The 72,089-nt window shown below is 43.2% G+C and overlaps 1 protein-coding gene across 2 annotated transcripts; it reads right to left on the bottom strand.

The window, feature by feature from the left end:
* Positions 1–19,537: 19,537 nt before the first annotated feature.
* Positions 19,538–61,686, bottom strand: LOC120057835 (double-stranded RNA-specific editase 1-like). Of its 2 annotated transcripts, none has more exons than XM_039006299.1 (9): positions 61,638–61,686; positions 57,572–58,497; positions 54,819–54,933; positions 46,840–47,008; positions 46,355–46,506; positions 30,602–30,770; positions 28,504–28,685; positions 21,794–21,972; positions 19,538–21,591 (listed from the first exon to the last, which is right to left on the bottom strand). In XM_039006299.1, the coding sequence occupies exons 1-9, from the start codon at positions 61,663–61,665 to the stop codon at positions 21,415–21,417; spliced, it is 2,097 nt and encodes a 698-aa protein (XP_038862227.1). In that variant the 5' UTR covers positions 61,666–61,686; the 3' UTR covers positions 19,538–21,414. The 2 variants fall into 2 exon arrangements, with proteins under 2 accessions (XP_038862227.1, XP_038862226.1); XM_039006298.1 differs by having other exon boundaries at positions 19,538–21,574; positions 21,765–21,972; positions 46,355–46,503; positions 61,638–61,665.
* Between the last annotated feature and the right edge of the window lie 10,403 nt (positions 61,687–72,089).

Genomic DNA, 72,089 nt, shown 5'->3' with positions numbered 1-72,089 from the left:
CCATGGGAATCTATCGCTCCCTTTAAACAAGTGTTCTACTAAGATCGCTATAGTTCTAATCGTTCATGCTTTTATACTTTGGTCTTCCTCTGGTTGTCCACCAGTTTCCCACCTTAAACCAGCTTTCTAAAAACCCATTACCAGTCCTCCATCGAGACAATGGTGGAGCAGTTTAAGAGCTTAATTTGACTTAAAAAAAGAAGAAGTCAACAACATCAAATCTCCAGCTCTACTACTCTGCATCCTCCCATCCTAGACACTCTGCCAATGCCACCTCAGTCTCTCTCCTGCTTCCTAGAAGTTACCCAGTGAGGTATTGAGGAAACCATGTCCGAAACCAGGTGCCCTGGATCCTGTTCCAACTGCCCTGCTCAAATCATCCACCAGGCCCTCACAAAACACAGGTTGTAAACCACTCCCTTCAAATCACTCCCTGGCAGTGTCCCACCCACACTCAAGACGGTTATCATCCCCCTTCTTAAGAAGCCCAGACTGGACCCGGAAGTTGTGGCCAATTTAAAGGCCAATCTCCAACCTCCCCAAGGTGTTAGAAAAAGTGGTAGCCGTACAGCTCCAAGACCATCTCAATCACAACAACCTGTTTGTAAAGTTCCAGTCAGGTTTCCAGCTGGCCCGCAGCACTGAAATGGCCCTACTCAGGGTCACCGATTGCGGCTGATGCAGGCCCCCCCGTCTCCTGATCTTCCTGGACTTAAGCACAGCATTTGCTTCCAGGACACCATCAGACTCTCTGGACCAACCCTGAGCTGGTTTCGCTCCTACCTCTCAGACAGGACTGAATGTGTCTTCCTAGGCGGGTCCATGTCCCAGTCACCTATGGTTTTCAAAACTTTTAAAACCATGGCTAGAGAGACGGTCGAAGAATATAGAAAAGCAAAAGAACTGCTGTTTTTATGAGTGAGTTCATGTAAGTTCTTACTCAGCACTGTCAAAAACGTTGTATTCAACACATGAGCCATAAAATGTGCTTTCTTCCTACTTCCACTCAGCGCTACAACCAGCACTGCAGCTGTAATGAATGAGTAGGAAAGTGTATCGATAGGCTTGCGTTGTTGGAATTCCCTCAATCTAAAGACACCATTTGCCCTAAACGAGGGGAAAATCTGTCAAACCTGCACTCTATCCCTCGCTGTGACAATACGGCTACCCCTCCCCCTCAGAGTTTCAAAGCTGCACTGTTCAAAACTCAATCTCTCTCCAATAAAAGTGTTATTGTCAATGACTTTATACGTGAAAACAGCTTGGACTTCCTATGTTTAAACTGAGACATGGCACAGGGAAGGAAAAACATGCCTGTTAAACGAAGCTGCAAGGATCGGACACGCACAGACGGCCGCCGAGGAGGTGGTCTCGCTGTTTAGCACCATAGCAGCCTGAAAATGACGACTTCCTCTTTCTGATTACGCGTCATTTGAGTACATTGCATTCAAATGCAAGCCACCACAAAGCCTCAGTGTCCTAGTCATGTATCGCCCCACAAAATCATTCATACATGACCTTTCTGAACTGTTGACTTCACTTTGCCAGTTTCTACCCAATATGTTGATTATTGGTGATTTCAACATCCGTGTTGATAGGCCACAGTGCCCCCTTGCTGTCGACTTTTGTAAACTTCTGGACTGCCTGAATTTAGAACAGCATATTGATGTTCCCACCCACAACTATGACCATACACAATAGGCTTTGTCATCACAGGCCAGCTTGTCATCTCAGACCTCACTATGCTTGAAGTCGATGTTTCAGACCACAAAGCTGTGAGCCTTGTCCAACCCAAATCCTCCCCCCCAAAAGAAATTGTCTCGTTGAGTATATTCTAGAGTAAGTCATCCCCTACCTCACGTCAAACGGAAAAAGCCTTTCTCCAAACAAGATGGTCACCCTCTATGACAACACCCTGAGTGTAATGTTCGTCGTCGGAATGAGACCAAAGCGCAGCGTGGGAAGTGTTCATGATTTAATGTTCACAAAAAACACTCAAACAACATGACAAAAGGAGAAAACGAAAGGGCACAGTTCTGTCAGGGAAACAACCTAAACAGAAAACACCCCCCCACAAAACCCAAACGAAAAATGACAACTTATATATGATCCCCAATCAGAGACAACGATAGACAGCTGCCTCTGATTGGGAACCACACTTGGCAAAACAACAAAGAAATAGAAAACACAGATTTTCCCACCCGAGTCACACCCTGACCTAACCAAACATAGAGAATAAATAAGGATCTCTAAGGTCAGGGCGTGACACTGAGCTTAACAGTACACCACCTAACCCCTGAGAAAACACGGCAGGTATCATTCCCCTGTCCATCGCCCTGGTACAATGAAAACCCAAGACCGCAGGCTTGAATGCCAATGGCGAAAATCCAACCTCTCTGTCCACCTGCTGGCTTTCAAAATACACCAGGCTGCCTGTTGTAGCCGTCAAATCCACCAGGCCTACCGACTACTCAAACCTAATAGACAACAACCGAGGAAACCCGCGCCACCTCTTTTCCACCATCAACTACCTACAATGCTGCTACCACAGAGAACTGTGGAAGATCTTCCACCTACTTTGTGAAAATTAACACCATAAGAAGTGCAATAATAGGCCTAACCACAGTACAGAAACTGCCCTCGTCAGAATGGTGAACGACTTCCTCATGTCAGCTGACAGCGGACTCCTGAACATCCTCATCATCCTTAACCTCAGTGCCGCCTTCGACACGGTGGTCCACAGCATCCTCCTGGGGCGATTGAAGGAACACATACAGTGGCAAGAAAAAGTATGTGAACCCTTTGGAATTACCTGGATTTCTGCATAAATTTGTCATAAAATTTGATCTGATCTTCATCTAGGTCACAACAACAATGCTTAAACTAATAACACAAACAATTATACATTTTCATATCTTTATTGAACACACCATGTAAACATTCACAGTGCAGGGTGGAAAAAGTATGTGCACCCTTGGATTTAATAATTGATTGACCTTCCTTTGGCAGCAATAACCTCAAGCAAACGTTTTCTGTAGTTGCGGATCAGACCTGCAAAACGGTCTGGAAGAATTTTGGACCATTCCTATTTACAAAACTGTTTCAGTTCAACAATATTCTTGGGATCTCTGGTGTGAACCGCTCTCTTGAGGTCATGCAACAGCATCTCAATCGGGTTGAGGTCAGGACTCTGACTGGGCTACCCCAGGAAGGTGTATTTTCTTCTGTTGAAGCCATTCTGTTGTTGATTTACTTCTGTGTTTTGGGTCGCATCACCCAACTTCTGTTGAGCTTCAATTGGAGGACAGATAGTCTTACTTTCTCCTGCAAAATGTCTTGATAAACATGGGAATTCATTTCTCCGTCGATGATAGCAAGCTGTCCAGGCCCTGAGTCAGCAAAGCAGTCCCAAACCATGATGCTCCCTCCATCATACTTTATAGTTGGGATGAGGTTTTGATGTTGGTGTGCTGTGCCTTTTTTCTCCACACATAGTGTTGTGTGTTCCTTCCAAACAACTCAACTGTAGTTTAATCTGTCCACATAATATTTTGCCAGTAGCTCTGTGGAACATCCAGGTGCTCTTTTGCGAACTTCAAACATGCAGCAATGTTTTTTTTTGGACAGCAGTGACTTCTTCTGTGGTGTCCTCCCATGAACACCATTCTTGTTTAGTGTTTTACGTATCGTAGACTCGTCAACAGAGATGTTAGCATTTTCCAGAGATTTCTTTTAGTCTTTAGCTGACACTTCTGGATTCTTCTTAACCTCATTGAGCATTCTGCGCTGTGCTCTTGCAGTCATCTTTTCAGGACTGCCACTCCTAGGGAGAGTAGCAACAATGCTGAACTTTCTCCTTTTATAGACAATTTGTCTTACCGTGTACTGATGAACATCAAGGCTTTTAGAGATACTTTTGTAACCCTTTCCAGCTTTATGCAAGTCAACAATTCATAATTGTAGGTCTTCTGAGATCCCTTTTATTTGAGGCAAGGTTCACATCAAGAAATGCTTCTTGTGAATAGCAAACTCAAATTTTGTGAGTGTTTTTTTATAGGGCAGGGCAGCTCTAACCAACATCTCCAATCTAGTCTGATTGAGTGGACTCCAGGTTTATTTATTTATTATTATTTTTATTTCGCCTTTATTCATTTAACCAACAACACAGAGTTACACAAACAAACGTACAGTCAATAACACAAAATAAAATAAAAATCTATGTACAGTGTGTGCAAATGTAGAAGAGTAGGGAGGTAGGCAATAAATAGGCCCTAGTGGCAAAAACAATTACAATTTAGCATTAATACTGAAATGATATACAGTGGGGAGAACAAGTATTTGATACACTGCCGATTTTGCAGGTTTTCCTACTTACAAAGCATGTAGAGGTCTGTAATTTTTATCATAGGTACACTTCAACTGTGAGAGACGGAATCTAAAACAAAAATCCAGAAAATCACATTGTATGATTTTTAAGTAATTAATTTGCATTTTATTGCATGACATAAGTATTTGATACATCAGAAAAGCAGAACTTAATATTTGGCACAGAAACCTTTGTTTGCAATCACAGAGATCCTACGTTTCCTGTAGTTCTTGACCAGGTTTGCACACACTCCAGCAGGGATTTTGGCCCACTCCTCCATACAGACCTTCTCCAGATCCTTCAGGTTTCGGGGCTGTCGCTGGGCAATACGGACTTTCAGCTCCCTCCAAAGATTTTCTATTGGGTTCAGGTCTGGAGACTGGCTAGGCCACTCCAGGACCTTGAGATGCTTCTTACGGAGCCACTCCTTAGTAGCCCTGGCTGTGTGTTTTGGGTCGTCGTCATGCTGGAAGACCCAGCCACGACCCATCTTCAATGCTCTTACTGAGGGAAGGAGGTTGTTGGCCAAGATCTCGCGATACATGGCCCCATCCATCCTCCCCTCAATACGGTGCAGTCGTCCTGTCCCCTTTGCAGAAAAGCATCCCCAAGAATGATGTTTCCACCTCCATACTTCACGGTTGGGATGGTGTTCTTGGGGTTGTACTCATCCTTCTTCCTCCAAACACGGCGAGTGGAGTTTAGACCAAAAAGCTCTATTTTTGTCTCATCAGACCACATGACCTTCTCCCATTCCTCCTCTGGATCATCCAGATGTTCATTGGCAAACTTCTGACGGGCCTGGACATGCGCTGGCTTGAGCAGGGGGACCTTGCGTGCGCTGCAGGATTTTAATCCATGACGGTGTAGTGTGTTACTAATGGTTTTCTTTGAGACTGTGGTCCCAGTTCTCTTCAGGTCATTGACCAGGTCCTGCCGTGTAGTTCTGGGCTGATCCCTCACCTTCCTCATGATCATTGATGCCCCACGAGGTGAGATCTTGCATGGAGCCCCAGACTGAGGGTGATTGACCGTCATCTTGAACTTCTTCCATTTTCTAATAATTGGGCCAACAGTTGTTGCCTTCTCACTAAGCTGCTTGCCTATTGTCCTGTAGCCCATCCCAGCCTTGTGCAGGTCTACAATTTTATCCCTGATGTCCTTACACAGCTCTCTGGTCTTGGCCATTGTGGAGAGGTTGGAGTCTGTTTGATTGAGTGTGTGGACAGGTGTCTTTTATACAGGTAACGAGTTCAAACAGGTGCAGTTAATACAGTGGAGAACAGGAGGGCTTCTTAAAGAAAAACTAACAGGTCTGTGAGAGCCGGAATTCTTACTGGTTGGTAGGTGATCAAATACTTATGTCATGCAATAAAATGCAAATTAATTACTTAAAAATCATACAATGTGATTTTCTGGATTTTTGTTTTAGATTCCGTCTCTCACAGTTGAAGGGTACCTATGATAAAAATTACAGACCTCTACATGCTTTGTATGTAGGAAAACCTGCAAAATCGGCAGTGTATCAAATACTTGTTCTCCCCACTGTATGTGCAAATGATGATGTGCAAGTAGAGATACTGGGGTGCAAAAGAGCAAGAGGGTAAGTAATACTATGGGGATGAGGTAGTCGGGTGTGCTATTTACAGATTGGTTGTGTACAGGTACAGTGATCCGTAAGCTACTCAGACAGCTGATGCTTAAAGTTAGAGAGGGAGATATAAGACTCCAGCTTCAGAGATTTTTGCAATTCGTTCCAGTCATTGGCAGCAGAGAACTGGAATGAAAGGCGGCCAAAGGAAGTGTTGGCTTTGGGGATGAACAGTGCAATATACCTGCTGGAGCGCGTGCTATGGGTGGGTGTTGCTATGGTGACCAGTGAGCTGAGATAAGGCGGGGCTTTACCTAGCAAAGACTTATAGATGACCTGGAGCCAGTGGGTGTGGTGACGGATATGTAGTGAGGGCCAGCCAACGAGAGCATACAGGTCACAGTGGTGGGTAGTATATGGGGATTTGGTGACAAAATGGATGGCACTGTGATAGACTGCATCCAGTTTGCTGAGTAGAGTGTTGGGGGCTATTTTGTAAACTACATCGCCAAAGTCAAGGATCGGTAGGATAGTCAGTTTCACAAGGGTATGTTTGGCGGCATGGTTGAAGGAGGCTTTGTTGTGAAAAAGGAAGCCGATTCTAGATTTAATTTTGTATTGGAGATGCTTAATGTGAGTCTGGAAGGAGAGTTTACAGTCTAACCAGACACCTAGGTATTTGTAGTTGTCCACATATTCTAGGTCAGAACCGTCCAGCATAGTGATGCCAGTCGGGCTGGAGGGTGCGGGCAGCAATCGGTTGAAGAACATGCACTTAGTTTTACTAGCATTTAAAAGCAGTTCAAATCAAATCAAATCAAATTGGAGGCCACGGAAGGAGTGTTGTATGGCGTTGAAGCTCGTTTGGAGGTTTGTTAACATAGTGTCCAAAAAGGGCCAGATGTATACAGAATGGTGTTGTCTGTGTAGAGGTGGATCAAAGAATCACCCGCAGCAAGAGCGACATCATTGATATATACAGAGAAAAGAGTCGGCCCGAGAACTGAACCCTGTGGCACCCCCATAGAGACTGCCAGAGGTCTGGACAACAGGCCCGCCGATTTGACACATTGAATTCTGAGAAGTAGTTGGTGAACCAGGCGAGGCAGTCATTTGAGAAGCGAAAGCTATTGAGTCTGCAGATAAGAATGCGGTGATTGACAGAGTCGAAAGCCTTGGCCAGGTCGATGAAGACGGCTGCAAAGTACTGTCTTTTATCGATGGCGGTTATGATATCGTTTAGGACCTTGAGCGTGGCTGAGGTACACCCATGACCAGCTCGGAAACCAGATTGCATAGAGACAGTACGGTGGGATTCGAAATGGTCGGTGAACTGTTTGTTAACTTGGCTTTCGAAGATTTTAGAAAGGCAGGGCAGGATGGATATAGGTCCATAACAGTTTGGGTCTAGAGTGTCTCCCCCTTTGAAGAGGGGGATGACCGCGGCAGCTTTCCAATCTTTGGGGATCTCAGATGATACGAAAAAGAGGTTGAATAGGCTAGTAATAGGGGTTGCAACAATTTTGGGGGATAATTCTAGAAGAGAGGGTCCAGATTGTCTTGCCCAGCTGATTTGTAGGGATCCAGATGTTGCAGCTCTTTCAGAACATCAGCTGTCTGGATTTGGGTGAAGGAGAAGCGGGGGGGCTTGGGCCAGTTGCTGCGGGGGGTGCAGAGCTGTTGGCCGGGGTTGGGGTAGCCAGTTGGAAAGCATGGCCAGCCGTAGAGAAATGCTTATTGAAATGATCGCTTATCGTAGATTTATCGGTGGTGACAGTGTTTCCTATCCTCAGTGCAGTGGGCAGCTGGGAAGAGGTGCTCTTATTCTTCATGGACTTTACAGTGTCCCAAAACTTTGGAATTAGTGCTACAGGATGCACATTTCTGTTTGGAAAAGCTAGCCTTAGCTTTCCTAACTGACTGTGTATATTGGTTCCAGACTTCCCTGAAAAGTTGCATATCGCGGGGGCTATTCGATGCTAATGCAGAACGCTACAGGATGTTTTTGTGCTGGTCAAGGGCAGTCAAGTCTGGGGTGAACCAAGGGCTATATCTGTTCTTAGTTCTACATTTTTTGAATGGGGCATGCTTATTTAAGATGGAGAGGAAAGCCCTTTTGAAGACCAGGCATCCTCTACTGACGGGATGAGGTCAGTATCCTTCCAGGATACCCGGGCCAGGTCGATTAGAAAGGCCTGCTCGCTGAAGTGTTTTAGGTAGCGTTTGACAGTGATGAGGGGTGGTCGTTTGTCCACGGACCCAGTACGCATGCAGGCAATGAGGCAGTGATTGCTGAGATCCTGGTTGAAGACAGCAGAGGTGTATATAGAGGGCAGGTTGGTCAGGATGATATCTAAGAGGGTGCCCATGGTTACGGATTTAGGGTTGTACCTGGCAGGTTCCTTGATGATTTGTGTGAGATTGAGGGCATCTAGCTTAGATTGTAGGATGGCGGGGGTGTTAAGCATGTCCCAGTTTCGGTCACCTAACAGTACGATTTCTGAAGATAAATGGTGGGCGATCAATTCACATATGGTGTCCAGGGCACAACTGGGGGCCGAGGGGGGTCTATAACAAGCGGCAACGGTGAGCGACTTGTTTCTGGAAAGGTGATTTTTAAAAGTAGAAGCTCAAATTGTTTGGGCACAGACCTGGATAGTATGACAGAACTCTGCAGTCTATCTCTGCAGTAGATTGCAACTCCGCCCCCTTTGGCAGTTCTATCTTGGCGGAAAATTTTATAGTTAGGGAAGGGACATTTTTGGTGGCCTTCCTAAGCCAAGATTGACATGGCTAGGACATCCAGGTTGGCGGAGTGTGATAAAGCAGTGAATAAAACAAACTTAGGGAGGAGGCTTAGGAACAAATACTTTTACGGTTACAGGAGTCAACAAATGAGAGCGCCTGGGGAATGGGAGTGATGCTGGGGGCTGCAGGGCCTGGGTTAACCTCTACATCACCAGAGAAACAAAGGAGAAGTAGGAGAAGAGTATGGCTAAAGGCTAAAAGAACTGGTCGTCTAGTGCGTTCGGAACAGAGAGTAAAAGGAGCAGGTTTCTGGGCGCGGAAGAATAGATTCAAGGCATAATGTACAGACAAGGGTATGGTAGGATGTGAGAACAGTGGAGGTAAGCCTTGGCATTGAGTGACGATGAGAGAGGTTTTGTCTCTAGAGGCACCATTTAAGCCATGTGCTGTCAACGCATGTGTGGGGGGTGGAACATAAGGGCTAGCTAAAGCATATTGAGCAGGGCTGGAGGCTGTACAGTGAAATGAGTCAAACATTACTAACCAAAACAGCAATAGGCAAGGCATATTGACATTAGGGAGAGGCATGTGTAGCCGAGTGATCATAGGGTCCATAGGAGCTCTGTGTCGGCAGCAAAGGGTCCATGCCAATTGGCAGAAGAGGTTTTGAGGCCCAGGGATTATCTGATGGAATTCTTCTGCTAGCCGGGAGAAGGGCCTAGCTCGAGGCTAGCTCCCGGCTAACTGGTGCTTGCTTCGGGACAGAGACCCCCTCGGACGGTTACGTCGGTAGACCAGTCGTGATGGATTGGCGGGGCTCCGTGTCGGAAGCAAAGGGTCCAGGCCAATTGGCAAAAGAGGTAATTGAAGCCCAGGGACTGCTTGATGGAAACTCTTCGGCTAGCCGGGAGATGGGCCTAGTTCGAGGCTAGCTCCAGGCTAACTGGTGCTTGCTTCGGGACAGAGACGTTAGACAGGAGTAGCCACTTGGATAGCAGCTAGATAGCTGCGATGATCCGGAGTGATGGTTCAGAGCTTGCGGTAGGAATCCGGAGAAGTGGAATAGGAAAGTTCCTTACTTTTTCCCCTTCCACTTGCCTCTTCCATTTCCGCGGCAATGCTGCAATTAGTTGGTTGTAATTTTGGGTAGAGCAGACATTTCATATGTCTGTGTTAGCTGCATGTGTGAAATAACTCCACCAGTCCTATTTATGATATCATTCACTAAAATTATACCGTTTTTTAAACATTTCTTCGAAAAATACATTTTTTAAAATCAATTAGTATATTTGAGTTTAACCACAATATTTGTTGTATGATTTGTACTGTCTTTTCAGATGGATTAAACTGAAATTGCAACCAACTTTCTAAGGCTTGTTTAAAAAATAAAGATATTTTGGAGATGATTTCCTTTTCAAACAACCGAAAGTGAGCAGGTGTAATCTGAATAAAGGGGAAAAGGCCCTTCTTGAACATAGGATGAGACATTCCTACAATTTACTAGAAAACCAGTTTGGATTTAAGTATAACTTTTATATGACTGATGCCTTTAGTGAGAGGTCTAATGCTTTAATATTTAATCATTTCTGCCCTCCGAATTCATATTCGCTATATAAATAGGCCCTTTTAATTTTGTCTGGCTTGCCATTCCAAATAAAATTGAATATTTTTTGTTCATATAATTTAAAAAGCAGGTCACTAGGTGTAGGCAAAACCATAAGCAAATAGGTAAACTGTGATATGACTAAAGAGTTAATCAGGGTGATTTTTCCAGGACAGGTATTTTCCTTTCCATGGTAGCAAGATCTTATTTATTTTTGCTAATTTTCTATAAAAATGTATTAGAGTGAGATCATTTCTTTCTTTTGGAATTTGTAAACCGAGTATGTCCACATCTCCGTCAGACCATTGAATTGGTAAACTACACGGTAATGTAATTTGTAACATAGTAGACTTATCATAATTTTGTTTTAATCCAGAGAGGATAGCAAAAGTATCTAGATCCTCTATGAGGCTGTGGAGAGATTCTAATTGTGGTTTTAAAAGAAAACATGAATCATCAGCGTACAATGACACCTTAGTTTTTAAGCCACAGATTTCTAATCCCTTAATATTATTGTTTGATCTCATTTTAACAGTTAACATTACGATGGCAATAATAAATAGATATGCCGATAGTGGACAACCTTGTTTTACTCCTCTACATAGTTTAAAACTTTCTGAGATGTAGCCATTATTTACTATTTTACACCTAGAGTTACTATACATAACTTTTCCCCAAAATTAAAATATTCTAGGCATTTATATATAAACTCCAGTCGTAGTTTATCAAAAGCCTTTTCAATATAAGCTATGAAAACCAGGCCTGGTGTCCCCGATATTTCATAATATAAGACAAGTACTGGAAACAATAGAATACTATCTCCAATGTATCATCCATGTAAAAAACCTGTCTGATTAGGATGAATAATATCTGACAATACTTTTTTAATTCTATGCAACAAGCATTTTGCTAGGATTTTTGCATCACAACACTGAAATGTAAGAGGTCTCCAATTTTTTAAATGGACTGGATCTTTATATATACCAGGTGGGTCCTGTTTCAATAATAATGATATCAGACCTTGTTGCGTGTCTGATAATCTACCATTTATACAGGAGTGGTTAAAACATGCTAATAATGGTCCTCTGAGTATATCAAAAAAAGTTTTGTATACTTTCACAAAATCCTCCTGTTAGTCTTCAAAACCCTCAATACCTCTGGTCCCCAATACCTCCAGCGAACTCCTCAGCCCCCAAAAAAGACTTCACGGCCACTCCGGTCAAATTATCAAAGACTCTTTGAAGTCCCAAAGACACGTTAAAAAACAATGGTGACCGAGTATTCTGTTGTCTCGGCCCCCAGCTCTGGAATGAGCTCCCCTCCCACCTCCACATGACCCAGAACACCACTGACTAAGTCTGAGCTCAAGAATCACTTCTTCAAACTGTCTTTCAATTAATATGATCTGTTGTCTGTCTTATACGTTATTTTCAAGTTCTATTGGTCTGTCCTTGTTACCGCCTGTATTATTTTGTGTATCTTGTATAGTACTAGACCTCTAGCTATCTATTAATGTCTTAAGCTTTTTTATTTTAATGGTTGCTCTCAATGTAAACAGCTTTGTGATTTACATCTAAATGAAAGTGCTCTATAAATGTAACTTGTTATTATTATAGCTGTGTTCATTGTTGTACTTGTCGTGTCAGCTGTGTTTTTTGTGTGAGGGGCCTTGTCTAGTTGTCTCGTTAATTTGTCTATGTCCCTTGTTTATGTATTTTTGATCCACTCACTGTAGCACTTTAGGCTCGTTCACACTGCACCTTAGCCTTGGGCTAAGGGATATTTCAGCCCAGGGCTAAGCGAGTGGTCACAGTTGCACATTCTAAAGTTGGCTAGCACCAACCTTAGTCCAGGACTAGTTGGCCCTGCTCCGGAGCAGGGTTAGCTCCGACTTTTCGGGGTTAGCCCCAAAAACAAGGTGCCAGAATAGCCAATGTGAAATGGGGTCAAGTACAACACCTAGATTGCTCACTGTCCAATCACAAAAGCAGCACTGTCACTTAATTTACATATTCTGGTGATTCCTGTAATAAGTTCTGCGTGTTATTTTGATAAGTAAGTTCATAATGTCCTTCCATCTGAGGACAAAAACCAAAATGCTTTCATCCGTGCAAAAACATTGGTTGCTATGCATAACAAAAATGATTGCTATGGAGGCTGGCTAACGGCTTCTCACTTTAAAGGATCATAGCTTTCACCTGGATTCACCTGGTCTATATCTATATCCTGAAAGATGTTTTGTACACTCAGTGTAATGCACAATGTCTCAGGAAAGACTGTCTGGGTTGGCAAGACTCAGTATAGAGAACAGTTGGGCCCACAACCTGGACCTACAGGCTGTGGTGAAAACATTTGCACACAAAAATATATTAGCCAGACAAAACCCGCTGAGTTCAAAAATAAATAGTGGCTGAATTTATCCTCAAGCCGACTACTTTTTCCCTCATTGTTAAGCTATTTGATGTGTAATTTTTATTAAAAACTTTATAAAACAGCAGCTAAATACGGTATATGGCTATAGATTGTACACTGCATAATGAAACAATCCTTAGTACGTTAGTGTTTTGAGGGTGAACTGACTGTGTTATTTGGCATTACTGGTTTTACGCACAAATATCTGTCCAAGTTTGGAGAGAGCGCGAGGACGGCTCATGTTATGCAGGTTCAGGTAGCCTGTACAGGACAGTTATATATAAATCTATCGGTAGCTGATATGCCGTTATATAAAATAAAATAAAATTACAATCTGCAATGTTTGAATTTCCAATTTAAATGACTGTACAAATAATTACATTGCCGCAAGCCAGCATTCAAAAAATGGCAGCAACGCGGTTAGTTTCATGAAATGTTAGGCTTAACATGAGAAAATGACGACCAAATTGGTCTACAAATAAACATTTATCCATTGGATAAGGCAAAGCGATACATGCCCTTGCACAACAGAAAGCCTTTCATCGTGGCGATAGACATGCATCCACATAGACGTAGCAATTTCAGCTCCATGGACAGAGATCAGTTGTCTACACTTTGTGAGCGGCTGGCTGGCTGACACATTCGATTTTTTTATTATTTGGGGAGGGGCTCCGACCTTGCAGGGGTCCAGAGAAACTGCATTATGCCGGCAAAAGCATACCCAGAGCTAAACCATTTAACCTTTCTTACACCTAGCTTATGCATTTCCCACCATCTCCTGTTGATGGAATTATGCAGAAGAAATGACGGCTCTATCATGTTGACAAGACAATTCTACAAGGTAAGATGTGTCAATGACATGACTACACACGTGAATGTCGTCCCTCATACAATTCAGGAGGGGTTTATTAAACTAACAACTTAACTACAACAAAACAAACACGTGACGTTAAAATCAACTAGTGACCTATCGTGTTATAAACGCAAGCATAAGTAGTCAACTTCAATGTTATCAAAGCAAGCATAGGTTGTAGGTGAACCTAAATCAGCTCCTAGCCAATGCTTTGTTGGAGAGAGTACAAACATGACTCAGCATTCATTCCTAAATAACGAAGGACAGGAGGAAAGTGTTTCCTGTCGGCTACACACACACAGTCAGAGAGAGACACACACACCACACACATACACACACACACACACAGAGAGAACTGTCACAGCATCACCTTTTGATGGTCTTGCCTTACCTCAGTGGCTATTTGGAGATAAAACATGTGGAAGGAATGCCCTTGTCCACTAATCCTGCTTCACTTTGAGATGGACTGATTGACTACAGAGTAACTATTTCAATGTTCTCTTAAGAAATATAGCACTTCTATGTTCCATGAACAAATATATAAAACGCAACATGTAAAGTGTTGGTCCAATGTTTCATGAGCTGAAATAAAAGATCCAAGACATTTTCCAAATGCACAAAAAGCTTATTTTGCACAAATTTTGTGCACTAATTTGTTCATATCCCTGCCAGTGAGCATTTCTCCTTTGCCAAGATAATCCATCCACCTGACAGGTGTGGCATATCAAGAAGCGGATTCAACCACACAATCATTACACAGGTGCACCTTGTGCTGGGGACAATAAAAGGCCACTCTAAAATGTGCAGTTTTGTCATACAACACAATGCCACAGATGTCTCAAGTTTTGAGGTAGTGTGGAATTGGCATGCTGACTGCAGGAATGTCCACCAGAGCTATTGCCAGAGAATGTAACATACATTTCTCTACCATAAGCTGCCTCCAATTTCATTTTAGAGAATTTGGCAGTACGTCCAACCGGCCTCACAACCGCAGACCCCGTGTATAGCGTTGTGTGGGCGAGCGGTTTGCTGATATCAACGTTGTGAACAGAGTGCCCCATGGTGGCGGTGGGGTTATGATATGCCCAGGCATAAGCTACGGACAACGAACACAAATACATTTGATCGTTGGCAATTTGAATGCACAGAAATACCGTTATGAGATCCTGAGGCGAATATCTTTTAACTTCTCTAGGATAGGGGGCAGCATTTTCACATTTGGATGAAAAGCATACCCAAATTCAACTGCCAGCTACTCATCCCCAGAAGATAAGATATGCATATTGTTAGTAGATTTGGATAGAAAACACTCTGAAGTTTCTAAAACTGTTTGTATCATGTCTGTGAGTATAACAGAACTTATTTAGCAGGCGAAACCCCGAGGACAAACCATTCAGATTTTTTAAGGTCACTCTTTTCAATGGATTTTCATTGGGAATACAGATTTCTAATTGACCTTCTTGCAGTTCCTACCGTTTCCACTGGATGTCAACAGTCTTCAGAAATTAGTTGAGGGTTTTTCCTTTGTGTAATGAAGAAGTACGGCCATTTTGAATCAGGGTCACTTGAAGTGTCCTGTTAGATAGAGGCGCGTGACCAGAAAGCATGCTACAGATTGTTTTAATCCTGTATTGAACACAGATCATCCGTCTTCAATGTTATCGATTATTTACGTAAAAAAATACCTAAAGTTGTATTACAAAAGTAGTTTGAAATGTTTTGGCAAAGTTTACAGGTAACTTTTGAGATATTTTGTAGTCATGTTTTACGAGTTGGAACCGGTGTTTTTCTGGATCAAACGCGCCAAATAAATGGACATTTTCGATATATATCGACGGAATTAATCGAACAAAAAGGACCATTTGTGATGTTTATGGGACATATTGGAGTGCCAACAACAGAAGCTCGTCAAAGATAAGGCATGAATTATATTTTTATTTCTGCGTTTTGTGTCGCGCCTGCAGGGTTGAAATATGCTTATCTCTCTTTGTTTACAATAGATCAATCAATCAAGTTTATTTTATATAGCCCTTCGTACATCAGCTAATATCTCGAAGTGCTGTACAGAAGCCCAGCCTAAAACCCCAAACAGCAAGCAATGCAGGTGTAGAAGCAAGATAATAGATAATAGCATCATTTGCTTTCGCCGAAAAGCCTATTTGAATTCTGACATGTTGGCTGGATTCACAACCAGTGTAGCTTTAATTTGGTATCTTTCATGTGTGATTTAATGAAAGTTTGATTTTTATAGTAATTTTTATAGTAATTAATTTGAATTTGGCGCTCTGGCTTTTTGCCAAGTGAGACAGTAGCGTCCCGCCTAAACTCAGATTTTTGGATATAAATATGAACTTTACCGAACAAAACATACATGTATTGTGTAACATGAAGTCATATGAGTGTCATCTGATGAAGATCATCAAAGGTTAGTGATTCATTTTATCTCTATTTCTGCTTTTTGTTACTCCTCTCTTTGGCTGGAAAAATGTCTGTGTTTTTCTGTGGCTATGTACTGACCTAACATAATCGTTTGGTGTGCTTTCGCCGTAAATCCTTTTTGAAATCAGACATGTTGGCTGGATTCACAACAAGTGTAGCTTTACTTTGGTGTCTTTCATTTGTGATTTCATGAAAGTTAGATTTTTATAGTAATATATTTGAATTTGGCGCTCTGCATTTTTACTGGCTTTTGGCCAAGTGGGACGTTAGCGTCCCACATATCCTAGAGAAGTTAAGGAAACTGTGACCAACAGTCACATATCTGTATTCAGAGTCACGTGAGATCCATAAATTAGGGCCTAATGAATTTCCTCATGAACTGTAACTCAGTCAAATCTTTGAAATTGTTGCATGCTGCATTTATATTTTTGTTCATTATATATATAACTTTATTTTAGTTCTGGTGTAGTTTCAACTCTGTGGGCTGGTGGAGAAAGATTACGGTTAGATGGGAAGCTGCTTGCTGATAAGGATTCTGTGTTTCATGTGCTCAATACTTTCTGCATAACAACAGTATACAACTTTACACACACACACATCATAAAGAATGACAACCTCTGCGAAAGTAAACTAAGGTCTCCTTTATTATTATTTTTCTTCATTTTATATATCTATTTATCTGTTTTTTTTCTACATAAGAGTCCATTAAAAGTATGTCTTCATGCTTTAGGTGCAGCTTCAGTGTGGGAGCACATGCAAGATGGTGGTCCAGGTGGAGATTGCACAGCGGATGTGGAGTGAGAGGAGAGTGGAGGAGTCCTCTGACCACCCCGAGTGGACCACACCGGGACCACTGAACAGTCACCAAATAATCACAAGGCGGTCAGGACGGCCGACCGAACGGGGATTATAGACCGCAGGGGAGCACTCGGTTATAGGGAAGCAGTTCAGTTTCTTGCAAATAGTTCCGACCTGTCCATTTTGGGGGACGGTTTGTGTCATGACATCATCGATTGACATTTTTAGTGCAGTCCAAAAAATAAGAACCATACTATAGAGAAGCAGGCAGGCATTAAAAAAAAAAGTTTCAAATAGTCAGTTTTTAAAGAGAGCACGGCGAAGGGCGAAACAGAGGGGGAGGGGAACCTTTCTTTCTGGTCCCGTTCCTCCTGGGGCCTCATTAAAGGGGGCGTTGGAGGACATATTGCTCATGACCTGGATCTTTTCGAGGGGGGGACAGAGGTATGAGGTAAAGAGGCCTTTCAGAGACAATTCAAAACATACATGTGTATCACAAGGACACAGCGACACAGGACATGTGACTTTGTAGCACATCTCTGGACATTGCAGTGAAGGAACAGGACTAGCATTTTTTTTATAAAGGCCCAGTACAGTCAAAAACAAGATTTTTCTGTGTTTTATATATATTTCCACACTGAGGTTGGAATAATACTGTGAAATTGTGAAAATGCTGATAATACCCTTTAAGTATTAGAGCGGTTTAATTAAAAAGACCGCCTACAATTTCTGCCTGTTTTGGTGTGATGGAGTTTTGGCCTGCCTGGTGATGTCAACAGGCGGCAAGTTAGTTAATAGACCAATAAGAGTTCCAACCCTCTCTGCCAATAACAGCTAGTTTTCCCCGCACCACTCAGACCACTCCCAGACAGTCCTAGCAAAATTCTTGCTTAAGAAACTGCTCTTTGCTAATACTCTATTTTTGTTTCTTTTTGACCACTTTCATTGAAAACAACCACAGTAAGGTACTTAATTGTCACCCAGAAATTATTTGATTTAGATATTTAAAAAAAGGCTGCATTGGACCTTTAAGAGTTAAAATGAAAGACAAAAACAAATCAAATACATCCCCGCAGTTTCATGGAGGGAGAACAAGAACTAGACAGTGAAGGAAGAATAGTTGCACAGGCATCACATTTTTAACCATTATAATGCTATACGCATAATTCCATAGCAATATAACAGAGGTTCACAATAATAACACCATGATAATCAACAGCTACAGAAATACTGAAAGAGCCCAACAAGTAAGATTCCATAACAAAGCTGGAATACAACAGAATACAACCCATCATTTTATACAAATAAAAAAATACATTGATAAAATGAAAGTACAAAAACATTGCAATATTATACCCAGCAATTGGTGTGTGCGAAACACGTTTTTAAAAATGTTTCCCCCCTTTCTTTGTTGTTGCTCAAAGAAAATTGTGAGAAAAACACACAAGGACATCATCTTTGGTGCAGATTCCACAGCAATCTCTAATGTCCTGTTGCCATGACATTTATCGAGCAGTGTCACACAATCTCCTTACTCTAGACATACACTATATACACACAAAAGTATGCGGACACCACTTAAAATTAGTGGATTCGGGCTATTTCAGCCAAACCAGTTCCTTACAGGTGTATAAAATCGAACACACAGCCATGCATTCTCAATAGACAAAAACATTGACAGTAGAATGGCCTTACTCAAGAGCTCAGTGACTTTCAACGTGGCACCGTCATAGCATGCCACCTTTCAAACATGTCAGTTCGTCAAATGTCTTCCCTGCTAGAGCTTCCCCGGTTAACTGTAAGTGCTGTCATTGTGAAGTGGAAATATCTGAGCAACAACAACCGCGAAGTGGTAGGCCACACAAGCTCACAGAACGGGACTGTCCCCAGTTACAACACTCACTACCACGTTCCAAACTGCCTCTAGATGCAACGTCAGCACAATAACTTCGTTGGGGGGGTTTCCATGGCCGAGCAGCCGCATACAAACCTAACATCATCATGCGCAACACCAAGCGTCAGATGGAGTGGTGTAAAGCTCGCCGCCATTGGACTGGAACAGTGGAGACGCGTTCTCTGGAGTGATGAATCACGCTTCACCATCTGCCAGTCCAATGAACAAATCTGCGTTTGGCGGATGCCAGGAGTACGCTACCTGCTCCAATGCATAGTGCCAACTGTAAAGTTTGATGGAGGAGGAATAATGGTCTGGGGCTGTTTTTCATGGTTCAGGCTAGGTCCCTTAGTTCCAGACTTCCAGTGAAAGGAAATCGTAACGCTACAGCATACAATGACAATATAGACGAGTCTGTGCTTCCAACTTTATGGAAACAGTTTGGGGAAGGCCCTTTGCTGTTTCAGCATAACAATACCCCCATGCACAAAGCGAGGTCCATACAGAAATGGTTTGTTGAGATCGGTATGGAAGAACTTGACCGGCCTGCACAGATCCTTGACCTCAACCCCATCAAACACCTTTGGGCTGAATTGTAACGCCGACTGCGAGCCAGGCCTAACCGCCCAACATCAGTGCCCAACCTGACTAATGCTCTTGTGGCTGAATGGAAGCAAGTCCCTGCAGCAATGTTCCAACATCTAATTGAAAGCCTTCCCAAAAGAGTGGAGGCTGTTATAGCAGCAAAGGGGGGACCAACTCCATAGTAATGCCCATGATTTTGGAATGAGATGTTCGCCAAGCAGTTGTCCACATACTTTTGGTCATGTAGTGTACCTACAACACACACACTGCTGGGACTCCAAGCACCTTCCCCTGCTGTTTTGAACCACATATATCAGATATAAAAATACACCAACTTTAAGAATATCTCATAATAATCATTCCTTTGCAGTGTGTCTGTTTACATTGTGGTTTGTCACTGGCCATGTACAATGCTGATATTAGAGGTATATGACCAGCCTATAAGGGAGAGCACACAGGTAATACATTAGAAAGTTGTCATTACTGGCATCCAGAGTTTATCATGTGGTAGAAATAGTTGAAATAGAAAAGATTAACACATGGGAGAGGGTGGGGAAGAGGGCTTAGAGAATACCCAGGTATATGGACCAATAGGACTTGGATTGAGAAAACACGGATTGGTCATTGAGTGGGTGGGTGGTACCAAACTCAACTTTGTAAAATCTCTCATGCGTTTCTTTGTGTTCCCTTGGAAGTGTACTCACACAATGAGCAATCAACAATCGTGTTGCTTACAAGAGTTATTTAAATAATGACATAAGCTCTTGGAGACATGCATTTCCCAGCTCGCTATGAATGACATGACATATGGCCTACTTTACACCTTCATAACAACCCCAGATTGACATAAGATGTGTTATGTCACCGGACTTGTATTGTGTGGCATGACCATGACATATCAATCCGAGGTTGTTGACATAAGCATTTATAAATGCCCAGGGCATGGATGCATAATGTCCATGAGGATCATGCTTATGAAGAAGGTGTAATGTAGCTCCTATGCAGTGTCATTGATAGAAATACAGAATTCCTGTCATTATTCAGTTGCAGTGTAATCCATCTCTCAAACACAAAAAAAGTCCAAAGTTGCAATCCTAAAAACCAAGCCCCCTCCAGGAAAACAAAACAAAACACATTAAAGAGAGAAACATGATTCAAAGCTCCATGTGCAGAAAAAAATTTTTTTGCTCGAGCAGATCCTGGTGGTTCTCTACCTAATCGACTTGCAGCACTCTGACACCATTCCCATGCAAAGCCATGGCTTACTTCAATAAGAAAAAACATGCAGCACATCCCCACCTCTCCTCAACCCCCCCGGGTCAAAGGACTCAAGGGGAATCGTCGACAGCCTTCACCAGGGCCCAATGTTCAAGTATGGAATGGGAATGTATTGAATGACCAGAAATGTCAACAAATAAATAAATAGATGTAACAGGTCCAAAAGGAAAGATTTCAAATGAATAATGGTTGAATGACTGTAACCAACATTTTGGATTTGTATTTAGCATAATATCATACGTGCTTATAATAAAAGGGCTAGATTGTCATGAAATAAGACATTAAAAGGTAAAATCCTACAATAGGTTCAAAAGATACCATGAAGTCACATGGCATTTGGGTTTATACTAGTGTAATTACATTTAACTGAATAGTAGAAATAGAATCTTTGTACATTCTACATTCTGGTTACAGAAATACGTATATAGTAACTACATAGCATATGGACAACTTCATGTAAAGTCTTGCAAATAAAACACCAATGACTAAAAAGGATTCCAGTTAAAAATGGCAAGACTTCATGATTAGACGGGCAGATTGAACATGAGTACCATCGATTAAAAAAAAAAAAAAAACGTTTTACAGAGTGATGACATCACAGCCATGAGGAACGAGAGCAGAGTAATTGGGACGGAGGGAGGTGGCCAGAACCACATGCATTATTTCTCACAAACACACAGACATACACACACGCATGCACAAGGCACACGCATGCAGGCACACACAAACGCACGCACACAGACACAAAGTCTCAGTGGCTGGTAATTTCGAAGAGCCTCTTTCTCAGGCCTAGAGAGGGGGTTGGGGTGCAGTGGGTTGGGTTAGGAGGTTCCCATTAACCCCCTAATCAGGAGTTGAGGGAGAACTGGTCCTGCTCGGTGGGCTTCTTCACCCAGGCCCCCAGGCCCGACTTGTGGAAGACCTTGATGAGCGTCTGCTTGGCGTTGTGGTACTCCACCGCCGCCTGCTTGGCGTCGTGGTACGAGCTGGGCTTGGACACCTTGATCCTCAGTGTGGATGACAGCTGGGGTGGGGAAGGGAAGCAAACAGATGTTGAGATAAGAAGACTACTTTGAATCAAATACTGAGGAGTGACTTGATCTGTGTTTCAGCTTGTGTTAATGTGTTGTGCTGCTCACACCGCCTGTGTGCAGTGCAGATTGTCATAAACACTTAGATGCCTTGACAAGGAGAGACATTCTGGTGTGTGGCGGACCGTTCTGTACCTTGGAATGCAGGCGAACCCAGCGGCTGTAGAGGGCGTGCTTGCAGAGGCGCGAGGCACGCCCCATGTCGTCTTTGCCCGTGGTAGCATTGATGACCTCCAGCGCCTGGTCGCCCACCGCCCAGTTCACGCTGAAATTGGGTGCCTTGCCCGGCTGCCTCGCCTCCGCGTTACTGATGCCTGGAATCACAAATAGAACCATAGAGTGAGTGGCCAACTCCACTTTATAACAGTAAGCATACAAGCCTGAGCCACTGGGAATCGAATACAGGACACGAGGAGCCTGGGAATTAGCTGTGAACGCGGTAGCTAACTCCCTTTCTAAAGACAAGCACGTCTGACCAAGTGGGAATCATACATAGGACTGGACATGCGACTCATGCCCATGTTATCCCTCCGATCTCAAGCCTAGGCATTAGCGCTCAAGGAAACATGAGTCTTCGGGTTTCAGTGAAAGCTTCTCATCGTGTGAGCGTGGTGAACTCAAGCATTTACGACACAAGCGAGGGCACGAAGGGTCAGAGACGTATAACCTATGCCCGAGCAGCGTCCGTCAGAGATGGTAGTCGAAAACAGGATGAAGCTTCTTCAACTCTGCCACAGGACATGTGCTCCTCCTTCTTCTTTAATCAGAACAACAGTTTTCAGCTGTGCTAACATAATTGCAAAAGGGTTTTCTAACGATCAATTAGCCTCAATTTGAGGTTATTTTAATGGACAAAAAAATTGCTTTTCTTTCAAAAACAAGGACATTTCTATGTGACCCCAAACTTTTGAACGGTAGTGTACATTAAATATATAATTATTTATATACGCCTACTGTATGATCGCTAGCAAATTAATTAGCTAACTAACGTTAGCCTGCCTAGCTGGAACTTCTGAAGGACAATGTTTTATTTCTACAATTTCCAAAAGATAACCAAACATATTTACTTTTCACGATACGTGTTTGTGCCGTCATGTGCATTGGTAGCAAAATTTCTAACTTACTTGCATTTGTGTTTACTTACACTTGTATGTTGACTTCTCCATTGATGTTGTTTTTAAGTTTTCGCCGACTTTTCTTAGCAGATGTACAATCGTCACAAATTGAATTATGGGGAGTTTCAGGCCTCGGAGTGAACATAATTGTACACTCGCAAAGCCCACTAAAAACGAGGGCTGTGGGGCTTGGCTAATCATTTGGAGCCCCCTCCAAGATGGCGACGAGGATTCCCCCAAGGGCATAAGGCGAGGGTAAGTGGATGAGGGTGTGTCTTAAGTGTTTGGACCGCAAACCTGGGAGGGAGATCAAGGTTGTGTCAATTAGGGCAAACCATTGCAAAATGTTTCAATAAGATAAAATGAATGTTTTGTGCCTATTATTTCTGTTCCGTACCTATTGAACACAACCCAGGACACTATGTTGTTACTAGGTAATGTTATGGAATGGGTAGGTAGTATAGGTCTTAGGTGCATAAGTAGGCAACATACTACACTTCCACAATCCCAGCCAAGCCTTGATAAAGGACAGGTGCTGCCAATTAAGGTGACCGTCAGTCAGTATCCCACCTTGCAAGCCGTGAGGTTGCTGGTTTGTTTAGTGGCCTTTTGTTTTGATTTTGAGTCTTCAATTTAGGTATGCCTGTTTGTAATTTTCTTTTTTTGTATATATTTGTTTCCGTCACTATCTTAACATAACAATCCGCTTGGGCTCACCGATCTAAAGGAGTCAAGACAGACCTGGCCTTGGACCTAAGGTAAGGTTGCCGTCTCCCTAGGCACATGTACATTCAACACCTGGTCGCATATGCTTACTTTTCACAGTTATACACACACCTAGTCAGATTACAGAACAATTAAGACAGCCTAGAACCCCTAGACTTATTGAGTCCAGTGTTAAAAGTTGGTTGTCTAGTTGGTTCCGTAACAGTAACCCTCACCCTTCCTTAGCCCCTACCCTGACAATAGATGTAGGGATTTTTTTGGGCAGTAGGAGAGAAGGGGGAACACATTCTTTGATCTGCATATGCTATAGAATGCAAGTACACTGCAACGTATCTCAGGTTCCAAATGCCACAAAACAACATTATGAAGGGCTATATAATGAAATATCATGACAGAAAAAGTATCTAAATAGACTTGACCTTAAAACAAATCAGTTGCATGGATTCCACCGACTTGGCAGAAAGGGAATCAAGTTAATTAAATTCACACAGGAAAGGTAAGCAAATTTCACCACAGATGACAAGTGAAGTGTTTCAATGAGACTATGGTAGGGGACCCTTCTACAGTGCATTCGGAAAGTATTCAGACCCCTTCATTTTTTCCACATTTTGTTACGTTACAGCATTATTCTAAAATGGATTAAATATTTTTCTCCTCAGTCAACACACAATACCCCATGATGACAAAGCGAAAACAGGTTTAGAAATTTAAGCAAATTTGTAAAAGATAAAATAAAAAAAATCTTTATTTACATAAGTATTCAGACCCTTTGCTTTGAGACTCGAAATTGAGCTCAGGTGCATCCTGTTTCCATTGATCATCCTTGAGATGTTTCTACAGCTTCATAGTCCATCTGTGGTAAATTGAATTGATTGGACATGATTTGGAAAAGCACACACCTGTAGAATATATGGTCCAAAAGTTGACAGTGCATGTCAGAGCAAAAACCAAGACGTGATGGCGAAGGAATTATCGGTAGAGCTCCTAGACAGGATTGTGTCGAGGCACAGATCTGTGGAAGGGTACAAAAAAAATTCTGCAGCATTGAAGCTCCTCAAGAACACAGTGGCCTCCATCATTCTTTTTTTTTTTAAATTTAAAAAAACATTTTCTCCCATTTTCTCCCCAATTTTCGTGGTATCCAATCGCTAGTAATTACTATCTTGTCTCATCGCTACAACTCCCGTACGGGCTCGGGAGAGACGAAGGTCGAAAGCCATGCGTCCTCCGAAGCACAACCCAACCAAGCCGCACTGCTTCTTAACACAGCGCGCCTCCAACCCGGAAGCCAGCCGCACCAATGTGTCGGAGGAAACACCGTGTACCTGGCCCCTTGGTTAGCGCGCACTGCGCCCGGCCAGCCATAGGAGTCGCTGGAGCGCGATGAGACAAGGTTATCCCTACCGGCCAAACCCTCCCTAACCCGGACGACGCTATGCCAATTGTGCGTCGCCCCATGGACCTCCCGGTCGCGGCCGGCTGCGACAGAGCCTGGGCGCGAACCCAGAGACTCTGGTGGCGCAGCTAGCACTGCGATGCAGTGCCCTAGACCACTGCGCCACCCGGGAGGCCCGGCCTCCATCATTCTTAAATGGAACAAGTTTGGAACCACAAATTATTTTCCTAGAGCTGGCTGCCAGGCCAAATCGGGGAGAAGGGCCTTGGTCAGGGAGCTGACCAAGAACCTGATGGTCTCTCTAACAGAGCTCCAGAGTTCCTCTGTGGAGATGGGAGAAACTTCCAGAAGGACAACCATCTCTGCAGCACTCCACCAATCAGGCCTTTATGGTAGAGTGGCAAGACAGAAACCCCTCAGTAAAAGGCACATGACAGGCCGCTTGGAGTTTGCCAAAAGGCACCTAAAGGACTCTGACTGTGAGAAACAAGATTTCTGAATGCCAAGCGTCACGTCTGGAGGAAACTTGGCACCAATCCCTATGGTGAAGCATGGTGGTGGTACGGACTGGGAGACTAGTCAGGATTGAGGGAAAGATGAATGGAGCAAAGTACATAGAGATCCTTGATGAAAACCTGCTCCATAGCGCTCAGGACCTCAGACTGGGGCAAAGGTTCACCTTCCAACAAGACAACAACCCTAAGCACACAGCCTAGACAACGCAGGAGTGGCTACGGGACAAGTCTCTGAATGTCCTTGAGTGGCCCAGCCAGAGCCCGGACTTGAACCCGATCGAACATCTCTGGAGAGAACTGAAAATAGCTGTGCAGTGATGCTCCCCATCCAACCTGACAGAGCTTGAGAGGATCTGCAGAGAAGAATGGGAGAAACTCCCCAAATACAAGTGTGCCATGCTTGTAGCGTCATACTCAAGTAGTCTCAAGGCTGTAATCGCTGCCGCATATATTTCAACAAAGTTCTGAGTAAAGGATCTGAATACTTATGTAAATGTTATTTTGAATACATTTGCAGAAATTTCTAAACCTGTTTTTGCTTTGTCATTATGGGGTAATGTGTGTAGATTGAGGGAAAAAATTATTTAATACATTTTAGAATAAGGCTGTTACTTAAGAAAATGTGGAAAAAGTCAAGGGGTCTGAATTCTTTCTGAATGCATGGTATTGGGTTACGAAATCAGACTTTTTGGATACAATATTAGCTAATGATATGTTAAGAGGAAGACCCCACTGAACGATTCAGATTGTGTAGAGTGAGTTGAAACACTACAGTTGAAGTCGGAAGTTTACATACACTTAGGTTGGAGTTATAAAAACTCATTTTTCAACCACTCCACACATTTCTTGTTAAATAAACTATGGTTTTGGCAAGTCGGTTAGGACATCTACTTTGTGCATGACACAAGTAATTTTTCCAAATATTGTTTACAGACAGATTACTTCACTTATAGTTCACTGTATCACAATTCCAGTTGGTCAGAAGTTTACATACACTAAGTTGACTGTGCCTTTAAACAGCTTGGAAAATTCTAGAAAATGACGTCATGGCTTTAGAAGCTTTTGATAGGCTAATTGACATAATTTGAGTAAATTGGAGGTATACCTGTGGATGTATTTCAAGGCCTTCCTTCACCTCAGTGCCTATTTGCTTGACATCATGGGAAAATCAAAAGAAATCAGCCAAGACATCCTTGGGAGTAATTTCCAAACACCTGAAGATACCACGTTTATCTGTACAAACAATAGTACGCAAGTATAAACACCATGAGACCACACAGCCGTCGTACCCCTCAGGAAGGAGACCCATTCTGTCTCCTGGAGATGAACGTGCTTTTGTGCAAAAAGTGCAAATCAATCCCAGAACAACAGCAAAGGACCTTGTGAAGATGTTGGAGGAAACAGGTACAAAACTATCTATATCACAGTAAAATGAGTCAAATATCGACATAACCTGAAAGGCCGCTCAGCAAGGAAGAAGCCACTGCTCCAAAATCCCCATAAAAAAGCCAGACTACGGTTTGCAACTGCACATGGTGACAAAGATCGTACTTTTTGGAGAAATGTCCTCCGGTCTGATGAAACAAAAATAGAACTGTTTGGCCAAAATGACCATTGTTATGTCAGGAGGAGAAAGGGGGAGGCTTGCAAGCCGAAGAACACCATCCCAAACGTGAATCACGGGGGTGGCAGCATGATGTGGCAGCATGAAGCTGTCAAATGATGCCCACCTGACCCAGATTGCGATTTCTAATTGACCGTTTTTTTATACTGGGTAAACAACAACAGTAAGTGTGTTATGGCGGGGATGCAGGGTCTTGTTAAAAAAAATTATAATACACACCTACTTGCTCCATTTCCTCAACGAGAGCAAGCACCTTATAGTTGAAGACGCTCCTTTGAGTCAAGAAGTCATTCAAATAACTTAGGAACTACACACACTTTGGAGAAGAGTGTGGCCATTTGGAGACACCAGTCAGTCCTTCACTCAAACCCCTGTCATTTTAATGTCTTATGTTGCAACTACCGCAGATCTTCCAGGAATATTCTTATCATGTTACTGAATGTAGCCAGAGTATTTTCAGATTTCGTTATCAACAAATGTGGCAAAAAGTACAGTAAATGTAAAATGCACATAAAATTAACAGAGTGATATTTCGATTCAGTCTTCTGTCAGGTAAACTGTTGTTCTCACCTTTGGTCTAATAATTTCCCCATCGTCTCCAAACGGTTCCCTTCCAATTGCTACCATGATTATGCATATGCTTTTCATATTACTTCTGTAAGAAACATTTCCATTTAGCCCTATCCATGTAGGCCAATTCCCATGAGTGTAAAGGGTTAACTAGTCTACCTAAAATATGTCAAGAGTCTTGTTAAACTAAATAGAATAGCAGGAAATGAGCTTCAAAGCAGAACATTTCCCATTTCCCTTAATTTGAACAAAATCAAGCTGGTGGGGTATTTAATATAGGCTCTCTCAATATGGGAGCTCTGAGGAAAAAAGGTTGGGAACCTCTAATCATATCTGATTACCCATGATCCTGCTGGGTCGAAACGTCGTAAAGAAATATCACCTGGGAGCATCAGCAGTGTGCGGCATTTTCCTTTCTGTTTTCCGGCTGGGTATTTTCCATAGACATTTATACATGATTGGTGTTTACCCTTGTGCCTACTGTGGGGTTAGCCCACAGAGTCACAGTGTCCGGTTTTATTAGGCTTCACAGGGAAAGTGTGAGGAAAAAGACAGAGGACAACTAGTCTGTTCCAAGCCACCTAAAAACAGTGTTGAAAGTATTGGAGTGTTTGAATATGTTTGCATGCGGTGCCACATGAGTTAGTGTAGTGTGTGTGTTCCTTGGCATGAGAGTCCACGCACATGTCGTGTTCATTAGACTCCAAAGAGATGAAAACGGGGGGAGACTGAAACAGGGAGCGACTACCTGGACAAAACGTTGTTTTCTGTTGCAAAATGTTTTCATTTTTTAATTCCTTTGTGTGCCCCTATTAACAATGTCCTGAGTGTAAGAGAGTCGAGACGCTACAGTATTAGGGGTGCAAAAGAGTCAAGGTGTAAAGGTGAAGGGTACTGACCGCTCAGTAGAGGCCTGTTGAGGCTGAACTGTTGGGGCAGGTCCTCGATGTCGGCGATGCGCTGGTACATAGCCCGGGAGAGGTGGTCGGCGTGGTACAGGCTGCCCAGGATGATGCTGGAGAAGTAGATGGGCTCCGTGAAGTAGCTCATCAGAGAGCCCTGGATGCCCAGCACGTTCCATCTGCAACAGAGGAGCACACACATTTAGTATACACATGTCCACAAACATGCACGCATACAAGTGCACACACACACACACACACACAAGCGTGCACACGTGCAAATGCGTGCACACAACTTAGGAATGGGCACGGACTCCGAAATATCCAATTTTATTTATTTCACTCTACATTCGGTGTCGTTACATTAGCAGTGCCGTCTTTCCCATCAATTTCCTTCCACACTCTATAACGTGTTTATGCCCAATTGCCTTGGAGAGAGACGACTTCAAAAAGGACACACAGGCAGACGGGAGTAAAAATACCACGACCAGACGTCAGAAACGAGACCCTGACAAACAGCTCTGATAAGTGCTGCTCCGGTCTCCTCCTGACCCGAGGCAGTGTGTGTGAGAGTGTGTGAAATTAAGACACAGACTGGAGTCGCAGTCAGACAAGGCTAGGAGACCTTCGGTTTCCCATTAGCCCTCAGCAGGGACATCTTCCATATGCAACGGGGGTTGATCATTGGACTGTATCATTACTGTTGTTCAGTCCTTCCTCCCACCTTACTTGATGAACGGGATTTAGCTCCTGATGAATAGCAGCTAGCGCCAGTGGCCATGGTGGTTCTGGGCCGCACAATCAAAGAACCTAATCAGACAAAAATAGTGCTCTGCTCTTTGGCCATACACATGCATGAACTTGCACACTCGCATGCATGCATGCATGCACGCACACGCACACACACACACACACTTGGGCTTGATCACCACTCTCCCTTAGCACACTGAAGTGATTGAGGCTTTGAAGGCCTTCACAATCAGTTGCTTTTTGAAATAAAAAAAATGAATCTGGAGAGTAACACTTCTAATGAGGCCCTTTAACTAGCCGGGAACAGGAAGAACTAGGCCTCCATATTGTGCATTAGTGCCGCGGGGCAGGCCATGTAATCAAAAGGAGAATGGTGTATAAAAAAACAAACACAAACTGCAGGGAAAGAACACTGAGGGCTAGGTGAAACAACGCTAGTTCATTTAGCTAAATGGCCACTGCCAAGTCATTAATCATTTGTTTCCGGAAGAGATGGTAGGAAGTGCATTTTTTACCTTTTTGTTGCCATGGTCATGTTGGGAGAGTATGTGTTGTGTAGAGAACTAGTCTGTTCTGTAAAGTGGTGACACTTTCTATGCCTTGCTCTAAATCGGGCTATAAGCTAGGTTAGTGCACATGCTATATGTATACTGTCATCGTGTTTTCTTTTGACTTCGATTTTTGTGTTACATAGTATAATATCCGGGCCATTATTGCATGCTCAAGAACATTAGGAGTGTGAATCTCCTGTTGGCATTGCCTTGACTGTGGACAGTGAGCAGGGTGTCTGCGAAAATACCTGGGTTGGACCCATCGATTCAGCTGTCCCTGACATTGCCTGAATCAAATGAGACTGGGCCTGACTGAAGTGGGATATACAGGAAAACGCCTAGCAACTAAGTGCTAACAACATTGCAATCCTCCATTATTCATATTAACAAGATCATTTTTGTTCTTATGTATTGGCTGAAATGTTTGCATTGTATCATAGGCCAATCTAAACATAACTAGCTGAAAACACATCAAATAATTGCAAGTCAAGACCAAACCTCTATTAATCATGTATGAATCTATTCCTATGCATTAGAGGCAACGCAGAGTCTGCTAAATGGGTGTAACGGACACATTTACACAGATACTAGGAGCAGCTTACTAAGGATTAAGTAAGTAATGGGCAAGAATTGGAGTCAAATTCACTCTGTTTAATGTCCAATTAAATTCCTAAATTGAAACAACCTGGACCATACCACTTATCAATCCTACATGGTGTCTCACAATCTTGTTGGCTTTGGGGGAGGATATGTGGTGAAAGAGATAGCAAAAGGGGCCACAACAGCCAGGTTACCTTGCGATCTTGTCACTGCAGGACATGGTGAGCAGCCTCTCTCCCTGCAGCACCCCGTCCCATGTCTGGATGGTGTTGCTGGTCCTCACGGGGATGGTCCCCTCCCCAGACTCTATTTTGGTCCTCAGCTGGCCTCGCGCCTTCCGGTTGGGGTGTCGGTCTCCTTGGTCTGTGGGAGGGGGGGACAAGGACAAGACAGATGGATGAATCCTTCACCTGCGGCTGTGCAGAGAATCTCCGGTTTTCTAACAGTATTATTCTAACTGTTTTATCCTTCACTCTGCGTGAATGCAAGAACTACACTGGAGACACGCCCAACACAGCTCTGAGAGGCTACACAGAACGCTAACACGCAGCCGGGCTGGTGTGTAGCAAGGAACAGCTGGCGACCCACCACTGACAACCGACCCAGACATCACCCGCCCTCCCTGCGCTTCTCTCTCGCTCCTCACATTCAACGAGAGACAGACAACACAGTTGCGGGGGGCTGGTGGGGGCGTCCGAGGCCACGGAGGGACCATCTAAGTATCCAAGGGGTGAAAACTGATTTGAATCTACTGGGGACTTGCATGCTATTAAATGTATAATCCGCTACATGTTCGGTGTCGCCGGCGGGGAAAGGTCCGACGGATACCTTCATTTCTGAAAATGATCACCAAGCTGCTTGAACTGAATAAGGATTCTATGAGACTATCGCATCTTTAAATGCTTCCTATCAAAACATCCAAGAGGATTATTTGTGTTTTCCTGGGGTCAAAGTTCAGGATATCACCAGGTTGCTTCCCGAGGGCTGTGAGTCAGTCACCGGGGGCTGGTATTGTTATGGTTCATGTGGGGTCAAATGACATTATGAAGGGCAGCTCAGAACAGCTCAAGTTGGATTTGAAGAACTGATTGGGTCTCTACTTGACACCAACAAACGCCCCATAACATCTGGCCCTCTGCCCTCCCTAAATCGTGGCATTGAACGGGTCAGCAGACTTTCAGCCCTCCATAACTGGCTACGAGACTATTGCAGCTCGGTGGGTGTAACATTTATTGACAATTTTGATACCTTCTGGAAACAAAGCTCGTATTTACAAGGAGGATGAAATCCACCCAAATCATTTGGGTTACTGGATCCTTTTACAGCATTATTAGGCTGCGTTGAGACAATTAATCATCAATGACCCAAGTCCAGCGCATTTAATCCTCATCATTGTGTCGCCGAGTTTTCATAATGCTTCAGCAAATGTACATTATCCCAGGGGCGTTGGAAGACACAATGTTAGCAACCTAATTTATATCCCTCTTACTGCCCTGAATGCCTCTGCTGATCCTACAGCTATTGTATGCAGTAATCATATGCCTATGAACCAGAGTGATACTGTTTAGCACTGAGGTGGTGTGCCCTAGTAGGAAGTCCACTGTGTGCAGCTCATCCTACACTCATAAAAATAACCCGAGCATGTCTACCTCTGCTAAGCTTCCCAGTAAAGCAATCAAGCATCCCAGAAAAGAGAAAAATATCCTACGTTAACATATGTGGCTTAAGAGACAAGGTTCATGAAATCAATAATTAGCAAGTAACAGGTGACATTTATATTCTGACAATCTCTGAAACTCACTTAGATAATACCTTTGATGATAGTGGTAGCAACACATGGTTATACGATCTACAGAAAAGACAAATGCCAAAAGTGGAGGTGTAGCTGTTAATATTCAGAACCACATTCCTGTAAAGCTTAGAGAGGATCTCGTTAAATACTGTTGAAGTAATATGGCTACAGGTTCATCTGCCTCACCTAAAGCCCATTCTGGTAGGAAGCTGCTATAGACCAAGTGCTAACAGTCAGTATCTGGATAACATGTGTGAAATGCTTGATAATGTATGTGATATCAATAGAGGTATATTTTCTGGGTGATTTAAATATTGACTGGCTTTCATCAGGCTGCTCACTCAAGAGAAAGCTTCAAACTGTAACTAGTGCCTGCAACTTGGTTAAGGTTATCAATCAACCTACCAGGGTAGTTACAAACAGTACAGGAATGAAATGATCAACATGTATTGATCATATCTTTACTAATGTTGCAGAAATTTGTTTGAAAGCAGAATCCAAATCCATCGGATGTAGTGATCACAATATAGTAGCCATATCTAGGAAAACCAAAGTACCAAAGGCTGGGCCTAATATTGTGTATAAGAGGTGTATAAAAGTTCTGTAGTGATTCCTATGTTGATGTGAAGAATATTTGTTGGACCGTGGTGTGTAATGGCGAGCAACCAGACGCTGCACATCCCAATGCACCCATTAAGAAAATGACTGCAAAAACTGTTAAATCCCCGAGAATTGATGAGGAATTGAAAAATTGTATGGTTGAGAGGGATGAGGCAAAAGAGACGGCAAATAGGTCTGGCTGTACAACCGACTGGCAAAGGTACTGCAACTTGAGACATCATGTGACCAAACTGAATAAAAAGAAGAAACTACACTATGAAACAAAGAATGATCAAATAAAAAGCTTGGGATCACCTTCAAATACATTTTGGACAAAAAGGCAAACGCCGCGCCATCATTCACTGGATCAGATGGCTCATTCATCACAAAACCCACTGATATTGCCAACTACATTCATGATTTTTTTCATTGGCAAGATCAGAAATCAGGCATGACATGCCAGCAACAAATGCTGACACTACATATCTGACCAAATTATGGAAGACAAGCATTGTAATTTTCAATTCCGTAAAGTAAGTGTGGAAGAGGTGAAAAAAAGAGTCTGACATCTTGAATGGAAAATTACTGAGGATAATAGTGGACAATATTGCCAAATCTTCAAATTTAAGCCTCCTAAAAAGCGTGCCTTCAGCCCTGGAGGGAAGCAAATGTTATTCCCCTACCTAACAATAGTAAAGCCCCCTTAACTGGCCAAATAGCCGACCAATCAGCCTGTAAACAACCCTTAGAATACTTTTAGAAGAAATGGTGTTTGACCATATAGAAAGCTATTTACAGTAAACAAATTGACAGACTTTCAGCACGCTTGTAGGGAAGGACATTCAACAAGGACAGCACTTACACAAATGACTGATGATTGGCAGAGAGACATTAATGATAAAAAGATTGTGGGGGCTGTTTGGTTAGACTTCAGTGCGGCTTTTGACATTATCGATCATAGTCTGTTGCTGGAAAAACTTGTTATGGCTTTACACCCGCTGCTATATTGTGGATAAAGAGTTACCACTCTAACAGAACACAAGAGGGTGTTCTTTAATGGAAGCCTCTCCAACAAAATCCAGGTAAAATCAAGGAATTCCCCAGGGCAGCTGTCTATGCCCCTATTCTTTTTTAAATCTTTACTAACGACATGCCTCTGGCTTTGAGTAAAGCCAGTATGTCTATGTCTGCGGATGACTCAACACTATACACATCAGTTACCACAGCGACTGAAATGACAGCAACACTTAACCCTTTCATGCGTGAGTTCCAAATATCTCTAACGGTCGCCCCAGCGTGAGTTGTTTTATGCACGTGATGTTAGAACGTTCTCTCCAATTCCAGAATGTGATTGTTATGTAACAGTACATTTAATCTGCGCTGCCCTCAAACCAAAGCACGCCTTTGCCTGTTTTATTTGTCAATTTTAAATTATTTTCTAAACAGTTTTTTATTTTATAATAACAGTTTGAAATGAGGTGTGTTCCGCCTCATTCATTCACATAAAAGTAGTCATTTTTACTTTTGCGGACCAATTAATTCTTTTGACATTTCTGACCCGGACAAAATTCCCCAAACACTTCTCAATTGTTTGTGCAGTTCAAGTCTGCAGACATTTACTCATCTGCCGTCCTGCATACACGTGTTCATATTTTCCACCTGTCGCCTGCATCGCAATCAAAGTTGTTTTCGTTACCAATAATAACTTTGGAAATGAGTGCGTTTCTATCAAAGTGCCTTATTACGTTATAATAGTTTCTGCATGTCGTGTTATGTCGTTTCTACTGTAGCATCATGTTTTTGTGTATATTCCTTATAACCGCGGACACGCGATGTAACGTTACTCATTTCATAACATGTATGGTGTTATACTCAATGCTTAGGTATCTAGCTACAGTCTTATTAGCTCTGGAAAACAATGCTAATTGCGTCACGGATGTATTAGCATGTGTTGTATGTTGAAGCTACCCTGGCCTTTTGACTCCCAAGTGGCACAGCGTCTCAGTGCTAGAGGCGTCACTACAGACACCCATCTTCAAATCCAGACTGCGTTTCTATCAAAGTAAGTGCCTAATTACGTTATAATAGTTTCTGTGTCGTGTTTTACCGTTTCTACTGTAGCTCACTGTGTGTATAGAGCATAATATATTTGTGTATATTCCTTATAACCGCGGACACGCTAGGTAACGTTACTCATGTTACTCACCTTTTATGGTGTTATATTCAATCGTGCTTATGTAGCTAGTTACATTATTCTATTAGCTCTGTAAAACAATGCTAAATGCGTCAGAAGTATTGGCATGTTGCTACCCTGGAAAAATATCTTATACCACTTGGTCGTTTTCTGAGTTCATTCCACAAAGCTGTTTATCATGTCGGCCTTATCTACTGCCCCCATTTTGAGGTAATAGTCAAGCACGCAGTCTGGTTTGATGTTTCTCTGTCTGGTTTGTTTCTCTCTCTCCCGTCAGGTGGTTCACCTTCCCTGTGGCCGACCTGGTTGCTGTATGGACAGTGGAGAGGACATGGACGTCTCGTTTGTCATGGCACTTTACTGCCAGCTGTTGACATCTCTTGTTTTGTATAACAGGTCATTTAGGATGGCAGTAGCGTTGATGATGAAATGCAGTCATAGCAGCAGAACTAGAAAGCAGGCTTGGGAAAAGAGGGTGGCAAAGAAGGGAGTTGCAAACATAGGATCTCTGCTCCAGTATTCTCTTAGGGAGTTCTTCTTTACTGTCACCAGGAATGTATACATTTCACTAATTGTGGTTGTCCCCCCACTCCTGGTGTAACAGTATAACTTTACGTCCGTCCCCTCGCCCATACCCGGGTGCGAACCAGGGACCCTCTGCACACATCAACAACAGTCACCCACGAAGCATCGTTACCCATCGCTCCACAAAAGCCGCGGCCCTTGCTGAGCAATGGGAACCACTACTTCAAGGTTTCAGAGCAAGTGACGTAACTGATTGAAACGCTATTAGCGCGTACCCGCTAACTAGCTAGCCATTTCACATCCGTTACACTGGCTCTCTCTTACCCTGTAGCTCCAAGGCATAGCGATTGGTCTCTACTATGTCTCCCACCAGCTCCTCTGTCAGAAACAACTTGAAGCACTCTGCCTCAGATGGAAATGGCAAGGGGCGTTGCACTCCAGACTGGAACTCATCAACACAATCAGCAGGGCCAGGAGGGGTGAAATGGCTGGCAGCCTTCTAGCTACCACAGAACTCCTGTACTTCATCCACTGTCAGTCTGCCACCATCACCACCAGCATCTTCTAATGGAACTGGGACTTTGTCAGTGGACAAGGGGTACTCAGATTCAGGGTTCTCAATGGCTACAAGTTTGGGGGGGCAGCTCCTCACTGTCAGAATCTGATTCCTGACTTTCATACTCAGACTCAAAATCTCCAGAATTTCCACATTTGTGAGTTGTCTCCTTTTGAAAGTTATTGCTAATGCTACAGCTTAGCTCACTATCTACATACATAAACAACAACACTGAATGGTTTAGAGTGAGAGGGTACGTGGTTGACTGCCGGCACGCGCCACTTGTCTCAATAAATCACTATCAGAAAATGTTTTGTGTGGCAATTATTTGTGTATTTACTGTTTTATTCACATGTTTTCAATTCTATGTGACAAATCATGCATTCCGATTCTTGCACAGATTGTAATGGGCACATATTATGTGTGTAAAATGCTTTTTTGAAGGTTGTACTGATTATGATGAGCTAAGCTAATTCCAGCTGTGTAGCCATGTTTGTTGACATACAATGCATTCTGGGTTTCACGTAATCGTCTGTTTGACCAAAGATGTTATAACAAAAGGAGGTGAGTAAGAGTTCACTCATTTTTTGAGGACTTACGGAAATGAAGGGTGGGATGTGAACGACAGTGATTGACACACCCCTTCAACATGCATACTATAAACAGACCAAACTCATCTTGTCTTCTCTTATTATCTTCGGTTTCTGTGAGGAACAAATGCATGGCTGCGGGCTGAAACTAATCGTCGGATTACTTTCGATTTCAAAAGTGTTTTACCTAATTATTTCGATCAATGGTGAGCTCACCCGTGATGTGATTAATTATACATAATAATTGCTATTAGCTAATTCATATTGTAGTTTATGTCAGCCGAGAGTTAGAAAATATTACTGCTTGTGTTGGGTCAATCTTTCCTCAGTTAGCGCTTGGACAAATGTAGCCTACATTTTTCCGGTTAGGATGATTGTGTTATGCTATATATACTTCTGTGAATATCTGAACATTGCATCCCAAAATAAACTGCTCACATTCTGGACATAACTTTGTAAGGACTGTGTTTGTGTAAATAGTTTCTGAAAAAAGTGTGGCCAGCTCAAACGCTGATTGTTGCGTCATTCGAAACTGGCCGTTCTAAACGAGCGTTCTAAATGAGTGTTCTAATCACACGGGTGTGATCGTACGCTTCAGGGACCACTGTAGAACGATCACACCCGTGTGATGGTACGTGTGAAAGGGTTAAAGAGTTAGTCCGAAATATTTCAAAAACTCAAAGCATTGTATTTTTATCACTAAACCCTAAACCTCAACTAAATATTGTAATGAATAATGTGGAAATTGAGCAAGTTGACCAACTGTCATGGTCAAAACATATTGATACAATAACTAGGATGGGGAGAAGTCTGTCCATAATAAAGCACTGCTCTGCATTCTTAACAGCACTATCAACGAGGCAGGTCCTACAGGCCCTAGTTTTGTTGCACCTGGAATACTGTTCAGTCGTATGGTCAGGTGCCACAAAGAGGCACTTAGGAAAATTGCAATTGGCTCAGAACAAAGAAGCATGGCTGGCCCTTGGATGTACACAGAAAGCTAACAATACCAGTCTCTCCTGGCTCAAAGTGGAAGAGAGATTGACTTCATAACTACTTGTTTTTGTGAGTGGTATTGACATGTTGAAGGTACCGAGCTGTCTGTTTGAACTACAGGCACACAACTCAGACACCCATGCATACCCCACAAGACATGCCACCAGAGGTCTCTTCACAGTCCCCAAGTCCCGAACAGACTATGGGAGGTGCACAGTGCTACATAGAGCCATGACTACATGGAACTCTATTCCACATCAAGTAACTCATGCCAGCAGTAAAATTAGATAAAGAAAACTGATAAAAATCAATCTTATGGAACAGCGGGGACTGTGAAGCAACACAAACAGACACATGCATACAAACATATGATAACATACGCACTATACACGCATGTACACATGGATTCTGTGTTATAGATATGTGGTAGTAGAGTAGAGGCCTGAGGGCACACCCTTAATATATTGTGAAATATGTTATGAATGTTTTTCAAATGTATAACTGCCTTCATTTTGCTGGACCCAAGGAAGAGTAGCTGCTTTCTTGGTAGAAGCTAATGGGGATCCATACTAAAATACAAATAAGCTTCTTTCAGACCATTAATTAATGTATCTGATTTATTAATGTATCCGAATTTGTCACTCAAAATCTAAATTGTATTGGTGCAGTCAATAAGCCATTAAGGGTCTGTACCACCAATATCTAAGCAATCCTGGCCACCTGTACATTTACACAGTAGATTTGATCATTTAAAATACATGTTACACCAGGCAACAGATACAACTGTCGAGGATACTTACACAAAAAATTCAAGAGACTTGTTTCTATTGTGGTCCTCTAGGGCATGACACCAAATCACCTCAACAGTGAAAAGGATACGAAAGACAACTTTAAATACAACTTCATTGTATTAATCACAGCATTTCTAAATGTTGGAATCTAATTCAAAAGTCCAACAGGCCTAATCAATTCACTGACTAATTGTACAAGGGTATTTCCTTTTTGTGTTTCTCTGTATGCAGGGAAACAATGACAAAATTATGTATATGTGACATATAAAGAGGGTGAGTAATCAGAGAAAGGGGTAGAAGTAGAGAGAGAGATAATAGCGAGAGAAAGGAGAGAGCGAGAAAAATAAACGATAGAAAGGAACGAGAGAAAGGAACGAGAGAGTGCGAGAGGGAGATTCTCAATAAGTGTAAAATTCAATTTAAAAAGGTGTCAGCCAGCTAAGTGAGGGAATGGAGATTGACCCGAAGCTGGGGTTGATTGACTGTGGCTGTCAAAGGTCACTAAACATGTGATGTCACCAAAGGGGACAGCCCTATATGTACAGTACTAGTCAAAAGTTTGGACACACCTACTCATTCAAGGCTTTTTTCTTTATTTTTACTATTTTCTACATTGTAGAATAATAGTGAAGACATCAAAACTATTAAATAATACATATGGAATCATATAGTAACCAAAAAAGTGTTAAACAAATCAAAATATATTTTAGACTTCAAAGGAGTCACGCCTTGCATTCTCTCAACCAGCATCACCTGGAATGTTTTTCCAACAGTCTTGAAGTAGTTCCCACATATGCACTTTTTAGCTGCTTTTTCTTCACTCTGCGGTCCAACTACACCCAAACCATATACATTGGGTTGAGGTTGGTTGACTGTGGAGGCCAGGTCATCTGGTGCAGCACTCCATCACTCTCCTTCTTGGTCAAATGGCCCTTACACAGCCTGGAAGTGTGTTTTGGGTCAATGTCCTGTTGAAAGACAAATGATAGTCCCACTAAGCGCAAACCAGATGGGATGGCATATCACTGCAGAGCGTTGTGGTAGAAGTATGCCTTGAATTCTAAATAAATCATTGACAGTGTCACCAGCAAAGCACCCTCATACCATCACACCTCTTCCTCCATGCTTCATGGTGGGAACCACACATGCGTAGATCATCTGTTCACCTACTCTACGTCTCACAAAGACACGGCAGTTGGAACCAAAAATCAAAAAATTGGACTCAACAGACCAAAAGACATCTTTCCACAGGTCTAATGTCCATTGCTCGTGTTTCTTGGCCCAAGCAAGTCTCTTCTTATTGGTGTCCTTTAGTAGTGATTTATCTGAAGCAATTCAACCATGAAGGCCTGATTCATGCAGTCTCCTCTGAACAGTTGATGTTGAGATGTGTCTGTTACTTGAACTCTGAAGCATATATTTTGGCAGTAATGGCTGAGTCTGGTAACTCTAATAAACTTATCCTCTGCAGCAGAGGTACAGTTGCAGTCGGAAGTTTACATACACTTAGGTTGGAGTCATTAAAACTTGTTTTCAACCACTCCACAAATTTCTTGTTAACAAACTATAGTTTTGGCAAGTCAGTTAGGACATCTACATTGTCCATGAGACAAGTCATTTTTCCAACAATTGTTTAACTTATAATGCACTGTATCACAATTCCAGTGGGTCAGAAGTTTACACTAAATTGACTGTGCCTTTAAACAGCTTGGAAAATTCCCCAAAATTATGTCATGGCTTTAGAAGCTTCTGATAGGCTAATTGACATCATTTGAGTCAATTGGAGGTGTACCTGTGGATGTATTTCAAGGCCTACCTTCAAACTCAGTGGGAAAATGGAAAAATCAAAAGAAATCAGCCAAGACCTTGGGAGCAATTTCCAAACGCATGAAGGTACCACGTTCATATATACAAACAATAGTACGCAAGTATAAACACCATGGGACCAAGCAGCCGCCGTACTGCAGGTGCACTACGTGTTCTGTCTCCTAGAGATTAACGTACTTTGGTGCGAAAAGTGCAAATCAATCCCAGGACAACAGCAAAGGACCTTGTGAAGATGCTGGAGGAAACAGGTACAAAAGTATCTACATCCAAAGTAAAACAAGTCCTGTATCTACATAACCTGAAAGGCCACTCAGCAAGGGAGAAGCCACTGCTCCAAAACCGCCATAAAAAAACAGACTACGGTTTGCAACTGCATATGGGGACGAAGATCGTACTTTTTGGAGAAATATCCTCTGGTCTGATGAAACAAAAATAGAACTGTTTGGCCATGATGACCATCGTTATGTTTGGAGGAAAAAGGGGGATGCTTGCAAGCCGAAGAACACCATCCTAAACGTGAAGCACGGGGGTGGCAGCATCATGTTGTTGGGGTGCTTTGCTGCAGGAGGGACTGGTGCGCTTCACAAAATAGATGTCATCATGAGGGAAGGAAAATTATGTGGATACATTGAAGCAACATCTCAAGACCTCAGTCAGGAAGTTAAAGCTTGGTCGCAAATGGTTCTTCCAAATGGATAATGACCCCAAGCATACTTCCAAAGTTGTGGCAAAATGGCTTAAGGACAACAAAGTCAAGGTATTGGAGTGGACATCACAAAGCCCTGACCTCAATCCCATAGAACATTTGTGGGCAGAACTGAAAAAGCGTGTGCAAGCAAGGAGGCCTACAAACCTGACTCTGTTACACCAGCTTTGTCAGAAGGAATGGGCCAAAATTCACCCAACTTATTGTGGGAAGCTTGTGGAAGGCTACCCGAAACGTTTGACCCAAGTTAAACAATTTAAAGGCAATGCTACCAAATACTAATTGAGTGTATGTAAACGTCTGACCCACTGGGAATGTGATGAAAGAAATAAAAGCTGAAATAAATCATTCTCTCTGCTATTATTCTGACATTTCACATTCTTAAAATAAAGTGGTGATCCTAACTGACCTAAAACAGGGAATTTTTATTAGGATTAAATGTCAGGAATTGTGAAAAACTGAGTTTATATGTATTTGGCTAAGGTGTATGTAAACTTCCGACTTCAACTGTAACTCTGGGTCTTCCTTTCCTGTGGTGGTCCTCATGAGAGCCAGTTCCATCATAGCACTTGGTTTTATCGAGTGCACTTGAAGAAACTTTAAAAGTTCTTGACATTTTCCGGATTGACTGACCTTCATGTTTTAAAGTAATGATGGACTGTCATTTCTCTTTGCATATTTGAGCTGTTCTTGTCATAATATGGACTTGGTCTTTTACCAAATATATCTATCTTCTGTATACCACCCATACCTTGTCACAACACAACTGATTGGTTCAAACGCTTTGAGGAAAGACATTCCATAAATCAACTTTTAGCAAAGAATACCTGTTAATTGAAATGCATTCCAGGTGACTACCTCATGAAGCTGGTTGAGAGAATGCCAAGAGTGTGCAAAGTTGCCATCAAGGCAAAGGGTGGCTACTTTAAAGAATCTCAAATATAAAATATATACACTTTCGGTGACTACATGATTCCATGTGTTATTTCATATTTTTGGATGTCTTCACTATTATTCTACAATGTAGAAAATAGTAAAAATGAAGAAAAACCCTTGAATGAGTAGGTGTGTCCAAACTTTTGACTGGTACTGTATATGTTGTGGTATCCCAGGAGGTCTACCCCGGGTGTTGGTGATAGAGGGGAGGTCGGTGTGGCGACGGTTCCCTCTGCTGGGAGAACCCGGGCTGGGCACCCCGAAGCTGGTGGCACCAATTAGGGGTAATTAGGGGAGAGTGCCAACCAGCTGTGCAGACCACAAATGGAGCACCGTGGCACACCACAGGAGAGTAAAAGGGAGAGGCAAGGAGTGCACTGACAGAGGGGAACAAAGCTCTCGGAGACTAATGAGAAGGACCGAGCCATCCAAGTTATTTTGTTACGTTTATACATTTTTGCTTCGTAAAGTCGTGTTTTCTGACTTGAACCACCCTGTCTCTGTGTCCATCCCTGTGCGCTCAACCCAACACCCCACGGTTTTACCACAATATATGAAACATTTTCCTTCATAGAAAATACATTAGCGCAACACATTCAGCAGAAAATAACTTAATTTGTGCAACACAGAAGTGCAACTCTATTTGTCTGGCAGCCACACTTACAAAGAAAAAGCAAGGTCTTTCTTGTAAATACGATCCATGGCCATCATATTTCTAATGTTTAGGCCTATCATAGAAAGAATGCAGCCAGCTACATTTCCTAATATTTTGCTAAAATGTAATCTTGCACTTTATGAAGAAAAATAGGCTGGCTACACTGAGAAACGTACCGGAGAAAAGTAGCTACCTGTTTGTAAATTCTCATCCGAGTTTAGAAGTGCAACTGAGGCACAAAATTAGTCTTATGCCTAGCAGAAGTTACAATAAGAAGCATTTTAGATCAGCATTTATAAAACGCGCCTCGATATTTCTTACGCGTTCTTTTTCCCCCCGCGTGCAAAATGCACAATTCTGCGTTAACACGACCCCTAAATTAACTTGCTATCTAAGTACGTGGATTAATTAATAAGGTGACGAGGCATCATATTGTGTTAGCTTCCTGCCGTGTTTGAGTAGTCTATCTTCTTATCTACCTATCTTTCCGATTTGGTCCTGCCGTACATACCTACACGTAAGCTACGGTCACAAGACGCAGGCCTCCTAATTGTCCCTAGAATTTCTAAGCAAACAGCTGGAGGCAGGGCTTTCTCCTATAGAGCTCCATTTTTATGGAATGGTCTGCCTACCCATGTTAGAGACGCAGACTCAGTCTCAACCTTTAAGTCTTTACTGAAGACTCATCTCTTCAGTAGGTCATATGATTGAGTGTAGTCTGGCCCAGGAGTGTGAAGGTGAACGGAAAGGCTCTGGAGCAACTAACCGCCCTTACCGTCTCTGCCTGGCCGGTTCCCCTCTGTCTACTGGGATTCTCTGCCTCTAGAGGGGTGTGTCACTTGAGTGGGTTGAGTCACTGACGTGATCTTCCTGTCTGGGTTGGCGCCCCCCCTTGGGTTGTGCCGTGGCGGAGATCTTTGTGGGCTATCCTCGGCCTTGTCTCAGGATGGTAAGTTGGTGGTTGAAGATATCCCTCTAGTGGTGTGGGGCCTGTGCTTTGGCAAAGTGGGTGGGGTTATATCCTGCCTGTTTGGCCCTGTCCGGGGGTATCGTCGGATGGGGCCACAGTGTCTCAGCCTCCAGTATTTATGCTGCAGTAGTTTGTGTCGGGGGGCTAGGGTCAGTCTGTTATCTCTGGAGTACTTCTCCTGTCTTATCCAGTGTCCTGTGTGAATTTAAGGTTGTTTTAGGTTGTTATTCAAGCCGTTCTGAATCTGGCGCTAGAAGGCAATGTTTTGATACGGTAGTACAGAGCTATAGCAGACTCTGCTGTGTATTGTATCATATGCTTTGTAGATTTCTACTCTGTGTTCTTCCTACCACGTGCGTGCATTTTCTCTATAAAGCTGAGGTAATTTTGCAGTGAGGAGAAGTTGATTTTAAATGCTGCTGAAAAGATGTAGGGGGATATCAGACAAATAACGTGAATAATTATTGGAAATAATGTCCAGATATATGGAGTTTTGCCAAATTATGAAATCATTGCTGCTCTCCTCTCCGGTTCATCCACTCATTGCTGTAGTCGGTTGGAAAACAGGTGTTTCCAATACTGAGCCCTGTCTCCATGGTCCCAGACCCACTTCATTCTCTGATCATGGTTCAGATATGATATTTCATGGTTGGAACCGTACGCATGATAGGAAGTGATTGGGCAGGAACTTTCTCCTCGGAGGGCATCCATGTAATGGATGCTGATTGGGCTGCTAAATCACTGGGGTCTGCATGGATCTGTAATGAGGGGCACCGCAGAGCAAGAATAGAATCATTGTAAATTCTCTCTCTCTCTCTCTCTCTCTCTCTCTCTCTCTCTCTCTCTCTCTCTCTCTCTCTCTCTCTCTCTCTCTCTCTCTCTCTCTCAGGGCCTGAGCCCTAGGACCATGCCTCAGGACTACCTGGCATGATGACTCCTTGCTGTCCCCAGTCCACCTGGCCGTGCTGCTGCTCCAGTTTCAACTGTTCTGCCTGCGGCTATGGAACCCAGACCTGTTTTCAACTCTCTAGAGACAGCAGGAGCGGTAGAGATACTCTGAATGATCGGCTATGAAAAGCCAACTGACATTTACTCCTGAGGTGCTGACTTGCTGCACCCTCGACAACTACTGTGATTAGTATTATTTGACCATGCAATTAATTTATGAACATTTGAACATCATGGCCATGTTCTGTTATAATCTCCACCCGGCACAGCCAGAAGAGGACTGGCCACCCCTCATAGCCTGGTTCCTCTCTAGGTTTCTTCCTAGGTTTTGGCCTTTCTAGGGAGTTTTTCCTAGCCACCGTGCTTCTACACCTGCATTGCTTTCTGTTTGGGGTTTTAGGCTGGGTTTCTGTACAGCACTTTGAGATATCAGCTGATGTAAGAAGGGCTATATAAATACATTTGATTTGATTTAGTCAAATCCCTTTGGATGAGTTATTTGTACAGCTGCCACTGCGATCTTGGTTTCCTTGTGTTTTTTCCTCCTCTCCGTTCTCTGCCTGTCTGCTCTCCCCCCCTCTTCCCCGGCAGGCCCGTTGCCCTAGCGACTCCAGAAAGACACAGCTTGTAGTCATGCTGTTGGAGAGCAAGTACTGTTCTTTCTACAGACAAGCATGTGTAAAAACTTTGTTCATTTGCGCAATGTCTCTCGTTCACATTCAGTTGTTAATGTCCAGACTCACCAAATATGACATTCGGTAACTCCTACCTACACATGTATAACTTTATGAGCTGGATTGACTGTCTTTGCAATTTGTTTATTTTCATTTGCGCTCATTAGCATATTTAGCTAGCACCTTCCATGGAAATTCACTTTTACCCATAGACGCTCAATGGGTTTTTATTTTAGGGGGGGCGCCACCTTGTGTACTAAGCCGGTAATAGCGTAAATCCCGAGGTGAGAGAAGGATGGTATGATGAAATGAAAATCTGGATACCGCCCAACCCTATAACGCATTGTAACTCTGGATCAAACATAGTGCTCATAAATGTTGATACTGTAAATGACAAAATGTTTTAAATATGGAAATGTGTAGTGCACATTTGGACTCACGACTGTGTGGTTTGCTTGTATGACATCAAAGCAGTATTTATTATAATCCTTAACATCTCATCATTCAGAACATCTCATCTTTCCACTCCTCTCGATTTGCAGCTTTCCCCTCACAGACAACAACAAATGCTGAATAGTAGCCCATTTAACGGGACGGATAGGGGCATCTTCTTGTCGCGCGCAGTCCTGTAGTTTGGAACGACTGTCAGTCAAAACCCAATCAGCGCTGTGAAGCGGAGAACTTGGAGGTCTGACGTCATGTATAGCATATTACTGTACGGCCCCCCTGCGTTCCAATTTAGGTGCTTGTCAATGGCCAAATCTGACATTTGACGATTTGCGGGCAATCGGTTCAGAAAAACAAATCACAAATGTATATATTTTTTCAAAGCAAACAGGCACCTCTTTCAGAGTCTAACACCAATTGGTGGTGCTCTTTTTCACTTGCATTAAGTTAAAAACAATACGTTTATGATCGGAAATGCTCTTCTAGGTTTATTTGACGGTGCATCACACATTAACAGTCTGACTAGTAACCAATAACTAGGCTTCATATAAATAAGGGTAGAACGCATTCACAGCCCGATTCACATCTAGAAGCATTAAGCAGGCGGTGGATAGCCAGACATACGCATCTGATGAAAAAGACAGGTATCACGCCATCACGGTACATGGTGGCACAGAAGGGTCAGCAAGAGGTTTGGTCACATCTCTTACTGTCATACGGTAAGGAGTGGTGCCTCATACCTTCCATGCCGGCCTCGTGCGGTGAGAAGATGCGTGCGTCTCCGCAGGGCGAGGTGCTGATGTAGAGGTGGAACAGGACGTTATCCTTTAGCCGGTAGCCACGCTTGTCACAGCGCATGAATATAGACTTCAGCTGTTCCTCCTTGTTGCTGCTAATTAACAGAGGGTGACAAAAGGGGGACGGTGTAAAGTGTGGGCAGAGGGACCACATTTCACAGAAAACTAAAATGACTAAAAGAATCAGCTGAAGCAAGAGCAAAAAAGGAATGCCATGTTGCAATTGAAGAAACAACTTGCAACAATTGCAGCGTATAGAAAAAGTTATGCAACAGTGGACTTGATTTTACATCTAAATACAAATCAAGGACTGTGACTTCATGACACACGAAAGGTTAGCTACCACCAACAAACTCCAATCAAAATGAGAGTCATTGGTTTGTATTTTCAATGGCCTCTGCCATTGCCTCCACCCCTTGACTTCTCACCTTAGGAAGTGCTCCAGCTGGGCGTAGAGGTACCGGATGAGCGAGCGGCGGGCGATAATCTCTGCGTGGCAGTCGTTGAGCGCCAGGCCGCGGTCGCTCATGTACTCGCCGTTGATGCACTTGGTGCCCGTGGAGACGCAGATCACCTGGGCCTCTTTCACGTCCGAGCCTGGGGGTAGGGAACAGACAGGCTCAAAATGCACCTTTACATTCAATAAAAGCATTCGTGTTTGTGGTTTTTACTTTTCTATTATTCCATTTAATTGACATTATATTATTCCATTTCATTTACATTTTATTGTATTTTAGATAAGGGACATATACAGTGCGCCTTCATAAAGTACTCCTACCTATTGACTTAATTCACATTTTGTTGCGTTTCAGCCTGAATTCAAAATGGATTAAATAGATTTTTTTCTCACCCATCTACACACAATAATCCATAATGACAAAGTGAAAACATGTTTTTAGAAATTTCTGCCAAAATTGATTGAAAATGAAATACAGAAATCTAATTTACTTAGTGGTTCTTCCTTTAAAAGTTGCATCATACTGCAGCACACCATGCGGGCTGCCACTGTAACGAGTGCACTGAGAGTCGGGAAGCAAGTACAGAGAGTGAGTGTTTTAATAAATAAACAAAACATTAAACACGAAACACAAACGACGCACCGACATGAAACAGAGTCAATAACACCTGAGGAAAGAACCAAGGGGAGTGACAGCTATAGGGAAGATAATCAAGGAGGTGATGGAGTCCAGGTGAGTGTCATGAGGCACTGGTGTGCTTGACGATGGTGACAGGTGTGCGGGATAATCATCAGCCTGATGACCTAGAGGCCGGAGAGGGAGTATACGTGACAGCAACAGAATTCTATGGCGCGTTATGTAAGTGTCAGCCATTGTTGCCATTAATGCTAGTTAGTGCTAGTTTGACCACCAGAGGGCATCTTTGAGAAGCATTTGACAGTTTGTAATATTGTCTGTACAAGAGAATTTAAAACCTTTTTTGTAAGAACATAGTATATGGGATTTATTTTAAGAAATGTAGCTTAATTAATTTGATTAATATTATGGTATTTCTATTCCAAGAAAAAGAAAACTCAGGGTTTCCGTTAGGAAAATATGGCGCTGTACAATGTGACTGGTCGAGAGTAGGCTACTAGGAGCAAAATAACTCTAACATTTCCACAGCCTAATTGTAGGCTAACCAATACCGAAACGGAGATAAAGTGAAAATAAAAATCTCATCGGTTTATCAAGACCAATCCCCATGCTTGTCTCAGAGCAGCGCGAAATGCTGCTGAATTAGATGACGTTGGGTGTAATTCATTTTTCTTTAACGAGTCCGACTTACTGCTTTCCCCGGAAACAGGCCCAAATCCTCGTCATTTGCGTGAAGATAACACAGAGAAGAAGGGGGCAGAGGTTGGGTTGCCTTCTAAGAATTCATAGGCGAGAGAGTAAACTCCCACTGCCATCCGTTCTATTGGCCAACGCGCAATCATTGGAAAATAAAATCGATGACCTACGATCAAGACTTTCCTACCAAGGGGACAAAAAAATGTAATATCTTTCACCGAGTTGTGGCTGAACGACGACACGGATAATATAGAGCTGGTGGGATTTTCCATGCACCGGCAGAACAGAGAAGCTACGTCTGGTAAGACGAGGGGTGAGTGTGTGTGTCTTTTGTCAATAACAGCTGGTGCGCGATGTCGAATATGAAAGAAGTTTGAGGTATTGCTCGCCTGAGGTAGAGTACCTTACGATAAGCTGTAGACCACACTATCTACCAACAGAGTTCTCATCTATATTATTCTTAGCCATCTATTTACCACCACAGACCGATGCTGGCACTAAGACCGCACTCAACCATCTCTATAAGGCCATAAGCAAACAGGAAAATGCTCACCCAGAAGCGGCGCTCCTAGTGGCCGGGGACTTTAATGCAGGCAAACTTAAATCCATTTTACTTCATTTCTACCAGCATTTCACACGTGCAACCAGAGGGAAAATATCTCCTCACACAGAGATGCATACAAAGCTCCCCCACATTCCATTTGGCAAATCTGACCATAAATCGATTCTCTTGATTCCTCCATACAAGCAAAAACTAAAGCAGGAAGTACCAGTGACTCGCTCAATACGGAAGTGGTCAAATGACGTGGATGCTACACTACAGGACTGTTTTGCTAGCACAGACTGGAATATATTCCGGGATTCATCCAATAGCATTGAGGAGTATACCACCTCAGTCATCGGCTTCATCAATAAGTGCATTGACGACATCTTCCCCACAGTGAACGTACATACATATCCCAACCAGAAGCCATGGATTAGAGGCAACATCCGCATCGAGCTAAAGGCTAGATCTGCCGCTTTCAAGGAGCAGGACACTAATCCGGACGCTTATAAAAAAATCCCGCTATGCCCGCAGATGAACCATCAAACAAGCAAAGCGTAAATACAGGATTAAGACTGAATCCTATTACACCAGCTCTGACGCTCGTCAGATGTGGCAGGGCTTGAAAAGTTTTACGGACTACAAAGGGAAACCCAGACGCTAGCTGACCGAGCCTACCAGACGAACTAAATGCCTTTTATGCTCACTTCGTTAGATATTCTCACAGACCAGATTTGCTCTAAGGGGCTTTTATATAATTCTAATGCAGGGTTAATAATAATAATAATAGATTTGTAAATAAGGATGCATAATGAAAGTAAAATGACATGCGCAAGAGACGGTGGTATATATTGTTTATCACAATTTTCTTTAACCAATTTTGGTCTAATGCAGGGCCGACAGACAAGTTCCTTACTTTTATTATTTTTTTTAACTGAAATTGCAACCAAATTTCTACGGCTTGTTTAAAATATAAAATAATATTTTGGAGATTTAGTTTCAAATAACCAAAAGTGAGCGATTGTAATCTGAAAAGGGAAAAAGGCCATTCTTGAACATGGGGTGAGACATTCGTACTAATTTGTAAATAAAGCCAGTTTTTTGTATTATTTATTTCTGTTTTTAGAGGGAGAGAAACCAAAAGCACTCTAGGAACTCTAGTGCCAGAGGAGAGACGCCTCCATTAATTGCCACAGTTTAGACTACCGATAGATCAGCGTTTTAACTCCGCCTTGTGATAGTGTGGTGCAATGACAGAATGCCACCATCTACCACAAACGGTCGCGGCATAAGCTCGTAACTTTTAAAGGAAGAACCACTAAGTATTCACCAGTGCTTAATTTGAACAGGATCCGGCACCTCTCAGATTTGACTTTATTTGTTCCGGCATCAATCATGTAATAGTGTGGTGATCCTTCTGTGTAATCATCCTATCCTGCCACACTGATTCCAGTCCTGCTCTCTTATTTGTACTTAGAGGTTATGGGGAGGGCCGGTGATGTAAGGAACTGATCTTGACACACGTCTTGGTAGTAGTGGTCAGCTAGTGAAGAGGTCGTCCTTACGTTATCACATCACGTGTTGTCATCCTACTGAATTTTAATCGTGGGAAAGCCAAATAAAAAATGGATAAGAAAAGGCAATCGAGTTTGATATTTTTTAAGTCCAAAAATCCTGAGAAAGATGGTGAATTGAACCCAGAACGAGCCAGAGAACTGTCCAAAGGAGAGAAGTGATGGGCAAACTGTTGGCGATGCCTTAGCTAGCAGTGCCGCTAATCCCACCAGTTCAGCATCACCACCGGCACCTCCACTAGCTAGTAAGCCTACTAGTGAGTCAGACTCAGCGGGAGACAGGGAGCTGGTGGGGGAGGGGGGCAGTGCATCCACCGATGAAGTGCTCGGAGCAGGTGCAATTTGCTGTACAAGAACAAGCAAACGTATAAGCCCTGGCTTGTCATGCAGAATTTAAAGTTGGGCTGCACAACACGCAAAAAGGTAGGGGGCTTGGGTCTAGAAACGACTGGAGGGATTAAACTAGCAAAAGAGTGGGTGGAATGTACAGTAAATTAACATCCTATGAGCCCTCAGAAAAAAGGTTTTTTGAACATGCCCGAACCAAGGCGCATTTGGTGGCAGAAAGACTTGTAGATCCAGGTTATAGTTAACACTCAAAATACGCAACAGCTAGAGTGTTCAGAACAGACTTATGAAGCTAAATGTCACAGCCCCAGAACTCTCAGGGAGTTAAAATGGACTTGACATGGGGAGAGTCATTGTGGGAGGTTTTGAAAACTAAGGAAGGACTTTTTTTTCTCTTTACCTTCACAGTACATAACAACTTTGTAATATGAACATGACATTCCTAACATGTGTGTGTTCTGCTGTAGCCTACTGAACATTGATTATTTTACTTGAAGTTATATTCCGATATTGTGACATTTGTTCTACTGCTACATGTCTTGAAAATTATATGAAATGTGGGTCTTATAAGCCCCCCAGCTGAGAATTTACAATACCAGTCAAAAGTTGACACACCTACTCATTCAAGGTTTTTTTTAATAAAAAAAAAAAAACGATTTTCTACATTGTAGAATAATAGTGAAGACATCAAAATAATGAAATAACACATGGAATCATGTAGTAACCAAAAAAGTTAGGTCAAAATATATTTTATATGTGAGATTCTTCAAAGTAGCCACCCTTTGCCTTGACAGCTTTGCATTCTCTCAACCAGATTCATGACAAAGTAGTACCTGCAATGAATTTCAATTAACAGGTGTGCCTTGTTAAAAGTTAATTTGTGGAATTTCTTTCCTTCTTAATGTGTTTGAGGCAATCAGTTGTGTTGTGACAAGGTAGGGGTGGTATACAGAAGATAGCCCTATTTGGTAAAAGACCAAGTCCATATTATGGCAGGAACACCGCAAATAAGCAAAGGGAAACAACAGTCCATCATTACTTTACATTACTTAAGACATGAAGGTCAGGCATTCCGCAAAATGTCAACTTTGAAAGTTTCTTCAAGTGCATTTGCAAAAACCAAGCGCTATGATGAAACTGGCTATCATGAGGACCGCCAAAGGAAAATAAATCCCACAGTTACCTCTGCTGCAGAGCACAAGTTCAATAGAGTTAACTGAACCTCAGATTGCAGCCCAAATAAATGCTTCACAGAGTTCAAGTAACAGACACAACCAAACATCAACTGTTCAGAGGAGACTGCATGAATCAGGCCTTCATGGTCGAATTGCTGCAAAGAAACCACTACTAAAGGACACCAATAAGAAGAGACTTGCTTTGGCCAAGAAACATGAGCAATGGACATTAAACCGGTGGAAATCTGTCCTTTGGTCTGATGAGTCCAAATGTGAGATTTTTGGTTTCAACTGCCGTGTAGGTGACCGGATGATCTCTGCATGTGTGGTTCCCACCGTGAAGCATGGAGGAGGAGGTGTGATGGTGCTTTGCTGGTGACACAGTCTGTGATTTATTTAGAATTTGAGACACACTTAACCAGCATGGCTACCGTAGCATTCCTCAGCGATACGCCATCCCATCTGGTTTTTGCACTTAGTGCAACTATCATTTGTTTTTCAACAGGACAATGACCTAAAACACATCTCCAGGCTGTGTAAGGGCTATTTAACGAAGGAGAGTGATGGAGTGCTGCATCAGATGACCTGGCCTACACACAATCACCCGACCTCAACCCAATTGAGATGGTTTGGGATGAGTTGGTACGCAGAGTGAAAGAAAAGCAGCCAACAAGTGATCAGCATATGTGGGAACTCCTTCAAGACTGTTGGAAAAGCATTCCAGGTGAAGCTGGTTGAGAGAATGCCAAGAGTGTGCAAAGCTGTCATCAAGGCAAAGAGTGGCTACTTTGAAGAATCTCAAATATGTTTTGATTTGTTTAACACTATATTTGGTTCCTACATGGTTCCATTTGTGTTATTTCATAGTTTTGATGTCCTCATTAATAATCTACAATGTAGAACGTTGTACAAATAAAGAAAAACCCTTGAATGAGTAGTTCCAAGTTTTGACTGGTACTGTATGTATGCATATGGCGGTTGTAGAAAATTAGACTTGTTTAAGCCCCACAGCTATACTCAAGTATGTGGGCATACTGCAGTGATGTCTAAAATGCTTTGAATTAAATCAGCACCTTGGAGAGTGCTGTCTGTTTCACCACCATAGATAGTAGACTAATTGGCTGTTTACTCTATCTATAGCTATGTTGTGTTTGACACTTGTTTTCTCTCATTGTGTTCGGGTACCTCAGAGCCTCCCGGATAACCCCCCTACTCGTGCTCACTGTGTTCCGGGACCTCCCTATTTGACAAATTAAGCACTTGTATTCACACCCGAGTCAATACTTTGTAGAAGCACCTTTGGTGGCGATTACAGCTATGAGTCGTCTTGGGTATGTATGTATCAGCTTTGCATATCTGGATTTGTGGATTTTCTTCCATTCTTCCTTGCAGATTTTCTCAACCTCCTAAATTAGATGGCAAGCGGCGGTAATCCGCAATCTTCAAGTTTTTTTTATGGGATTCAAGTCTGGGGTTTGGGCTGGGCCACTCAAGGACTTTCACATTCTTGTTCTGAAGCCATTCCAGCGTTGCTTTGGCTGTATGCTTGGGGTCTTTGTCCTGTTGGAATGAAAATCTTCGCCCCCAGTTTAAGGTTGTTTGCACTCTGAAGCAGGTTCTCATCAAGGATTTGCCTGTATTTGGCTTCATTCATTGTTCCCTCTATCCTTACCAGTTTCCCAGCATCCCAATAGCATGATGCTGCCACCACCATGCTTCACTTTAGGAATGGAGTTAGACGGGTGATGAGCTGTGCCTGGTTTTCTCCAGACAGCACTTTGCATTCAGGTCAAAGAGTTACATTTTTGTCTCATCAGATGACAGAATATTTTGCCTTAGGCTATCAGTCTTTCAGGTGCCTTTTTGCAAGCTCCAGGAGTGCTGTCTGGCCACTTTCCCATAAAGCCCAGATTAGTGAAATGCTGTACAGACTGTTATCCTTCTGGCAGATTCTCCCATCTCAGCCAAGGAACTGTGTAGTTCTGTCAGAGTGGCCATTGGGTTCTTGGTCACCTCCATGACCAAGGTCCTTCTTGCCCGGTTGCTCAATTTGGTCGGAAGGCCAAATCTAGACACTCTGGTAGCTCCATATTTTTTTTTAATTTCCCAATAACGGAGATCACAGTGCTCTTGGAAACGTTCAACACTCTAGAAATTGTTTTATAACCTTCCCCACATATATGTCTCATCACAATTCTCTCAGATCTACGGACAGTTCCTTGGACTTCATGGTACAGTTTCTGCTCTGACATGCACTGTCAACTGTGGGACATTATATAGACAACTGTGTTTCTTTCTAAATCGTGTCCAAACAATTTGATTGTACACAGGTAGACTTCAAATCAAGTTGTAGTGACGTCAAGGAATTATCAAAGGAAATGAGATGCACCTGAGCTCCTAGGGGTGTGAATACTTATGTAAATGAGATATGAATGCATTTCATTATCAATACAACTTTTGATTTTTTTTATTCTAAAAACATGTTCTCACTTTGTCATTATGGGGTATTGTGTGTAAATGGGTAAGAACAAAATCTATTGAATCTTTTGAATTCAGGATGTAACAACACCATGTGGATTAAGTCACGGGTTATGAATACTTTCTGAAGGAACTGTAGTTTCTTATGTACGCATACAAATATGCGCATGTGTATTTTTGTAATAAAAAAATAAAAAATATGAATAGGAAATGAGGCTTACAAAGCCAATGATGAACAGCAGCATCATGCACTATCATGGACCCACGAACTCAAAATGAAAACTGATGTGCACAATGATTGAGAGGTTGTGCTAATCCCACCCATCATGCGGTTAAGAAGCTTAATTTCCTCCCATCTACACACATCAGCCTCTTGCAGACAGTATGGCTGTGTTTTTATGGTCTGTACAAATCCAGTGGTGTACCGTTTGGCGTCAGCATTGCTCCCTAGAGTGGAGAACGCAGTGTTTTCCCATTAGACCTAGTAACAAAGCGTACCTGTTGTCATGACGACCCCTGCCAGGACTTTCCGCCGCGCGTGGGGGGAAGTGAAGTTGTCCGTCAGCTCGCTGAACTTGTCCACAACCAGGCGAGAGACTGCGTCGGCGAGGACCTGGGACCGCACACACACACAGCAGAGATTTGACATGCAACACAACAACCACAGGCTTCAGGTAGAGGTTGCCTGTTTGGGATGAGTTTATCCTGCTCATTTCATCCTGCTCAATCAAGTGGGGGAGCTGATGACATCACGGATCAACAGTAAAAGTAAAAACATTTTAGCTGGAGGACCATTTGAAGCGTTCCTCCCTCAAGAAAAGAAGGAGAAGACAACTAGAGCACAGCCTTTGCAACTCAAGCAAGGAACCAACAGAAGAGCAACAAGCATAAGGACACCAACTCAGGACCAAAGGAACAACCTGAAGGAGGAACCTCAAATTAAACAGAAAGTACACACAGCCATCTCCTCCTCCATGCGGCCTGAACAATCAAAAAGCCACAACGGACTTTGATCACAGACGGAGTACAACATCATTTAATGTTCAGGATCTCGAGGTCTTCACTTCTTGTCTTACATTCTATGTCCTACCTTTTCATGATCATTTTCATTATGTTTGCAAATATTTCGATGTGTTATTAAATGCTGATTGTAATAAAGAAATTGTGTGTCTATTCTGGGTAAAGAACTTGTGTAAATATTTAGATTCGTGTTATTAAATGCAGAAAAGGATTACAACCAAGGAGAGGCAACGGCTGAAGGGGCACAAATTAACAAAATGAGTTCAAATATCACTTCCCCGATACTTCAGAGTCACCCAGTTGGAGCGGGGATAATTTGACTTCTGAATTCCGCGGGTTGGTTGCAGGCAGTGCAGAAACGTGTGGACGTCTCTGTTATCCTCTGGGGAACAAAACAGCCTGCCAAAAACAGTGAGGCAATTCCAGTCTGGCAATAACTAACAGGGTATTCTATCACTCATGTTTCCCTGATTTTCTAATTAGCCCCGTCCATATGGAGCGCTCGGTTGATGGTAAATTGAATAAATATTAACCGACAGAGAATTAATAGACCAATTAGCAGGTGCAGAATCATTGACACGAGCTGCCTGTTTGAAGGAAGCAGACCGATGACAAGTGGAGGGAGAGTAAAGAAAGAAAAAAGCGGGAAATGTTCCTGGGGGGAAAAGACAATTGAAGCCATTGACAGTCTGTCCCACGAGCTGCTTACTTGTGCAGACTGCACTCTCTCTGCACACACCGGCAGGACTGACAGTCACTTCTGTGATGACCAATCCCCATCCTCACCCCCAATTCTTATCAAACTGAACCAAGCTATATTGAGTCTTCGAAAAGAGCAGGCTTTAGAAAGGGACACCTTCTTTCAACACCTGTAAGGCTGGGTTTACACTCCAAGCATTACCAGTAGCAAAACGTGTGTGTGGTAAAGTCACAAAGCAGTTACGGAGCACGACTAGTGGAGTGCAAATCCAGCCAAAGGGATGAAGTTGAGCTAGATACAGTCCGACTCCCAGCTACAACACCCCAATAAACGTTTACTAAAACCTAGCCCTAACCACGGACTCAAGCTCGAGACACAACTCTGTCCCAAAACAATGTGTGAGTGGCACTGTACCATCGTATTACATTTGAAGAAAAATCACATTCAATTTTGAAAGTGTTTAAAAAAAACATCTTCAGAAAGGGTGCGTTTATTCAGGCTAACAAGTGAAGTAAACAAGACTTAAGTAAAAATAATTGCATTTCAGATTTCCTACAAAATCAACCCTAACTCTAAACTCTGGGAACCCCTTTGAGTGCCTCAATTGAATAGGTGTCACATCTAGGTAGGAAAGAGCCTGGACAGTCAATAGTGGTTGTTTCGACAAGACTTAAAAAGGAGATGTAAATGAAGATGCTATTTCCTGGTGTTCTCAGCTGGCGATTAGGGGAGCCTGATTGGGAGATGCGTAAATAGATGTCTCGCATGCATACACACCATCTCGGCACTAAAGCGCCGTACATTTTCAACTCATCTATCATCCGTCGGGCCTGATAATTTCATCTTCATGTTCAATGAATGTCTCAAACCCAGTGATGACTGGCAAGAGCACCAAATGTTCCCGTGGGGGAACTTTCATAAAGAAAAGACTTTAAAATATGAGGTAGTAGAGGCACTGAAGTTCTTTAGATAAGCTCGAAGACCTTATGATTGAGAATAGATATTGTTAATTCCATTTGTGAAAACACCTTTGTGTCCTCAGCTTTAAAACCATATAAGCCAATTGAAAGTTTCCTCGGTTTACAATATAACAAAGACCTATTCTCAAACTCATTCTCAGCAGATGGGTTTCTTTGACCAAAACATCCAGATATTTATAAATATTTTATGCACTCCCATATAAAAAAAAAAAAAATCACAACAGTTTGAGAAAGCCTTGCATAAGTGTTTTGGCTATCCATAATGTATTACAGAGAAGGCATACTTTCTGGGGAAGCTCTGTTTTGGACTCTAGGGTGTTAGACCTTTGTGCTCGAGGGCATAAGTGCCGGGATTCCTTTGTTCAGCGCCTGAAAACATTACATGTAGAGTATAAACCGTGGCACTCATTCCCATTAAAAACGGTTCACCCTGTTTTTTTTCCACAGTCAGTGAGGTGCAGATACAATTTTGGTGCTATGACCTGTTCTAAAAGGGTCTTGACTGGGGGCAGAGAGGGCTAGTTCAGAGGGACCTAGGTTTGGGCTCTTACCTGGGGTAGGTGGAGCTGCAGTCCCTCTCTGGGGATGGGCTGTCGGGAGGGCGTCTGGTCCAGCTGCATGTTGAAGAGGGCTGAGAGGGCTGCCTGGGCGGCCCGGGCCTTGGCCAGCTTCTTGTTTCGTCCAGAGCCCTCAAACTGCTGTGAGTCCACCGACACCTGCATGACAAAGTTCTTTGCATGGCTCTCGCCGCTCTCGGACAAAAAGTCATACTTGAGGCCCGGCCTCAGCTCATTGAGGATCATGACAGGGTTCTTGCCGCTCGAGGGCGAGGTGAAGGATGAGGGAGGGGGCAACAGGGCCTGGGCTAAGTTAGCACCTGGGTTGGAAGAAATGGAGTACTCTCCCAGCGAGTTTAAGCAGCCGCTGCCATTGGAGCCCAGGTAAAAGGAGTCCTCGGGCTGTGCGGGCGTCTCAAACCCGTTGAAGAGCATGTCTGGGAAGTCGGCCTGGTCGGATGTGAAGTCCGTGTTGACTGTCAGTGTCCGGCCCATAGCCAGGTGCGCTTCGGAGGCGTTGGGGAACTGGACAAAGGAGCGCAGGGCCTTCTCTGCCGCATTCAGCTTGGCCTTCTTCTTGGTGGGACCTGAGCCCTCGAACAGCTGCCCGTTGACCTCGACGGTCATGACAAACACGGGAGCGTGGACTGGACCCGTTTGAGACAGCAGCTTATACAGCAGCCCCGGCTTAATTTCATTCAGCTGCATAAGGGCATTCTTGGGTAGAACCGGGCCTGGCGTTTTCTTACGCTTCTTGGCCCGGAACTTGGAGTGCGTGTGGCCATTGTTTCCCTCCTCTAAGGGACGCTTCCTGCTGCCCCCGCCACTGCCGTTGGGGAGCTGCTCAGCCACAGCCTCCCCCTCTTTGGAGGAGACGTTGTCCAGGTTACGGTTTTCCTTTACGTCGGTGCTGCTCGAACCTGCGGTGCCCAGAAAGAGTAACTTACAACGCCTTCGTTGCAGGATCTTGTAAATGTAAAATTTATAGATTCCTATATCACTCTTTGGAACTGAACTGGTGATGTGTGCTATGTTTATTTGTTAGAGAGGCTTAACTGATATCACATTGACCCCAAAGTATAAAACATACACCTCAAGAGGGAAATCCATTTAGCAATTAAGCTTTGGCAAAATAGCCAATCATTGTCATAATGATAGGACTGTACTTTCTTGGATATTCAAGGGAAGTTGGATTCTATGGCATTGCGAGAAGGATTTAATCTATACAATAACTATGCAAATGGGGAAATAAGTGATAGGAAATATTGTAAAAAAATCAGGCCAGCACAACAAAATAAATATTGAGTTCCTCCCCTCTACATAAGGGAGAACTAGTTGCATTTGCTAGCCGTGGTCAGGCAGGTTTCTGTTGATATGTCAGTTTAGGGAGGGGTCAGGGGGGAAATATGTGGAAGAGTTGGGGTACGCACACACACGCATACGAACACACTGCTCTTCACTTTACAGGCAGATTTGATTACATGTTCTTCACCCCACAAGTACCGTTACTCTTATCTGCTGGCTTTTTAATGATAGGTTGGCGTTAGAGTGCTGAGCTAGCTCTCATAATAGTGGTATTGCCACTCTAGAATATTGTAAGGAGCACACATCACCAGGTCCTGTTGGCAAAGCGGATGGAATGTTGGCAAAATTTTCATTTATAACATCCTCCAGCAAAGGCTTGATAGGTTACTCCTTTCGGTACTCAGGGGAGAGAGAACCGGCAGTGCAAATTACAGGGTTTATTGGGAAGATGGAGGGGTGCAGGGAAGAGTGTGAGGAAGAGCAAGGAAAGAGGACACATTCCGCAAGACCAACAAAGTCTGACAAGGATGAAAGGGTCCAACCTGAGATTACAAACCTCCGAGACGTTTTTAGATCTTTAGACAACCTAATTGATCTGATAACCATTACTTTCTGGTAACGCAGAGCTCTACTTTTCAAAAACATATCAAACTAGATGAGATCAGAGCTCTTCAGAGGCTCTGTTGGGGTTTCCATCGACTTCCGAACACAGAATCCGTAGCTTCAGACGGGCGCTGATGTTCGTCGAGTTTCTGCATACTAAAATAGAGGGCACATCCCACAAGCAAGACAAAAAAATCCTGCTCTCACGTGTTTCCAAATTCTAGTCTCTTATATACCCAGACTAATATTGAGCCCTATCCCTCCTTATTATGTGCCCATGCCTTTTTTTCGTTTTTTTTTTCATTTAACTAGGCAAGTCAGTTAAGAACAAATTCTTATTTCCAATGACGACCTAGGAACAGTGGGTTAACTGCCTTGTTCAAGGATGTTCTTTAATAGCCTTAAAGGATGTTCCACTCAAACGAAAATGTACATTACTTCATTTACTTTGGATGCAGTTGATTCCAGTTTTCAGATATGTATTTGCCTCGTGTGATTTAAGGTACAGTATGTATACATTACGCAACATGGAAGTGTGTGAGTGTTTTTCGGAGGAGGTCTTGAAGGTGGGGAGTATCCCTGACACATTGAGAATAGGCCGGTGGACTCAGGGGTAGCCATGCACAAGCCAGGCAAGAAGGAGTCTTAACAAGGGGATGTAAGGGAAATAACTACAAAGGAGAAAAACCAAAGGCATGAATACTGTAACATTAATAAGTGGCTTTTGCCATTATAGATCGTGTACAAAACATTAAGAACACCTGCTCTTTCCATGACAGACTGACCAGGTGAATCAAGGTGAAAGCTATGATCCCTTATTGATGTCACTTGTTAAATCCACTTCAAATCAGTGTAGGTGAAGGGGAGGAGACAGGTTAAAGAAGGATTTTTAAGCCTTGAGACATGGATTGTAGATGTGTGCCATTCAGATGGTGAATGGGCAAGATAAAATATTTAAGTGCCTTTGAACGAGGTATGGTAGTAGGTGCCAGGTGCACCGGTTTGTGTCAAGAACTGAAATGCTGCAGGGTTTTTCCACGCTCAACAGTTTCCCGTGTGTATCAAGAATGGTCCACCGCCCAAAGGACATCCAGCCAACTTGACACAACTGTGGGAAGCATTGGAGTCAACATGGGCCAGCATCCCTGTGGAACGCTTTCGACGCCCTCTAGAGTCGATACCCAGATACCCGATACCCGAATTGAGGCTGTTCTGAGGGCAAAAAGGAAACTCAATATCAGGAAGGTGATCTTAGTGTTTCGTACACTCAGTGAAAGTTGACTTTTGAGTCAATTAATACTTAGGCCTAATTACTTTCATTTCAGTACAGCTACAGAAAATGTAAATGTCTCGTCGATTTACCTTGATATTATTTTCAACGCTTTTGCGTGTTTTGAATGTCAGTGAGCATATCAGTGGGTATGTTCCGAACACTGTTTTTCAAACTGGAATCCAGCTGGTATGAATGCGAGCATACTTGAGGAACAAACAAATATGATGGACTCCTCCTGGTGTTCAAGTAAATTACACATTTCCATTGCTCAAAGTAATCTGTTTTGTAGCCATCTTTACAGTGGCCAACTAACCTGGAGATAAATGATAACAATAGTTCCAGTATCAAAACTCCATGAAATGTCCCCCTCTGCTTTGAGCCAGTTGCTGGCGTTTTGGATTTTTTTTTTTACAGAAATCGGCCAATTGTAATGAAGGTGACATTGTCAGCAGGCCCTCAGCGTGAAACCGGTACGTGAAACTACAATGGCAACCATCCATTTCATCCTGGGATAGACCAGGCAGCCATTTCTTCTGTCTGTTCAGAGAGGTGGGGATCTAGGGCAGAGACTCATTCATAGGCACGGCTGCTGGATGGAGCTCAGGGCTCAGATTCCTCCCAAAATGTCCAATTAAATTTGAATGTGTGAGTGAGGATGACATTTTTTAAAAGGGTGTGCATAGAGCAATATAAGTTGAATCCAAGGAATTTATTGAGTTCTGCAGTGAGTTTCCTGTATGTGCGGTGCTTGTAGTTTGTGTATGTCCTTTGTGTATGTCCTTTGTGTGTGTGTGTGTGTCTAAGCAGGGGAGCCAGTAAGGGAACAAATGGACACAGGCAGACAAACAATTGGACAAAGAGAGAGACGGACACACTCACTCATGTTCTCCTCTTCATCCACGTCCATGGTGAAGAGCTTCTGCTGGGGCCGGGGCTGCCGAGCTCCGGCTCCACCTGAGAGCAACACGAGAAGAAGGGACGGTCAGTCAAACTCAACCTAGATGTCTCTACCACAAATAACACACGTGCCCATGTGAACACACAAACACGTACAACTATAATAGAGGGGACCAAGTGTGGGGGGGATATGTCTGGGTTCCTTCCCTAACGGGCAGCAGCTGCTGAAAGTGTATAAAAAAAATAAATCAAGATATTCATATGTACACACACCCACACCCATACCCACGACCAGTGCAGTGAGAGGAAAATGACACAGCCAGGTTAAGCCTACGGTGAGTGTATAAATATTCAGAGGTGAATACTAATCTGGGCGAGAGAGGAGAGGAGGCCCGGTGCTGACAGGCCGTAATAGTCGGAAGCAGTGTATTGTGACTTTAATATCCGTTCGATTAGACCTCATTTCCAGCTGCCTGCCGGGAGATATACAGCCATTGACATGGACATGCCTTTTAGCCGGGCGTGACACAGACAGCCATTTATCCGGCGGTAGAAAATGCACTACAGTACACGAACAGTTGTACCGTACAGCAAAGCCGGTGGATTTCTAGGTGAGCAGAATTGGGTTCATGCACTTGGTATCTGCGTGAGATGGTTCTCTGCAGGTGAATGCGGTGTCTGGCCATCAGTCACCAAGGAAAGACCTGGAATCTATCCTGAGATTTCTACTGCGATCATACTTGAAATCTTTAAGTCATACATCAAGAACACACAGTTGTACTGGAGGATTGCCTGTGAGCCCTAACTATCTCAAGAGGGAAATGATCTACTGTTAAAGCACTCAATATGTATTACTCTGGGGACATTGAACAAATATATTTACAGTACCAGTCAACAATTTGGACACACCTACTTATTCAAGGGTTTTTATTTATTTGTTTTACTATTTTATGCATTGTAGAATAATAGTTTAGACATCAACTATGAAATAACACATATGGAATCATGCAGTAACCAAAAAAGTGTTAAACAAATTGAAATATATTTTAGATTCTTCACAGTAGTCACCCTTTGCCTTGATGACAGCTTTGCACACTCTTGGCATTCTCCAAAACAGCTTCATGAGGAATGATTTTCCAACAGTCTTGAAGGAGTTTCCACATATGCTGAGCACTTGTTGGCTGCTTTTCCTTCACTCTGCGGTCCAACTCATCCCGAACCATCTCAATTGGGTTGAGGTTGGGTGATTGTGGAGGCCAGGTCATCTGATGCATCTCCATCACTATCCTTCTTGGTCAAATAGTCCTTACACAGCCTGGGGATGTGTTTTGGGTCATTGCCCTGTTGAAAAACAAATGACCGTCCAACTAAACAGATGGGATGGCGTATAGCTGTAGAATTCTGTGGTAGCCATGCTGGTTAAGTGTGCCTTAAATTCTAAATATATCACAGACAGTGTCACCAGCAAAGCACCCCTACACCATCACATCTCCTCCTTCCTGCTTCACGGTGGGAACCACACATGCGGAGATCATCCGGTCACCTTCTCCGCGACGACACGGCAGTTGGAACCAAAAACCTCTAATTGGGACTCATCAGACCAAAGGACAGATTTCCACCGGTCTAATGTCGATTGCTCATGTTTCTTGGCCCAAGCAAGTCTCTTCTTATTATTGGTGTCCTTTAGGAGTGGTTTCTTTGCAGCAATTCAATCACGAAGGCCTGATTCACACAGTCTCCTCTGAACAGTTGATATTGAGATGTCTGTTACTTGAACTCTGCAAAGCATTTATTTGGGCTGCAATATGAGGTGCAGTTAACTATAATGAACTTATCCTCTGCAGCAGAGGTAACTCTGGGTCTTCCTTTCCTGTGGTGGTCCTCATGAGAGCTAGTTTTATCATAGCTCTTGATGGTTTTTGCGACTGCTCTTGAAGAAACGTTCAAAGTTCTTGAAATTTTCCGTATTGACTGACCTTTGTCTTAAAGTAATGATGGACTGTCGTTTCTTTTATCTGAGCTGTTCTTGCCATATGGACTTGGTCTTCTACCAAATAGGGCTATCTTCTGTATACCACCCCTACCATGTCACAACACAACTGATTGGCTCAAATGCATTAGGAAATAAATTCTACAACTTTTAACAAGGCACACCTGCTAATTGAAATGCATTCCAGGTGACTACCTCATGAAGCTGGTTGAGAGAATGCCAAGAGTGTGCAAAGCTGTCATCAAGGCAAAGGGTGGCTACTTTGAAGAATCTAAAATCTAAAATATATTTTGATTTGTTTAACACTATTTTGGTTGTTACATGATTCCATATATGTTATTTCATAGTTTTGACATCTTCACTACTATTTTGCAATGTAGAAAATAGTAAAAAAAGAAGAAAGAAACCCTTGAATGAGTAGGTGTCCAAACTTTTGACTGATACTGTGTGTTTTCAGAACCTGTTAAATTTATGTTGAATTTTATATTAGGTTGTTACCAAATGTGATGAATTATTTGAATCTTTTACCAAGAAGTAACAGATAATTCTACTACATATATCAACTTTCCAATTCCAGTCTTAAATAGCAGTGTTGATCATGTTCGTATTGAACATAGCCCAGATCCAGGCCCAGACATGAACACCCAAGGGTGTGCGTAGTTTGTTTCTGGCCTAGAAAGAAATGCTCTTTGCTAATAATCACATTCTTATGGGGATATATTTTCTGTTTTCCCCAGTCCAATGTACTGGTCTTTATTCTTGAGCATCTATAGTATGTAACATATGTAGAAACTATGACGGCCATGTGTACAACAGTCGTTCTTCCATGGAACCACTTAAACTAGAACTTCGACAACTAGAAAAAAATCATTGCATAGAACATTTCATGTCAGCCCTTTAGCGAAGTAAGTCGATGAGAATTTCTCTTTTAAAATAACATCCTAGTAGTCAAGAGGTGAACGGAACAGGAGACACACGCAATTAACACACACGTGCCGGTCTAACAGCTTGGTCCCCCTGAAACTACAGTAAAAGTGAAGCAGGATTGCCGAGATCATGATGAACCCAATGATAGAGAGCGCGTGATGATGACGGGGAGCAGATTGTGCTGATTCCATCTCTCTGCCTTGTTCCCATGCACCATTCCTCATGACCGACACGTTAAGCTAAATTAAATGGCCTAATTAATCATGGCTAATGGTGGGTGACAGCAAATATGCTAGCACAATTATGACCCTATTAAAGACTAATATTCAGTCCTATGATTGAAAATGAAAAGGGGCGGTTGTGAGGGGGTTAGTTGGGTGGGGGTAGGAGGGATTATATGTTTTAGGTAGCCAAGTCAAACTCCAGCCAGGTGTCCTTCCTTCGTCCAATGATTCCCCATCCTCCCCCCCACCCTGCACCTCCCCACCTTGTACCCTATTTCACCCGAAGGCTTGAACGCTAAATGCCTCTTTTGGCAATTAGAGGTTTCGAGATTCGCCCATTTAGGCTGGCTCGTGCGCCCGTCGCTTTTTATTACGGAGGTCTCGGAGCCGTTTCACCGCTTCACTCACGAGCCGCTCATGAATCAGTAAGCAGCCGTGAGATCTGTCCCAATCTAAGGCCAGTGCATCTACAGCATCCATAAAAAACTAAGCTGTAAGGACAAATAAAATCCAGTGGTGAGTTAGGGCCAAGGACACAACAAAGGCAGAACCAGAGACCTGTCTGGTCATTCAGCCCAACTAACTAATAAGTTGTCTGTCGATGATCTGAGGGGAAAGTCTTGTTAGGGTATTAGTGGCATCACGTTATGCCTCAGTAGCCAGATAAAGGGTGCCAGGCCGGGGTACCAGAGTGCTGGATGGCCAGCTCAGCCCTGCTTAGACCCAGTGTTAGCACAGCTGCATCTGTTTGGCCTCAGTGTTTGCCCACAGTCAATCCACAGAGGCCGCATTTAACCAGCTGCTTTTTTGCTCCACATGGGTCAGTGGCTGTAAAAAAAGTAATCGATTTAGAGAGGAGCATCCTGACCAGTGGTGCAAAGTACTGAAGTAAAAATACTTTAAAGTACTACTTAAGTATAGATACCCCAAAAAACAACTTTACTTTTTATATTTTTGACAACTTTTACTCCACTACATTCCTGAAGATAATATGTTTCTTTAACTCCATACATTTTTCACTGGCACCCAAAAGTAGTTGTTACATTTTGAATGCTCAGGCAGGACAGCAATACTGTCCAATTCACGTACCTTTTCACGTACCTTTTTCCTGGCTGTCCGTACATTTTAAAAACAAGAACATCAAGGGCCCTCCCGAGTGGCGCAGCGGTTTAAGGCACTGTGCTAGCTGCGTTACTACAGATCCTGGTTCGATACAGCCGGCCGCGACCGGGAGGCCCCTTGATGTTCTTGTTTTTAAAATATACGGACAGCCAGGGACACACTCAGACATGATGCTAAGCACAATTGGCCCAGCGTCATCCAGGTCCCATCGCGCTCTAGCGACTCCTGTGGCGGGCCGGGCGCAGTGCACGCTGACACGGTCGTCAGGTGTACGCCGTTTCCTCCGACACATTGGTGCGGCTGGCTTCCGGGTTAAGTGCGCAGTGTGTCAAGAAACAGTGCGGCTTGGCAGGGTTGTGTTTTGGAGGACGCACGGCTCTCAACCCTCACCTCTCCCGAGTCCGTACGGGAGTTGCAGCGATGGGACAAGACTAACTACCAATTGGATATGATGAAAATTGGGTTACAATTTTTGGTGGGGAATAAATAAAAAACTAAGACGATTATACCACCTGGTTTGCTTAATATAAGGAATTTTACTCAAGTATGACAATTGAGTACTTTTTCCACCACTGGTTCTGACCAGGTCTCAACTTTCATACTGAAGAGAGATTCCTTCCAAATTCCTATGATTCAATAGGGTGTTCTTTAGCATTAAAATTGCTGGGCGCAAATTGGTGTCAGCGATCAGCGTGTCGTGTCAGTGTTCCACTCTGGCTACGGGAAGTAAGAAAGGCGAGTCATTGACACGACGGCGACACAACTACAACGATTGCCATATCAATTTAAGTGAAGAACAACGTTGACTTCTGGGTCATAACCTTCAGTCTCAACGCTAAAGATGTTCAACGTTCAAGCTCAACCAGTAGATTATGCGTATGATTATTAGATTCTTATTATCGGGTTAGAGGTCTTGCACTGGTAGATAAATGTGTGCTCCTCTTCTTTATTCCTTACGCCAAACAATACCATATCCCACCAGTTGTGAAAGGGGCTGGTTTCAGAAGTATTTCAATGGATGGTTGGGGCGAGGGAGGGAGGGGGGTGAGAAAAGATGAGAAAGAAGATGAGAAAACTCAAATTCAATCTCGACGGCGTGAGGGCCTGAGGGAAATAAGGTGTTTTGATTTGTCTTTCATCCCTCGCTTTCGCTGCGGTGGAGCGATAGCACGGCGCCTCCGTGGAGGGAGCTGCAGCCGCCGGAACAGGGAAAGGGCGAATGGAGAGAGGGAGGGAGAGGAGAGAAACAGAAAATGCAATCCTATTCTAGGTACAAGAGAATCATTATGTCTCCTAAAAAAATAAGGATAGGCCTGCCCTTGAAAGGCAGTGGGAGGTGAACAGTCAAGCCAAACGCTGGTAGAGGTTGAGTGATGGGGGGGGGGGGGGGGGGGAGAGAGGAGGAGTAACTTAGGTAATAAAAAGATAGCATGAAGGCAGAGGTGCATGAAAATAAGTACATTTCTGTCCAGTGCAACAGGCAAAGTATTCTGTGAAGTCCAACAAGTCTGCAATTTACACTTACCATCCATAAAGTAAAAAAGGTCAATGTATACATTTCTATGGTCAGGAGCAAAAAATGTCTGCAACCTGTAACCACAATGCATTATTAACAGCCTTAATGGAGCATTGGCAATGCCATGGGTGTAATTGGTCAAATGAAAGTGTGTTGTCTTTTGATTGAGCTTCTGACAGGGCTTGTGGCTTGTGATTGGTCAATTGGTCTACTGACAATTTGATTGTTTTTTTATTTGTACAGTGACATGAGTGCTCAGGTCAGGGGCTCTCCCTCAGTGAAGCACCACTTCGTAATTCACCCTAAATGGCCTGCTCTTTACATCGATTGAGCTACGGGGCACACTTTTACACTCAACATCTGCTGCTGCTGCTACTACTCTGTTCTTTATTTGACTTTTATCATTATCTATCCAGATGCCTAGTCACTTTACCATGTCTTCATGTACATATCTACCTCAAATACCTTATCATTATCTATCCAGATGCCTAGTCACTTTACCCTGTCTTCATGTACATATCTACCTCAAATACCTTATCATTATCTATCCAGATGCCTAGTCACTTTACCCTGTCTTCATGTACATATCTACCTCTTTCTGCACATTGATCTGGTACTGGTACTCCCCGTATATAGCGCCATTCTTGTGTATTTTATTATATTATATCCTCATGTTACTATTCTTTTTAAACTCTGCATCGTTGGGAAGGGCTCTCAAGCGAGCATTTCACGGTAAGTCGCCACCAGTTGTATTCGGCGCATGTGACAAATGCAATTTGATTTGACATGGAACTTAGCGAATGCCACTTTCTAATGGGAATCCATAACCTCTCCCTCCAACTAATTTCCCCCACCGTAAATCAAAACAACCCAGCCCTTCGGACGGAAAAAAGCCGCTCAAAAAGCCATTCAAGATGTGCCTCTCAGCCACTGCGTGTTGGAGGAGCTCTCTCTTTAGTGTTTCTTTCATGCTGCCTTTAAAAGCTTGACAACACTGACTTAAGCCCGAAGCACTGAAGGAATCCTCACCGACACAAACTGCATTAAGAGAACATTTCATACAGAAAGCCTGCCATCGATTTTCGAATCCCCAATGGTCAGACATGTTGGTGTGACCGCCCACAGCATGTAGGAGACACGAGACGAGCAAGGAATTAGGCCTGCTTGGCAGCTCTGCGCCTGTTGTAAACACTCAGACACAGAAACAAATGCGCAAGCAAACATGCTGCACACTAGTGATACTGAAAATATCCACTGCACACCCGGACAGGCTCACAAAACTGACTATTTCAGGACCATAGACAGAGAAACACCAATACAGACTGCTCCATACAAATATACCACGACCACATAAGCAAACCAGTAGAAGACACTGTTCAATCTAAATCTCTATCCAAAAGTTTCCCGGAATAAGGGAAAACAATTTTCTTCCCCCAAGAAATACATCCACATGTGTATTCTAACAGCAAAATAGGGGTCATCTTACACCAAAAACTGAGAGTCAGAGAGAAAAGAGTATCAATATGAATTTTTTATTTGATGGTTTTATGTGAGGTTGCCTTTCACAGGTCACATGGAGCGGCTGGTCAGGAGTGAGAGCAGGTTATAAGCACGCACGCACGCACACAGACACACTAACCTCTCAAAACACTTGGGGTTTCTTTTATTAACACCACACACACTCTCCCTCTAAGTTTGACAAAACTCAGTCCTCACTACAGCACATGGAGCAGATTAGCTCTGGAGTGAAGACTGGAGAGACAGTTTGGGTCAAAAGCAAATACTTGAAATAATTTCTAAAACCTCAGAGACACACAGACAGAATTCATTTCTTAAAATGAACCAACAGTTAAAATAAATGAATGACACTGTTCTAAAACAAATCCTTCCTTCAGGTCTGGCATTAAGACCGCTCTCAACCAACTCTATAAGGCCATAAGCAAAGAAGAAAATGCTCACCCAGAAGCGGCGCTCCTAGTGGCCGGGGACTTTTATGCAGGCAAATAAATCAGTTTTACCACATTTTTACCAGCATGTCACAAGTGCAACCAGGGGGCAAAAAATCCTAGACCACCTTCACTCCACGCACAGAGACGCATACAAAGCTCTCCCCCGCCCTCCATTTGGCAAATCTGACCATAATTCTATCCTCCTGATTCCTGCTTACAAGCAAATACTAAAGCAGGCAGTACCACTGACTCCCTCAATATGGAAGTGGTCAGATGACGTGGATGCTACACTACAGGACTGTTTTGCTAGCACAGACTGGAATATGTTCCGGTATTCATCCAATGGCATTGAGGAATACACCACCTCAGTCATCAGCTTCATCAATAAGTGCATCGATGACGGCTGTACGTACATATCCCAACCAGAAGCCATGGATGACAGGCAACATCCGCATCGAGCTAAAGGCTAGAGCTGCCGCTGTCAAGGAGCGGGAGACTAATCCGGACGCTTATAAGAAATCCCGCTATGCCCGCAGACGAACCATAAAACAAGCTAAGCGTCAATACAGGATTAAGATTGAATCCTACTACACCGGCTCTGAAGCTCTTCGGATGTGGCAGGGCTTGAAAACTATTACGGACTACAAAGGGAAGCCCAGATGCGAGCTGTCCAGTGACGCGAGCCTACCAGACGAGCTAAATGCCTTTTATGCTCGCTTCGAGGCAAGCAACACTGAAGCATGCACGAGAGCACCAGCTGTTCTGGATGGCTGTGTGATAACAATCTCGGTAGCCGATGTGAACAAAACCTTTTAAACAGGTCAACATTCACAAAGCCGCTGGGCCAGACGGATTACCAGGTCGGGTACTCAAAGCATGGGCGGACAAACTGGCAAGTGTCTTCACTGACATTTTCAACCTCTCCCTGACCGAGTCTGTAATACCTACATGTTTCAAGCAGACCACCATAGTCCATGTGCCCAAGGAAGCGAATGTAACCTGCCTAAATGATTACCGCCCCTTCACTCAGTGGTGTGTACTTAGTCCCCTCCTGTATTCCCTGTTCACCCAAGACTGCGTGGCCAAACACGACTCCAACACCATAATTAAGTTTGCTGACAACACAACAGTGGTATGTCTGATCACCGACAACGATGGAGACGGCCTATAGGGAGGAGGTCAGAAAACTGGCAGTGTGGTGCCAGGATAACAACCGCTCCCTCAATGTGAGCAAAACAAAGGAGCTGATCGTGGACTACAGGAAAAAGGTGGGCCGAACAGGCCCCCATTAACATCGTCGGGGCTGTAGTGGAGCGGGTCGAGTGTTTCAAGTTCCTTGGTGTCCACATCACCAACAAACTATCATGGTCCAAACATACCAAGACAGTCGTGAAGAGGGCACGACAAAACCTTTTCCCCCTCAGGAGACTGAAAAGATTTGGCATGGGTCCCCAGATCCTCAAAAGGTTCTACAGCTGCACCATCGAGAGCATCCTGACCAGTTGCATCACCGCCTGGTATGGCAACTGCTCGGCATCTGACCATAATGCGGTACAGAGGGTAGTGCGAACGGCCCAGTACATCACTGGGGCCAAGCTTCCTGCCATCCAGGATCTATATAATAGGTGGTGTCAGAGGAAAGCCCATAGAATTGTCAGAGACTCCAGTCACCCAAGTTATAGACTGTTTTCTCTGCCACTGCACAGCAAATGGACCCGGAGCACCAAGTCTTGGACCAAAAGGCTCCTCAACAGCTTCTACCCCCAAGTCATTAGACTGCTGAACAATTCATAAAAATAGGCACCAGACAAATTACATTGTCCCCCTCCCTTTTGTACACTGCTGCTACTCGCTGTTTGTTTGTTATCTATGCATAGTCACTTCACCCCCACCTACATGGACAGATTACCTCAACTAGCCTGTACCCCCGCACACTGACTTGGTACCGGTGCCCCTTGTATATAGCCTCGTTATTGTTATTCTTATCGTGTTACTTTTTATTATTACTTTTTATTTTAGTCTACTTGGTAAATAATTTATTCTTCTTGAACTGCACTGTTGGTTAAAGGCTTGTAAGTATGCATTTCACGGTGAAGTCTAAACTTGTTGTATTCGGCGCATGTGGCAAATAAAGTTTGATTTGATCATGGTACTTGTGCTATTTGATAGGCGATGGCAATTTTTCTAGATTCTTATCCAATATCTTTTTGTCAATCAAACCATGGCGGATCAGTGATTTACTTTGAGAAAGGAGGTAATTGTAAAATAATTTGAAAGTGAACCAGTCAGGGATTTTGTAATGTTCAAGCCCATCGCTCTTCCTCGCTGTCCAGTTTCTATCTCGGTCCAGTTGCCCAGGACGGTGACCAGCTAATGCACCATAATGGGGTACACGTGTGGGGCCACCGGGGGCCTAATGAACTGGGGTTCTCATGGAGAGGGGGGGCCTGTTGTTTTTGCCGGATTTAAACTGATGGGCCGGGGTATGGGGGAGAGGAGAGTGACCGCCTAACATCGCCGCTGTCGTGCCCCCGTCACACACAGACACACACACGCCCTCGCGCGCACAGCTCAACCGTATCCCCAAACTTCCATCTTGAACTCCATTATTCAATTTGGTTTCACTAATGACCAATAACCTGTTTGAATTAGCCTGCCAACACCAATTTGACTTCAATAAGAGTAGATCTCCAAATGCGTTTAGGA

Source organism: Salvelinus namaycush, chromosome 13 (genome assembly GCF_016432855.1).
Source record: "Salvelinus namaycush isolate Seneca chromosome 13, SaNama_1.0, whole genome shotgun sequence".
NCBI lineage: Eukaryota > Metazoa > Chordata > Actinopteri > Salmoniformes > Salmonidae > Salvelinus > Salvelinus namaycush.
Note: the sequence above shows the minus strand (reverse complement) of the source record. Positions and strands in the feature narration are given on the sequence as shown.

Coding starts and splice junctions, on each gene's coding strand:
- LOC120057835 (XM_039006298.1), bottom strand. CDS start 61,665: ATGGACGTGGATGAAGAGGAGAACATGA. Junction 47,009..54,818: donor AGGGGTCGTCATGACAACAG/GTACGCTTTGTT, acceptor CCCTACCCCCAG/GCTCGGACGTGAAAGAGGCC. Junction 21,575..21,764: donor GGTCCGCCACACACCAGAAT/GTCTCTCCTTGT, acceptor ATCCACACTGAG/GATCAAGGTGTCCAAGCCCA.